Source organism: Arachis hypogaea, chromosome 6 (assembly GCF_003086295.3).
Source record: "Arachis hypogaea cultivar Tifrunner chromosome 6, arahy.Tifrunner.gnm2.J5K5, whole genome shotgun sequence".
Taxonomy (NCBI): domain Eukaryota; kingdom Viridiplantae; phylum Streptophyta; class Magnoliopsida; order Fabales; family Fabaceae; genus Arachis; species Arachis hypogaea.
Genome location: NC_092041.1, coordinates 74,743,465 through 74,806,700, shown reverse-complemented (window position 1 = coordinate 74,806,700; position 63,236 = coordinate 74,743,465). Strand labels below are relative to the sequence as shown.

General features: G+C 39.6%; 2 non-coding genes across 2 annotated transcripts; one reads left to right on the top strand and one right to left on the bottom strand.

Moving 5' to 3' along the window:
• The first annotated feature begins 17,872 nt into the window (after positions 1–17,872).
• LOC112700536 (small nucleolar RNA R71) lies at positions 17,873–17,980 on the top strand. Its single transcript, XR_003153443.1, has one exon. It is a non-coding gene; the product is annotated as a small nucleolar RNA R71 (small nucleolar RNA).
• Positions 17,981–24,357: 6,377 nt separating this feature from the next.
• Positions 24,358–24,465, bottom strand: LOC112700532 (small nucleolar RNA R71). The gene has a single exon (XR_003153439.1). It is a non-coding gene; the product is annotated as a small nucleolar RNA R71 (small nucleolar RNA).
• Positions 24,466–63,236: the final 38,771 nt, after the last annotated feature.

Here is a 63,236-nt window from a genome sequence, read left to right as displayed (position 1 = left end):
CAAGATGAAAATACAATAGTAAATGGTCCTATTTATAGAAAACTAGTAGCCTAGGGTTTACAGAGATGAGTAAATGACATAAAAATCCACTTCCAGGCCCACTTGGTGTGTGCTTGGGCTGAGCATTGAAGCATTTTCGTGTAGAGACTCTTCTTGGAGTTAAACGCCAGCTTTGGTGCCAGTTTGGGCGTTTAACTCCATCCTTGTGCCAGTTCCGGCGTTTAACGCTGAAATCCTGAGGGTGACTTTGAACGCCGGTTTGGGCCATCAAATCTTGGGCAACGTATGGACTATCATATATTGCTGGAAATCCAGGATGTCTACTTTCCAACGCCGTTGAGAGCGCGCCAATTGGGCTTCTGTAGCTCCAGAAAATCCACTTCGAGGCAGGGAGGTCAGAATCCAACAGCATCTGCAGTCCTTTTTAGTCTCTGAATCAGGTTTTTGCTCAGGTCCCTCAATTTCAGCCAGAAAATACCTGAAATCACAGAAAAAACACAAACTCATAGTAAAGTCCAGAAAAGTGAATTTTAACTAAAAACTAATAAAAATATACTAAAAACTAACTAGATCATACTAAAAACATACTAAAAACAATGCCAAAAAGCGTACAAATTATCCGCTCATCACAACACCAAACTTAAATTGTTGCCTGTCCTCAAGCAACTGAAAATCAAATAAGATAAAAAGAAGAGAATATACTATAGACTCCAAATTATCAATGAAACTTAGCTCCAATTAGATGAGCGGACTAGTAGCTTTTTGCCTCTGAACAGTTTTGGCATCTCACTTTATCCTTTGAAATTCAGAATGATTGGCTTCTTTAGGAACTCAGAATCCAGATAGTGTATTGATTCTCCTAGTTAAGTATGATGATTCTTGAACACAGCTACTTCATGAGTCTTGGCCGTGGCCCAAAGCACTCTGTCTTCCAGTATTACCACCGGATACATACATGCCACAGACACATAATTGGGTGAACCTTTTCAGATTGTGACTCAGCTTTGCTAGAGTCCCCAATTAGAGGTGTCCAGGGTTCTTAAGCACACTCTTTTTGCCTTGGATCACAACTTTATTTTTTTTTCCTCTTTTTTTCTTTTCTTTCTTTCTCTTTCTCTCTCTCTTTTTTTTCGATTTTTTTTGTATTCACTGCTTTTTCTTGCTTCAAGAATCATTTTTATGATTTTTCAGGTCCTCAGTAACATGTCTCCTTTTTCATCATTCTTTCAAGAGCCAACAGTTAAATCATGAACAACAAATTCAAAAGACATATGCACTGTTCAAGCATACATTCAGAAAACAAAAAGTATTGTCACCACATCAAAATAATTAAGCTAGTTTTAAAGATGAATTCGAAATCCTGTACTTCTTGTTCTTTTGTAATAAAAACATTTTCATTTAAGAAAGGTGATGGATTCATAGGACATTCAGAACTTTAAGGCATAGACACTAAGACACTAATGATCACAAGACACAAACATAGATAAACATAAGCACTAAAATTCGAAAAACAGGAAAATAAAGAACAAGGAAATTAAAGAACGGGTCCACCTTAGTGATGGCGGCTTGTTCTTCCTCTTGAAGATCCTATGGAGTGCTTGAGCTCCTCAATGTCTCTTCCTTGTCTTAGTTGCTCCTCTCTCATGGTTCTTTGATCTTCTCTAATTTCATGGAGGAGAATGGAATGTTCTTGGTGCTCCACCCTTAGTTGTCCCATGTTGGAACTCAATTCTCCTAGGGAGGTGTTTAGTTGCTCCCAATAGTCTTGTGGAGGAAAGTGCATCCCTTGAGGAATCTCAGGGATCTCATGATGAGTGGGATCTCTTGTTTGCTCCATCCTTTCTTAGTGATGGGCTTGTCCTCATCAATGGGGATGTCTCCCTCTATGTCAACTCCAACTGAATAACAGAGGTGGCAAATGAGATGAGGGAAGGCTAACCTTGCCAAGGTAGAGGACTTGTCCGCCACCTTATAAAGTTCTTGGGCTATAACCTCATGAACTTCTATTTCTTCTCCAATCATGATGCTATGAATCATGATAGCCCGGTCTATAGTAACTTCGGACCGGTTGCTAGTGGGAATGATTGAGCGTTGGATAAACTCCAACCATCCCTTAGCCACGGGTTGAGGTCATGCCTTCTCAATTGAACCGGCTTTCCTCTTGAATCTCTCTTCCATTGGGCGCCCTCTTCACAAATGACTGTGAGGACTTGGTCCAACCTTTGATCAAAGTTGACCCTTCTAGTGTAAGGGTGTTCATCTCGTTGCATCATAGGCAAGTTGAATGCCAACCTTACATTTTCCGGACTAAAATCCAAGTATTTCCCCCGAACCATAGTAAGCCAATTCTTTGGGTCCGGGTTCACACTTTGATCATGGTTCTTGGTGATCCATGCATTGGCATAGAACTCTTGAACCATTAAGATTCCGACTTGTTGAATGGGGTTGGTAAGAACTTCCCAACCTCTCCTTCGGATCTCATGTCGGATCTCCGGATATTCACTATTTTTGAGTTTAAAAGGGACCTCGGGGATCACCTTCTTCAAGGCCACAACTTCATAGAAGTGGTCTTGATGCACCCTTGAGATGAATCTCTCCATCTCCCATGACTCGGAGGTGGAAGCTTTTGCCTTCCCTTTCTTCTTTCTAGAGGTTTCTTCGGCCTTGGATGCCATAAATGGTTATGGAAAAACAAAAAGCAATGCTTTTACCACACCAAACTTAAAAGGTTTACTCGTCCTCGAGCAAAAGAAGAAAGAAGAGAGTAGAAGTAGAAGAAATGAAGGAGATGGGGGAGGCTTTGTGGTTCGGCCAAAGGAGGAGAAGAGTGTTTATGTTGTGTGAAAATGAAGGAGTGAAGATGGGTTTATATAGGAGTGGGGGAGGGTGATGGTTCGGTCATGTATGGGAGGGTTTGGGTGTGAAAGTGGTTTGAATTTGAAGGGTGAAGTAGATGGGGTTTTATGAAGGATAGATGTGAGTGGTGAAGAGAAAGATGGGATTTGATAGGTGAAGGGTTTTTGGGGAAGAGGTGTTGAGGTGATTGGTGAATGGGTGAAGAAGAGAGAGAGTGGCAGGGTAGGTGGGGATCCTGTGGGGTCCACAGATCCTGAGGTGTCAAGGAAAAGTCATCCCTGCACCAAATGGCATGCAAAAATGCGTTTCTGGTGAATTCTGGCGTTAAACGCCGGGCTAGTGCCCATTTCTGGTGTTTAACGCCAAGTGCTTGCCCTTTTCTGGCGTTTAACGCCAGTCTGGTGCCCCTTTCTGGCGTTAAACGCCCAGAATGGTGCCAGACTGGGAGTTAAATGTCCAACTGCTAGCCTTACTGGCGTTTAAACGCCAGTAGGTTCTTCCTCCAGGGTGTGCTATTTTTCTTCCTGTTTTTCTTTCTGTTTTTGCTTTTTCAATTGATTTTGTGACTTCTCATGATCATCAACCTACAGAAAACATAAAATAACAAAAGAGAATAGATAAAATATAACATTGGGTTGCCTCCCAACAAGCGCTTCTTTAATGTCATTAGCTTGACAGTGGGCTCTCATGGAGCCTCACAGATACTCAGAGCAATGTTGGAACCTCCCAACACCAAACTTAGAGTTTGAATGTGGGGGTTCAACACCAAACTTAGAAGTTGGTTGTGGCCTCCCAACACCAAACTTAGAGTTTGACTGTGGGGGCTCTGTTTGGCTCTGTTTTGAGAGAAGCTCTTCATGCTTCCTCTCCATGGTGACAGAGGGGTATCCTTGAGCCTTAAACACCAAGGATTCTTCATTCACTTGAATGATCAATTCTCCTCTATCAACATCAATCACAACCTTTGCTGTGACTAGGAAGGGTCTGCCAAGGATGATGGATTCATCCATGCACTTCCCAATCTCTAGGACTATGAAATCAGCAGGGATGTAATGGTCTTCAACCTTTACCAGAACATCCTCCACAAGTCCATAAGCTTGTTTTCTTGAGTTGTCTGCCATCTCTAGTGAGATTTTTGCAGCTTGCACCTCAAAGATCCCTAGCTTCTCCATTACAGAGAGAGGCATGAGGTTTACACTTGACCCTAAGTCACACAAGGCCTTCTTGAAGGTCATGGTGCCTATGGTACAAGGTATTGAGAACTTCCCAGGATCCTGTCTCTTTTGAGGTAATTTCTGCCTAGACAAGTCATCCAGTTCTTTGGTGGGCAAAGGGGGTTCATCTTCCCAAGTCTCATTCCCAAATAATTTGTCATTTAGCTTCATGATTGCTCCAAGGTATTTAGCAACTTGCTCTTCAGTGACATACTCATCCTCTTCAGAGGAAGAATACTCATCAGAGCTCATGAATGGCAGAAGTAAGTCCAATGGAACCTCTATGGTCTCATTTTGAGCCTCAGATTCCCATAGTTCCTTATTGGGGAACTCATTGGAGGCCAGTGGACGTCCATTGAGGTCTTCCTCAATGGCGTTCACTGCCTCTTCCTCCTCTCCAAATTCGGCCATGTTGATGGCTTTGCACTCTCCTTTTGGATTTTCTTCTGTATTGCTTGGAAGAGTACTAGGAGGGAGTTCAGTAATTTTCTTGCTCAGCTGACCCACTTGTCCCTCCAAGTTTCTAATGGAGGACCTTGTTTCAGTCATGAAACTTTGAGTGGTTTTGATTAGATCAGAGACCATGGTTGCTAAGTCAGAGTGGTTCTGCTTAGAATTCTCTGTCTGTTGCTGAGAAGATGATGGAAAAGGCTTGCTATTGCGAAACCTGTTTCTTCCACCATTATTGTTGAAACCTTGTTGAGGTCTCTGTTGATCCTTCCATGAGAGATTTGGATGATTTCTCCATGAAGGATTATAGGTGTTTCCATAGGGTTCTCCCATGTAATTCACCTCTTCCATTGAAGGGTTCTCAGGATCATAAGCTTCTTCTTCAGATGAAGCTTCCTTAGTACTGCTTGGTGCATTTTGCATTCCAGACAGACTTTGAGAAATCATATTGACCTGTTGAGTCAATATTTTGTTCTGAGCCAATATGGCATTCAGAGTGTCAATCTCAAGAACTCCTTTCTTCTGACTAGTCCCATTGTTCACAGGATTCCTTTCAGAAGTGTACATGAATTGGTTATTTGCAACCATTTCAATCAACTCTTGAGCTTCTGTAGGCGTCTTCTTCAGATAAAGAGATCCTCCAGCAGAGCTATCTAAAGACATCTTGGACAGTTCAGACAGACCATCATAGAAAATACCTATGATGCTCCATTCAGAAAGTATGTCAGAGGGACACTTTCTGATTAATTGTTTGTATCTTTCCCAAGCTTCATAGAGGGATTCTCCTTCCTTCTGTCTGAAGGTTTGGACTTCCACTCTAAGCTTACTCAATTTTTGAGGTGGAAAGAACTTTGCCAAGAAGGCATTGACTAGCTTTTCCCAAGAGTTCAGGCTTTCTTTAGGTTGTGAGTCCAACCATGTCCTAGCTCTGTCTCTTACAGCAAAAGGGAATAGCATAAGTCTGTAGACCTCAGGGTCAACCCCATTAGTCTTGACAGTGTCACAGATTTGCAAGAATTCAGCTAAAAACTGATGAGGATCTTCCAATGGAAGTCCATGGAACTTGCAATTCTGTTGCATTAGAGAAACTAATTGAGGCTTAAGCTCAAAGTTGTTTGCTCCAATGGCAGGGATAGAGATGCTTCTCCCATAGAAATCGGGAGTAGGTGCAGTAAAGTCACCCAGCACCTTCCTTACATTGTTGGCATTGTTGTTGTTTTCGACTGCCATGTGTTCTTCTTCTTTGAAGATTTCTGTTAGGTCCTCTACAGAGAATTGTGCCTTAGCTTCTCTTAGCTTTCGCTTCAAGGTCCTTTCAGGTTCAGGATCAGCCTCAACAAGAATGCTTTTGTCCTTGCTCCTGCTCATAAGAAAGAGAAGAGAACAAGAAAATATGGAATCCTCTATGTCACAGTATAGAGATTCCTTGAGGTGTCAGAGGAAAAGAAAAATAGAAGGCAGAAGTAGAAAATTCGAACTTATCAAAGAAGATGGAGTTCGAATTGTTCATTAAGGAATAGTGTTAGTCCATAAATAGAAGGATGTGAGAAGAGGGGAAGAAATTTTCGAAAATTAAGTAAAATATTTTAAAAACATTTTGAAAAACACTAATTGATTTTCGAAAACCATGATTGAGAAAGAAGTAAAGTGATTTTTTGAAAAAGATTTTGAAATTAGAAATCAAAAAAAGATTTGATTGAAAACTATTTTGAAAAAGATGTGGTTAAGAGGATATGATTGATTTAAAAAAGATGTGATTGAGAAGATATGATTTGAAAAACATTTTAAAAAAAGATTTGATTTACAAATTAATGACTTGGCTATCAAGAAAAGATATGATTCAAACATTAAACCTTTCTCAACAGAAAATGCAACATACTTGAAATGTTGAATCAAATCATTAATTGATAGCAAGTATCTTTGAAAATAGAAAGAAATTGATTTTGAAAAAGATTTGATTGAAAAAATTTGATTTGAAAAAGATTTGATTTTGAAAAACTTTGAAAACTTGGAAAAAAAATTGATTTGAAAACAAAATCTTCCCTCTTGTGCCATCCTGGCGTTAAACGCCCAGAATGGTATCCATTCTGGCGTTTAACGCCCAAAATGCTACCCTTTTGGGCGTTAAACGCCCAGCCAGGCACCCTGGCTGGCGTTTAAACGCCAGTCTGTCCTTCTTCACTGGGCGTTTTGAACGCCCAGCTTTTTCTGTGTAATTCCTTTGCTGCATGTTCTAAATCTTCAGTTCCCTGTACTATTGACTTGAAAATAGAACCAAGATCAAATAAACAATGCATGCAAGACACCAAACTTAAAATAAGACACTAGACTCAAACAAGAAACATAAAATATTTTTGGTTTTTTTTTCTTTTTTTTTGATTTTGTAAATTTTTTTGTGTTTTTCGAAAATTAAGTGGAAAAGAAAATAAAGGTATCAAAATTCTTAATGAGAATCCCAGGAATCATGCAATGTTAGTCTAAAGCTTCAGTCTAAAGGAATTAGACATGGCTAGCCAAGCTTCAGCAGAACATTGCATTCAAGAGCTAAATTGATGAAGATCAATCAGCTTTGGTGATGATAAGAACATCACCTTGAAACACTAGAATTCATTCTTAAGAACTCTGAAGAAAAAAAATACCTAATCTAAGCAACAAGATGAACTGTCAGTTGTCCATACTCGAACAATCCCCGGCAACGGCGCCAAAAACTTGGTGGACGAAATTGTGATCACTACAACTTCGCACAACTAACCAGCAAGTGTACTGGGTCGTCCAAGTAATAAACCTTACGCGAGTAAGGGTCGATCCCACAGAGATTGTTGGTATGAAGCAAGCTATGGTCACCTTGTAAATCTTAGTCAGGCAAACTCAAATGGTTATGAATGATGAATAAAACATAAAGATAAAGATAGAGATACTTATGTAATTCATTGGTGGGAATTTCAGATAAGCATATGAAGATGCTTGTCCCTTCCGTCTCTCTGTTTTCCTACTGTCTTCATCCAATCCTTCTTGCACCTTTCCATGGCAAGCTTATGCAAGGGTTTCACCGTTGTCAGTGGCTACCTCCCATCCTCTCAGTGGAAATGTTCAACGCACCCTGTCACGGCACGGCTATCCATCTGTCGGTTCTCAATCAGGCCGGAATAGAATCCAGTGATTCTTTTGCGTCTGTCACTAACGCCCCGCCCTCAGGAGTTTGAAGCTCGTCACAGTCATTCAATCATTGAATCCTGCTCAGAATACCACAGGCAAGGTTAGACCTTCCAGATTCTCTTGAATGCCACCATCAGTTCTAGCCTATACCACGAAGACTCTGATCTCACGGAATGGCTGGCTCGGTTGTCAGGCGATCAACCATGCATCGTGTATCAGGAATCCAAGAGATATCCACCCAATCTAAGGTAGAACGGAGGTGGTTGCCAGGCACACGTTCATAGGTGAGAATGATGATGAGTGTCACGGATCATCACATTCATCAAGTTGAAGAACAAGTGATATCTTAGAACAAGAACAAGCGGAATTGAATAGAAGAACAATAGTAATTGCATTAATACTCGAGGTACAGCAGAGCTCCACACCTTAATCTATGGTGCGTAGAAACTCCACCGTTGAAAATACATAAGTGATATTGTGATCATTGGTTTCGGCCCCAGAGAGGGAACCAGAAGAACCACGATGAAAATACAATAGTAAATGGTCCTACTTATAGAGAATTAGTAGCCTAGGGTTTACAGAGATGAGTAAATGACATAAAAATCCACTTCCGGGCCCACTTGGTGTGTGCTTGGGCTGAGCATTGAAGCATTTTCGTGTAGAGACTCTTCTTGGAGTTAAACGCCAGCTTTTGTGCCAGTTTGGGCGTTTAACTCCCATCCTTGTGCCAGTTCCGGCGTTTAACGCTGGGAATTCTGAGGGTGACTTTGAACGCCGGTTTGGGCCATCAAATCTTGGGAAAAGTATAGACTATCATATATTGCTGGAAATCCCAGGATGTCTACTTTCCAACGCTGTTAAGAGCGCGCCAATTGGGCTTCTATAGCTCCAGAAAATCCACTTCGAGTGCAGGGAGGTCAGAATCCAATAGCATCTGCAGTCCTTTTTAGTCTCTGAATCAGATTTTTGCTCAGGTCCCTCAATTTCAGCCAGAAAATACCTGAAATCACAGAAAAACACACAAACTCATAGTAAAGTCCAGAAAAGTGAATTTTAACTAAAAACTAATAAAAATATACTAAAAACTAACTAGATCATACTAAAAACAATGCCAAAAAGCATACAAATTATCCGCTAATCAGATACTAATAGGGTTCTTTAGCTTCAATTGTAAAAAGTGAAAGGGCATAAAATAAGTAATTGTTACTCAATAATGGAGAATATGTTGGAGTTTTGGAGATGCTTTGTCTTCTGAATCCCTGCAACATAATATTTTCTTACTTTCAAACATGCAAGGCTCCTTCCATGGCAAGCTGTATGTAGGGCGTCACCGTTGTCAATGGCTACTTCCCATCCTCTCAGTGAAAATGGTCCAAATGCTCTGTCACAGCACGGCTAATCATCTGTCGGTTCTCGATCATGTCGAAATAGGATCCATTGATCCTTTTGCGTCTGTCACTACACCCAACACTCGCGAGTTTGAAGCTCTTCACATTCATCCAATCCCTGAATCCTACTCGAAATACTACAAACAAGGTTTAAACTTTCCAGATTCTCAAGGATGCTGCCAATGGATTCTAGCTTATACCACGAAGACTCTGATTAAAGAATCCAAGAGATATTCATTCAATCGAAGGTAGAACGGAGGTGGTTGTCAGGCACGCGTTCATAGGTTGAAAATGGTGATGAGTGTCATGGATCATCACCTTCTTCATATTGAAGTGCGAATGAACATCTTAGATCAGAACAGCGTGTTTGAATAGAAAATAGAAATAATTGCATTAATTCATCGAGACGCTGCATAGCTTCTCACCCCCAACAATGGAGTTTAGAGACTCATGCCATCAAAGAGTACAAAGTTTAGATATAAAAATGTCATGAGGTACAAAATAAGTCTCTAAAAGTTGTTTAAATACTAAACTAGTAACCTAGGTTTATAGAAAATGAGTAAACTAAGATAGATAGTGTAGAAATCTACTTCTGGGGCCCACTTGGTGTGTGTTGGGGCTGAGATTTGAGCTTCTCACATGCCTGGGTTGTTTCTGGAGTTAAACGTCAGGTTGTAACCTATTTCTGGCGTTTAGCTCCAACTTGCAACCTGTTTCTGGCATTCAACGCCAGAATGCAACATGGAATTGGCGTTAAACGCCAGTTTACGTCGTTTATCTTCGAGAAAAGTATGGACTATTATATATTTCTGGAAAGTCCTGGATGTCTACTTTCCAACCAAATTAAGAGTACGCCAATTGGACTCATGTAGCTCCAAAAAATCCATTCCGAGTGCAGGGAGGTCAAAATCCAATAGCATCAGCAGTCCTTTTTCAGCCAGAATCAGATTTTTGCTCAGCTCTCTCAATTTCAACCAGAAAATACCTGAAATCACAAAAAAACACACAAACTCATAGTAAAGTCCAAAAATATGAATTTTGCCTAAAACTAATAAAAATAAACTAAAAAGTAGCTAGAACCTACTAAAAACTACCTAAAAACAATGCCAAAAGCGTATAAATTATCCGCTCATCACTATACAAAAAAAAAAAAGAATCCCTAGTGCTGTGAAGGCTGAGTTGTCTACCTTGAGGACTTAAGTTGAGACCTCTAGAAGGAGAAGAATCAACTTAAGGCAAAAAAAATGCTCTCAAGACAGACAATGCTATGCTGAGGGGAATGGTGAAGCAGGCAGACACTGATTGTGAGCAAGTATTGACCGCTAAAAAGAAGGCTAAGGTGAGTCACGTCTGAATTTTTAGCGAAAAACTCAAATTGGAAAAGGAGCTCGAGAAGATGAAACAGAATTACGAAGACTTGGAATATGCATTTGTGAAGGCCTGGATGATATTGTGGATAAGTTAAAGACCCCAATTTCAAATCTTGGCTTCTGAGGACGATATCTTGATCATGGATCCTGACAAGGTCGTGGCCGTGGTCGATGGTTAGATCATCCTTATCCTTGAGGAGTCCAAGTTGGACAATCCTAAAACTTTTTCTTCTACCCCTGCTCCAATTAGCGAGACCTCTTATCCTAATGAAGCTGCTCCTGCCTCTTTTTGATTTTTTATTTTACATTGTTTATATTTGACACCCCGGATTGTGCACTTTTTTTAAGACTTTATTTGTTATAGTTTAAGTATATTTTTTGCTCTCCTTTTAAGAAATTTTGTTTAAATGCATGTTTTTTTACTATTACTTTGTTGTTCTAAATCATCTTTGTTTACTTGAGTTATTTTCGCAATTTTGATTATAATTTGTATTGCATTTACAACTCGTACATCCCGACTCAGTCCTCGTTGCTTTGTTGTGCCAACCCCATCAAGTCAGTCACAATTTTTGCATTTTTTTTAGCTTGAGTGGGTGTGATTTGAAAATGGAGAGAAGATAGTTGAATGAATTTTTTTTTATTAGTGAAGTAATTTTTACAAGATTTGTGCTAGTTGTTACTAACAACTTTATAGGTTTTCACTTTTAGCTTTTGCTTTGATTCCTCATTAAATCCCCTTCAGTAAAACCCAATAGAAAAAAACTATGAAGTTAGAAAAAAGAGTATATTAGAGAACAAAGTTTTCTATCTAGCTATAATATCTTCTAAGATTGAGAGCATGCCATGATCTTGGAAGTTCGTTGTCTTATAGGTCAGCAATTTTGTAATATCCTTTTTCCAAAACTTGTACAACCTTGTAGGGTCCTTTCCAATTTGCTTCGAGCTTCCCTTATCTAGGATTTGAGGCTCCGATGTCATTTTGGATTAAGATGAGGTCTTTCTCGTTAAAACTTCTTTTGATGATTTTTCTATTGTATATGATTGCCATTCTTTGCTTCATGGCTTTCTCTTTAATCCTGGCTTCCTCTCAAATCTTGAGTAACAACTCGATCTCTTCTTTGTAGTCTTTAATGTTGTCGACTTCATAAAAAAACAGTCGTGTGGGCTTTCTTCGTTGACCTCTACTGGGATCATGACTCTATTTTGTAGGTGGTGCACGAAATTGTGATCATCAATGGCGCCATCAACATGGTACGCTCAATTGCAATCTCAACTATTTATCACAACTTCGCACAACTAACCAGCAAGTGTACTGGGTCGTCCAAGTAATAAACCTTACGCGAGTAAGGGTCGATCCCACGGAGATTGTTGGTATGAAGCAAGCTATGGTCAACTTGTAAATCTCAGTCAGGCAGACTCAAATGGTTATGGATGATTTATGAATAAAACATAAAGATAAAGATAGAGATACTTATGTAATTCATTGGTAAGAATTTCAGACAAGCGTATGGAGATGCTTTGTCCCTTCCGTCTCTCTGCTTTCTTACTGTCTTCATCCAATCCTTCTTACTCCTTTCCATGGCAAGCTGTATGTAGGGTTTCACCGTTGTCAGTGGCTACCTCCCATCCTCTCAGTGAAAATGTTCAACGCACCCTATCACGGCACGGCTAATCATCTGTCGGTTCTCAATCAGGTTGGAATAGAATCCAATGATTCTTTTGCGTCTGTCACTAACGCCCAGCCTTCAGGAGTTTGAAGCTCGTCACAGTCATTCAATCATTGAATCCTACTCAGAATACCACAGACAAGGTTTAGACCTTCCGGATTCTCTTGAATGCCGCCATCAATTCTAGCTTATACCACGAAGATTCCGATTAAGGGATCCAAGAGATAAACATTCAAGCCTTGTTTGCTTGTACAACAGAAGTGGTTGTCAAGCACTCGTTCATAAGTGAGAATGATGATGAGTGTCACATAATCATCACATTCATCATGTTCTTGGGTGCAAATGAATATCTTAGAACAAGAATAAGCTGAATTGAATAGAAGGACAATAGTAATTGCATTAATACTCGAGGCACAGCAGAGCTCCACACCTTAATCTATGGTGTGTAGAAACTCCACCGTTGAAAATACATAAGAACAAGGTCTAGGCATGGCCGAATGGCCAGCCTCTCATGATCTAAGAACTAGACGTCCAAAGATGATCAAAAGATCTAAAATGATCCAAAGATGAAAATACAATAGCAAAAGGTTCTATTTGTAGAGAACTAGTAGCCTAGGGTTTACAGAGATGAGTAAATGACATAAAAATCCACTTCCGGGCCCACTTGGTGTGTTCTTGGACTGAGCATTGAAGCATTTTCGTGTAGAGACTTCTCTTGGAGTTAAACGCCAGCTTTTGTGCCAGTTTGGGCGTTTAACTCCCATTCTTGTGCCAGTTCCGGCGTTTAACGCCGGGCAGTTTTGAGCTGATTTGGGACGCCGGTTTGGGCCATCAAATCTCGGGCAAAGTATGGACTATTATACATTGCTGGAAATCCCAGGATGTCTACTTTCCAACGCCAATTGGGCTTCTGTAGCTCCAGAAAATCCACTTCGAGTGCAGGGAGGTCAGAATCCAACAGCATCTGCAGTCCTTTTCAGCCTCTAAATCAGATTTTTGCTCAAGTCCCTCAATTTCAGCCAGAAAATACCTGAAATCACAAAAAAATACACAAACTCATAGTAAAGTCCAGAAAAGTGAATTTTAACTAAAAACTAATAGAAATATACTAAAAACTAACTAAAACATACTAAAAACATACTAAAAACAATGCAAAAAAGCGTACAAATTATCCGCTCATCACAACACCAAACTTAAATTGTTGCTTGTCCCCAAGCAACTGGAAATCAAATAAGATAAAGAGAAGAGAATATGCAATGAATTCCAAAAACATCTATGAAGATCAGTATTAATAAGATGAGCGGGGCTTTTAGCTTTTTGCCTCTGAATAGTTTTGGCATCTTACTCTATCCTTTGAAATTCAGCATGATTGGCTTCTATAGGAACTCAGAATCCAGATAGTTTTATTGATTCTCCTAGTTAAGTATAATGATTCTTGAACACAGCTACTTTATGAGTCCTGGCCGTGGCCCAAAGCACTTTGTCTTCCAATATTACCACCGGATACATACATGCCACAGACACATAATTGGGTGAACCTTTTCAGATTGTGACTCAGCTTTGCTAGAGTCCCTAATTAGAGGTGTTCAGGGTTCTTAAGCACACTCTTTTTTCCTTGGATCACACTTTTATTTCTTTCTTTTTCTTTCTTTTTCTCTTTCTCCTTTTTTTTGCTTCTTTTTTTTGTATTCACTGCTTTTTCTTGCTTCAAGAATCATTTTTATGATTTTTCAGATCCTCAGTAACATGTCTCCTTTTTCATCATTCTTTCAAGAGCCAACCATTCATGAACAACAAATTCAAAAGACATATGCACTGTTTAATCATACATTCAGAAAACAAAAGTATTGCCACCACATCAAAATAATTAATCTGTTATAAAATTTAAAATTCATGCAATTCTTCTCTTTTTCAATTAAGAACATTTTTCATTCAAGAAAGGTGATGGATTCATAGGACATTCATAACTTTAAGGCATAGACACTAAGACACTAATGATCATGAGACACAAACATAGATAAACATAAGCATGAAAATTCGAAAAACAAGAAAATAGAGAACAAGGAAATTAAAGAACGGGTCCACCTTAGTGATGGTGGCTTGTTCTTCCTCTTGAAGATCTTATGGAGTGCTTGAGCTCCTCAATGTCTCTTCCTTGTCTTTGTTGCTCCTCTCTCATGATTCGTTGATCTTCTCTAATTTCATGGAGGAGGATGGAATGTTCTTGGTGCTCCACCCTTAGTTATCCCATGTTGGAACTTAATTCTCCTAGGGAGGTGTTGATTTGCTCCCAATAGTTTTGTGGAGGAAGGTGCATCCCTTGAGGCATCTCAGGGATTTCATGATGAGTGGGATCTCTTGTTTGCTCCATCCTTTTCTTAGTGATGGGCTTGTCCTCATCAATGGGGATGTCTCCTTCTATGTCAATTCCAACTGAATAACAGAGGTGACAAATGAGATGAGGAAAGGCTAACCTTGCCAAGGTAGAGGACTTGTCCGCCACCTTATAAAGTTCTTGAGCTATAACCTCATGAACTTCTACTTCCTCTCCAATCATGATGCTATGAATCATGATGGCCTGGTCTAGAGTAACATCAGACCGGTTGCTAGTGGGAATGATTGAGCGTTGGATAAACTCCAACCATCCCCTAACTACGGGCTTGAGGTCATGCCTTCTCAATTGAACCAGCTTTCCTCTTGAATCTCTCTTCCATTGGGCGCCCTCTTCACAAATGACTGTGAGGACTTGGTCCAACCTTTGATCAAAGTTGACCCTTCTAGTGTAAGGGTGTTCATCTCCTTGCATCATGGGCAAGTTGAATGCCAACCTTACATTTTCCGGACTAAAATCTAAGTATTTCCCCCGAACCATTGTAAGCCAATTCTTTGGGTCCGGGTTCACACTTTGATCATGGTTCTTGGTGATCCATGCATTGGCATAGAACTCTTGAACCATTAAGATTCCGACTTGTTGAATGGGGTTGGTAAGAACATCCCAACCTCTTCTTCGGATCTCATGTCGGATCTCCAGGTATTCACTCTTTTTGAGTTTGAAAGGGACCTCGGGGATCACTTTCTTCAAGGCCACAACTTCATAGAAGTGGTTTTGATGCACTCTTGCGATGAATCTCTCCATCTCCCATGACTCGGAGGTGGAAGCTTTTGCTTTCCCTTTCCTCTTTCTAGAGGTTTCACCGGCCTTAGATGCCATAAATGGTTATGAAAAAACAAAAAGCAATGCTTTTACCACACCAAACTTAGCAGGTTTGCTCGTCCTCGAGCAAAAGAAGAAAGAAGAGAGTAGAAGAAGAAGAAATAGAGGAGATGGTAATGGCTTTGTGGTTCGGCCAAAGGGGGAGAAGTAGTGTTTAGGTTGTGTGAAAATGAAGGAGTGAAGATGGGTTTATATAGGGGTGGAGAGAGGGGTAGGGTTCGGTTATGGGAGGCTGGGTTTGGGAGGGAAAGTGGTTTGAATTTGAATGGTGAGGTAGGTGAGGTTTTATGAAGGATAGATGTGAGTGGTGAAGAGAAAGATGGGATTTGATAGGTGCGGGGTTTTTGGGGAAGAGGTGTTGAGGTGATTGGTGATTGGGTGAAGAAGAAGAGAGAGGGTGGTGGGGTAGGTGGGGATCCTATGGGGTCCAAAGATCTTGAGGTGTCAAGGAAAAGTCATCCCTGCACCAAGTGGCGAGCAAAAATGCTCTCTGTGCCAATTCTGGCATTAAACGCCGGGCTGGTGCCCATTTCTGGCGTTTAACGCCAACTTCTTGCCCTTTCCTGGCATTTAACGCCAGTCTGGTGCTCCTTTCTGGCGTTAAACGCCCAGAATGGTGCCAGACTGGGCGTTAAACGCCCATTTGCTACCCTTACTGGCCAGCAAGGTCTTCCTCCAGGGTGTGCTGTTTTTCTTTCTATTTTTCATTCTGTTTTTGCTTTTTCAACTGATTTTGTGACTTCTCATGATCACCAACCTACAGAAAACATAAAATAACAAAGGAAAATAGATAAAATATAACATTGGGTTGCCTCCCAACAAGCGCTTCTTTAATGTCAGTAGCTTTATAGTGGGCTCTCATGGAGCCTCAAAGATACTCAGAGCAATGTTGGAACCTCCCAACACCAAACTTAGAGTTTGAATGTGGGGGTTCAACACCAAACTTAGAATTTGGTTGTGGCCTCCCAACACCAAACTTAGAGTTTGACTGTGGGGACTCTGTTTGACTCTGTTTTGAGAGAAGCTCTTCATGCTTCCTCTCCATGGTGACAGAGGGATATCCTTGAGCCTTAAACACAAAGGATTCTTCATTTACTTGAATGATCAATTCTCCTTTGTCCACATCAATCACAGCCTTTGTTGTGGCTAGGAAGGGTCTGCCAAGGATGATGGATTCATCCATGCACTTCCCAGTCTCTAGGACTATGAAATCAGTAGGGATGTAATGGTCTTCAATCTTTACCAGAACACCCTCTACAAGCCCATAAGCTTGTTTTCTTGAATTGTCTGCCATCTCTAGTGAGATTCTTGCAGCTTGTACCTCAAAGATCCCTAGCTTCTCCATTACAGAGAGAGGCATGAGGTTTATGCTTGACCCTAGGTCACACAAGGCCTTCTTAAAGGTCATGGTGCCTATGGTACAAGGTATTGAGAACTTCCCAGGGTCCTGTCTCTTTTGAGGTAGTTTCTGCCTAGACAAGTCATCCAATTCTTTGGTGAGCAAAGGGGGTTCATCCTCCCAAGTCTCATTACCAAATAACTTGTCATTTAGCTTCATGATTGCTCCAAGGTATTTAGCAACTTGCTCTTCAGTGACATACTCATCCTCTTCAGAGGAAGACTACTCATCAGAGCTCATGAATGGCAGTTGTAAATCCAATGGAATCTCTATGGTCTCTGTGTGAGTCTCAAATTCCCATTGTTCCTCATAAGGGTACTCATTGGAGGCCAGTGGACGTCCATTGAGGTCTTCCTCAGTGGCGCTCACTGCCTCTTCATCCTCTCCAAGTTCGGCTATGTTGATGGCCTTACATTCTCCTTTTGGATTCTCTTCTGTATTGCTTGGAAGAGTACTAGGAGGGAGTTCAGTAATTTTCTTGCTCAGCTGCCCCACTTGTGCCTCCAAGTTTCTGATGGAGGACCTTGTTTCAGTAATGAAACTTTGAGTGGTTTTGATTAGATCAGAGACCATGATTTCTAAGTCAGAGTGGCTCTGCTTAGAATTCTCTGTCTGTTGCTGAGAAGATGATGGAAAAGGCTTTCCATTGCAAAACCTATTTCTTCCACCATTATTGTTGTTGAAACCTTGATGAGGTCTCTGTTGATCCTTCCATGAGAGATTTGGATGATTTCTACATGAAGGATTATAGGTGTTTCCATAGGGTTCTCCCATGTAGTTCACCTCTTCCATTGAAGGGTTCACAGGATCATAAGCTTCTTCTTCAGATGAAGCGTCCTTAGTACTGTCTGGTGCAGCTTGCATTCCAGACAGACTTTGAGAAATGATATTGACTTCCTGAGTCAATATTTTGTTCTTAGCCAATATGGCATTCAGAGTATCAATCTCAAGAACTCATTTCTTCTGATTCGTCCCATTGTTCACAGGATTTCTTTCAGAAGTGTACATGAATTGGTTATTTCCAACCATTTCAATGAGTTCTTGAGCTTCTGCAAGTGTCTTCTTCAGATGAAGAGATCCTCCAGCAGAGATATCCAATGACATCTTGGACAGTTTAGACAGACCATCATAGAAGATACCTATGATGCACCACTCAGAAAGCATGAGAGAAGGACACTTTCTGATCAATTGTTTGTATCTTTCCCAAGCTTTATAGAGGGATTCACCTTCCTTCTGTCTGAAGGTTTGGACTTCCACTCTAAGCTTACTCAATTTTTGAGGTGGAAAGAACTTTGCTAAGAAGGCATTGACTAGCTTTTCCCAAGAGTTCAGGCTTTCTTTAGGTTGTGAGTCCAACCATATCCTAGCTCTGTCTCTTACAGCAAAAGGGAATAGCATAAGTCTGTAGACCTCAGGGTCAACCCCATTAGTCTTGACAGTGTCACAGATTTGCAAGAACTCAGCTAAAAACTAATGAGGATCTTCCAATGGAAGTCCATGAAACTTGCAATTCTGTTGCATTAGAGAAACTAATTGAGGCTTAAGCTCAAAGTTGTTTGCTCCAATGGCAGGGATAGAGATGCTTCTCCCATAGAAGTCGGGAGTAGTGCAGTAAAGTCACCCAGCACCTTCCTTACATTGTTGGCATTGTTGTTGTTTTCGGCTGCCATGTCTTCTTCTTTGAAGATTTCTGTTAGGTCCTCTACAGAGAATTGTGCTTTAGCTTCTCTTAGCTTTCGCTTCAAGGTCCTTTCAGGTTCAGGGTCAGCCTCAACAATAATGCTTTTGTCTTTGCTCCTGCTCATATGAAAGAGAAGAGAACAAGAAAATTTGGAATCCTCTATGTCATAGTATAGAGATTCCTTGAGGTGTCAGAGGAAAATAAAAATAGAAGGAAGAGGTAGAAAATTTGAACCTATCAAGGAAAGATGGAGTTCGAATTGTGCATTAAGGAGGAGTGTTAGTCCATAAATAGAAAGATATGAGAAGAGGGGAAGAGATTTTTGAAAATTAAGTAAAAGATTTTTAAAAACATTTTGAAAAACACTAATTGATTTTCGAAAACCAATAGTGGAAAAGAAATCAAGTGATTTTTTTTTTTAAAAAGATTTTGAAATAAGAAATTTAAAAGATATGATTGAAAACTATTTTGAAAAAGATGTGATTTAAGAAGATATGATTGAAAAAGATATAGTTTTAAAAAGACATGATTGAGAAGATATGATTTGAAAAAAATTTTAAAAAAGATTTGATTTTGAAAATTAATGACTTGGCTAACAAGAAAAGATATGATTCAAACATTAAACCTTTCTCAACATAAAAGGCAATATACTTGAAATGTTGAATCAAATCATTAATTGATAGCAAGTATTTTTGAAAATAGAAAGAAATTGATTTTGAAAACATGTGATTGAAAAGATATGATTTGAAAAAGATTTGATTTTGAAAAATTTTGAAAACTTGAAAAAAATTTGCATTAAAAACAAAATCTTCCCTCTTGTGCCATCCTGGCGTTAAACGCCCAGAATGGTGCACATTCTGGCGTTTAACGCCCAAAACTCACCCCTTTTGGGCGTTAAACGCCCAGCCAGGCACCCTGGCTGGCGTTTAAACGCCAGTTTTCCTTCTTCACTGGGCGTTTTTAACGCCCAGCTTTTTCTGTGTAATTCCTCTGCAGTATGTTCTGAATCTTCAATTCTCTGTATTATTGACTTGAAAAGACACAAATTAAAAATTTTTTGGATTTTTAATGATGAGGAAAAATCAAAATGCAACTAAAATCAAATAAACAATGCATGCAAGACACCAAACTTAGAAGTTTGTATACTACTGACACTAACAAGTTGAGAATGCATATGAGAAACAACAAAACACACAAAACAAGAGAATTTAAAGATCAGAGCAAGTAAATCATCAAGAACAACTTGAAGATCACTGAAGACACATGAAAAATGCAAGAAGAACAGAAACATGCAATTGACACCAAACTTAAAATGAGACACTAGATTCAAACAAGAAATCTTTTTGGTTTTTATGATTTTGTAATTTTTTTGGTTTTTTTCGAAAATTAAGTGGAAAAGAAAATAAAGATATCAAAATTCTTAATGAGAATTCCAGTAATCATGCAATGTTAGTCTAAAGGAATTAGACATGGCTAGCCAAGCTTCAGTAGGACATTGCATTCAAGAGCTAAATTGATGAAAATCAATCAACTTTGGTGATGATAAGAACATCAGTAGGCAAGTTGAAAAGAAAACACTCTAGTAGTTGATTGAGGTGTTGTATGATATACCCATATAACATGGGGTAATTACTCAGCCCACACTTCTTTTTCTATATCTAACCTTCTTTTTAATCCTACAAGTATAACTTTGTTTGCTGCTTTAGCTTGCCCGTTGACTTGAGGATGTTTGACGTGAGTGAATTGATACTTGATCTTGAGATCAGACACTAGCTTTCCGAAGGTTGTATCTATGAATTGCGTTCCATTGTCCGTGGTGATGGAGTTTGGAACACCAATCGGGTGATGACATTTCTAAGCAAGAACTGTTTACTCTGTCGAGCATGATGGAAGCTAAAGGCTTTGCCTCTATCCATTTTGTGAGATAATTCACAACCAAAATCAAATATTTCACTTGCCTAGGGGCTTGTGGCCGGGAAGGGTCAGTATATTCATTCCCTATTTTGCTAAGGACCAAGTTAAGGTGAGGTGACGTTGATGAGTGATGAGCGGATAATTTGTACGCTTTTTGGCATTGTTTTTAGTATGTTTTTGGTATGATCTAGTTAGTTTTTAGTAGATTTTTATTAGTTTTTAGTTAAAATTCAATTTTCTGGACTTTACTATGAGTTTGTGTGTTTTTCTGTGATTTCAGGTATTTTCTGGCTGAAATTGAGGGACCTGAGCAAAAATCTGATTCAGAGACTAAAAAGGACTGCAGATGCTGTTGGATTCTGACCTCCCTGCACTCGAAGTGGATTTTCTAGAGCTACAGAAGCCCAATTGGCGTGCTCTCAACGGCGTTGGAAAGTAGACATCCTGGGATTTCCAGCAATATATGATAGTCCATACTTTTCCCAAGATTTGATGGCCCAAACCGGCGCCCAAAGTCACCCTCAGAAATCCCAGCGTTAAACGCCGGAACTGGCACCCAAATGGGAGTTAAACGCCCAAACTGGCACTAAAGCTGGCGTTTAACTCCAAGAAGAGTATCTACACGAAAATGCTTCATTGCTCAGCCCAAGCACACACCAAGTGGGCCCAGAAGTGGATTTTTATGTCATTTACTCATTTCTGTAAACCTTAGGCTGCTAGTTCTCTATAAGTAGGACCTTTTACTATTGTATTTTCATCTTTGGACATCTAGTTCTTAGATCATGATAGAGACTTTGGTAGCTATCTTCATTTTTATGCTATCTTAGATCATTGGGAGGCTGGCCATTCGGCCATGCCTAGACCTTGTTCTTATGTATTTTCAACGGTGGAGTTTCTACACACCATAGATTAAGGTGTGGAGCTCTGCTGTACCTCGAGTATTAATGCAATTACTATTGTTCTTCCATTCAATTCCGCTTGTTCTTGTTCTAAGATATCACTTGTTCTTCAACTTGATGAATGTGATGATCCGTGACACTCATCATCATTCTCACCTATGAACGTGTGACTGACAACCACCTCCGTTCTACCTTCGATTGGGTGAATATCTCTTGGATTCCTGATTGCACGATGCATGGTTGATCGCCTGACAACCGAGTGCTCACCTGACAACCGAGCCAACCATTCCGTGAGATCAGAGTCTTCGTGGTATAGGCTAGAACTGATGGCGGCATTCAAGAGAATCCGGAAGGTCTAACCTTGTCTGTGGTATTCTGAGTAGGATTCAATGATTGAATGACTGTGACGTGCTTCAAAATCCTAGCAGGCGGGGCGTTAGTGACAGACGCAAAAGAATCGCTGGATTCTATTCCGGCCTGACCGAGAACCGACAGATGATTAGCCATGCTGTGACAGAGCATAGGAATGTTTTCACTGAGAGGATGGGAGGTAGCCACTGACAACGGTGAAACCCTACATAAGCTTGCCATGGAAAGGAGTAAGAAGGATTGGATGAAGGCAGTAGGAAAGCAGAGAGACGGAAGGGAAGGCATCTTCATGCGCTTATCTGAAGTTCCTACCATTGAATTACATAAGTACCTCTATCTTTATCTTTATGTTTATTTCGTTCATCACCATATCCATTTGAGTTTGCCTGACTAAGATTTACAAGATGACCATAGCTTGCTTCATACTAACAATCTCCGTGGGATCGACCCTTACTCGCGTAAGGTTTATTACTTGGACGACCCAGTGCACTTGCTGGTTAGTTGTGCGAAGTTGTGTAATGCCATGGTATTGAACACCAAGTTTTTGGGGTTCATGACCGGGGATTATGAGAGTTGTGAAAAGTATTGTTCACAATTTCGCGCTACCAAGTTTTTGGCGCCGTTGCCGGGGATTGTTCAGTTTGGACAACTGACGGTTCATCTTGTTGCTTAGATTAGGTATTTATTTTTTTCGAAATTCTTGAAGATGAATTCTAGAGTTTCATGATGATTTGTTGAAGTCTGGCTGGCTGAGAAGCCATGTCTAATCTCATTGGACCGAGGTTTCAACTTATCATCACAAGAGCTTGTTGATCTTTATCAATCTTGCTTTTGGAGCAGTGATCTGCTAAGGCTTGGCTGGCCATTGGCCGTGTCTAGTGTTTTGGACCGAAGCTTTCTTTGAAAGCTTGGCTGGCTGTGAAGCCATGTCTAATTCCTGGACCGGAGTCTTAGACTAGCATTGCACTGATTCCTGGAATTCTCATTAAGAATTTTGATATCTTTTTCCTTTTAATTTTTGAAAAACACAAAAAAAATTCAAAAAAAAAATCATAAAATCAAAAAAAATTCTTGTTTGAGTCTAGTGTCTCATCTTAAGTTTGGTGTCAATTGCATGCTTTCATTCATGTGTATTAAGGATTCTCAAGTAATTCTTAATAATTTTCGTGCTCTGATCTTTGAATTCAATTGACTTGAGTGTTTTGTGTGTCTCATATGCATTTTCATTCTGTTAGTGTCAGTAGTATACAAACTGCTAAGTTTGGTGTCTTGCATGCATTGTTATTTGATTCTTGTTGCATTTTTTCTTATTATTAAAAATCCAAAAATATTTTTAATTTGTGTCTTCTCAAGTCAATGATACAGAGAATTAAAGATTCAGAACATACAGCAGAGGAATTATACAGAAAAAGCTGGGCGTTCAAAACGCCCAGTGAAGAAGGACAGACTGGCGTTTAAACGCCAGCCAGGGTACCTGGTTGGGCGTTTAACGCCCAAAAAGGTATAGTTTTGGGCGTTAAACGCCAGAATGTGCACCATTCTGGGCGTTTAACGCAGGATGGCACAAGGGGGAAGATTCTGTTTTTCAATGCAATTTTTTTCAGGTTTTCAAAGTTTTTCAAATTCAAATCTTTTTCAAATCATATCTTTTCAATCAAATATTTTTCAAAACCAATTTCTTTCTATTTTCAAAGATACTTACTATCAATTAATGATTTGATTCAACATTTCAAGTATGTTGCCTTTTCTGTTGAGAAAGGTTTAATGTTTGAATCATATCTTTTCTTGTTAGTCAAGTTTTTAATTTTTCAAAATCAAATCTTTTTAAAATGTTTTTCAAATCATATCTTCTCAATCACATTTTTCTTAAAACCAATCATATTTTCTTAAACACATCTTTTTCAAAATAATTTTCAATCAAATCTCTTTGATTTCTAATTCCAAAATCTTTTTCAAAAATCACTTTGTTTCTTCCCCACTTTCATTTTCGAAAATTAAGTAATGTTTTTCAAAAATGTTTTCAAAATTTTTACTTAATTTTCGAAAATCACTTCCCTTCTTCTCATATCCTTCTATTTATGGACTAACACTATTCCTTAATGCAAAATTCGAACTCCTTCTCCTTTGATAAGTTCGAATTTTCTACTTCTGTCTTCTACTCTTCTTTTCCTCTGACACTTCAAGGAATCTCTATACTGTGACATAGAGGATTCCACATTCCTTGTTCTCTTCTCACTCATATGAGCAGGAGCAAAGACAAAGGCATTCTTGTTGAGGCTGATCCTGAACCTGAAAGGACCTTGAAGAGAAAGCTAAGAGAAGCCAAAGCACAACTCTCTTTAGAGAACCTGACCGAATTCTTCAAAGGAGAAGAACACATGGCAGCTGAAAACAACAATGCCAACAATGCAAGGAAGGTGCTGGGTGACGTTACTGCACCTACTCCCGATTTCTATGGGAGAAGCATCTCTATCCCTGCCATTGGAGCAAACAACTTTGAGCTTAAGCCTCAATTAGTTTCTCTAATGCAACAGAATTGCAAGTTCCATGGACTTCCACTGGAAGATCCTCATCAGTTTTTAGCTGAGTTCTTGCAAATCTGTGACACAGTCAAGACTAATGGGGTTGACCCTGAGGTCTACAGACTTATGCTATCCCCTTTTGCTGTAAGAGACAGAGCTAGGACATGGTTGGACTCTCAACCTAAAGAAAGCCTGGACTCTTGGGAAAAGCTAGTCAATGCCTTCTTGGCAAAGTTCTTTCCACCTCAAAAATTGAGTAAGCTTAGAGTGGAAGTCCAAACCTTCAGACAGAAGGAAGGAGAATCCCTCTATGAAGCTTGGGAAAGATACAAACAATTAATCAGAAAATGTCCCTCTGACATGCTTTCTGAATGGAGCATCATAGGAATTTTCTATGATGGTCTCTCTGAACTGTCCAAGATGTCCTTGGATAGCTCTGCTGGAGGCTCTCTTCATCTGAAGAAGACGCCTACAGAAGCTCAAGAGCTAATTGAAATGGTTGCAAATAACCAATTCATGTACACTTCTGAAAGAAATCCTGTGAACAATGGGACTAGTCAGAAGAAAGGAGTTCTTGAGATTGACACTCTGAATGCCATATTGGCTCAGAATAAAATATTGACTCAACAAGTCAATATGATTTCTCAAAGTCTGTCTGGAATGCAAAATGCACCAAGCAGTACTAAGGAAGCTTCATCTGAGGAAGAAGCTTATGATCCTGAGAACCCTTCAATGGAAGAGGTGAATTACATGGGAGAACCCTATGGAAACACCTATAATCCTTCATGGAAAAATCATCCAAATCTCTCATGGAAGGATCAACAGAGACCTCAACAAGGTTTCAATAACAATAATGGTGGAAGAAACAGGTTTAGCAATAGCAAGCCTTTTCCATCATCTTCTCAGCAACAGACAGAGAGTTCTAAGCAGAATACCTCTGACTTAGCAACCATGGTCTCTGATCTAATCAAAACCACACAAAGTTTCATGACTGAAACAAGGTCCTCCATCAGAAACTTGGAAGGACAAGTGGGTCAGCTGAGCAAGAAGATTACTGAACTCCCTCCTAGTACTCTCCCAAGCAATACAGAAGAAAATCCAAAGGGAGAGTGCAAGGCCATCAACATGGCCGAATTTTGGGAAGGAGAAGAGGCAGTGAACGCCACTGAGGAAGGCCTCACTGGACGTCCACTGACCTCCAATGCGTTCCCCAATGAAGAACCATGGGAATCTGAGGCTCAAAATGAGACCATAGAGATTCCATTGGACTTACTTCTGCCATTCATGAGCTCTGATGAGTATTCTTCCTCTGAAGAGGATGAGTATGTCACTGAAGAGCAAGTTGCTAAATATCTTGGAGCTATCATGAAGCTGAATGACAAGTTATTTGGAAATGAGACTTGGGAGGATGAACCCCCTTTGCTCACTAAAGAACTGGATGACTTGTCTAGGCAAAAACTGCCTCAAAAGAGACAGGATCCTGGGAAGTTTTCAATACCTTGTACCATAGGCACCATGACCTTCAAGAAGGCCTTGTGTGACTTAGGGTCAAGTGTAAACCCCATGCCTCTCTCTGTAATGGAGAAGTTAGGGATCTCTGAGGTGCAAGCTGCAAAAATCTCACTAGAGATGGCAGACAACTCAAGAAAACAAGCCCATGGACTTGTAGAGGATGTTCTGGTTAAAGTTGAAGATCATTACATCCCTACTGATTTCATAGTCCTAGAGACTGGGAAGTGCATGGATGAATCCATCATCCTTGGCAGACCCTTCCTAGCCACAGCAAAGGCTGTGATTGATATTGATAGAGGAGAGTTGATCATTCAAGTGAATGAAGAATCCTTGGTGTTTAAGGCCCAAGGATACCCCTCTGTCATCATGGAGAGGAAGCATGAAGAGCTCCTCTCAAAGCAGAGCCAAACAGAGCCCCCACAGTCAAACTCTAAGTTTGGTGTTGGGAGGCCACAACCAAACTCTAAGTTTGGTGTTGAACCCCCACATTCAAATTCTAAGTTTGGTGTTGGGAGGTTCCAACATAGTTCTGAGCATTTCTGAGGCTCCATGAGAGCCCTCTGTCAAGCTACTAACATTAAAGAAGCGCTTGTTGGGAGGCAACCCAATGTTATATTTTACATATTTTTCTTTTGTTATTTTATCTTTTTTTGTAGGTTGATGATCATGAGAAGTCACAAAATTAATGAAAAAAGCAAAAACAGAATGAAAAACAGGAAGAAAAACAGCACACCCTGGAGGACGCACCCACTGGCGTTTAAACGCCAGTGAGGTTAGCTGTTGGGCGTTTAACGCCCAGTCTGGCACCATTCTGGGCGTTTAACGCCAGAAAGGGGCACCAGACTGGCGTTAAACGCCAGAAAGGGGCAAGAAGCTGGCGTTAAACGCCAGAAATGGGCACCAGCCCGGCGTTTAACGCCAGAAATGGCTAAAAACGTGATTTTGTTTGCCATTTGGTGCAGGGATGACTTTTCTTTGACACCTCAGGATCTGTGGACCCCACAGGATCCCCACCTACCCTTCCACTCTCTCTCTCTCTTCTTCACCCATTCACCAATCATCTCAACACCTCTTCTCCAAAAACCCTTCACCTATCAAATCCCATCTTTCTCTTCACCACTCACATCCATCCTTCATAAAACCCCACCTACCTCACCATTCAAATTCAAACCACCTTTCCACCCAAACCCACCCTCAAATGGCCGAACCCTCCCCTCCCCCTCTCCTATATAAAGCCTCCTTCACTCCTTCATTTTCACACATCCTAAACACCATTTCTCTCCCCTTTGGCCGAACACAAAGTCATTCCCTTCTTCCTCATTTCTTCTTCTTCTACTCTCTTCTTTCTTCTTTTGCTCGAGGACGAGCAAACATTTTAAGTTTGGTGTGGTAAAAAGCATTGCTTTTTGTTTTTCCATAACCATTTATGGCATCCAAGGCCGGAGAAACCTCTAGAAAGAGGAAAGGGAAGGCAAAAGCTTTCACCTCCGAGTCATGGGAGATGGAGAGATTCATCTCAAGGGTGCATCAAGACGACTTCTATGAAGTTGTGGCCTTGAAAAAGGTGATCCCCGAGGTCCCTTTTTCACTCAAAAAGGGTGAATATCCGGAGATCCAACATGAGATCCGAAGAAGAGGTTGGGAAGTTCTTACCAACCCCATTCAACAAGTCGGAATCTTGATGGTTCAAGAGTTCTATGCCAATGCATGGATCACCAAGAACCATGATCAAAGTGTGAACCCGAATCCAAAGAATTATCTTACTATGGTTCGGGGGAAATACTTGGATTTTAGTCCGGAAAGTGTGAGGTTGGCGTTCAACTTGCCCATGATGCAAGGAGATGAACATCCTTACACTAGAAGGGTCAACTTTGATCAAAGGTTGGACCAAGTCCTCACAGTCATATGTGAAGAGGGCGCCCAATGGAAGAGAGATTCAAGAGGGAAGCCGGTTCAATTAAGAAGGCATGACCTCAAGCCCATGGCTAGAGGATGGTTGGAGTTCATCCAACGCTCAATCATTCCCACTAGCAACCGGTCCGAAGTTACCATAGACTGGGCTATCATGATTCATAGCATCATGATTGGAGAAGAAATAGAAGTTCATGAGGTTATAGCTCAAGAACTTTATAAGGTGGCGGACAAGTCCTCTACCTTGGCAAGGTTAGCCTTTCCTCATCTCATTTGTCACCTCTGTTATTCAGTGGGAGTTGACATAGAGGGAGACACCCCCATTGATGAGGACAAGCCCATCACTAAGAAAAGGATGGAGCACACAAGAGACCTCACTCATCATGAGATCCCTGAGATTCCTCAAGGGATGCACTTTCCTCCACAAAACTATTGGGAGCAACTGAACACCTCCCTAGGAGAATTGAGTTCCAATATGGGACAACTAAGGGTGGAGCACCAAGAACACTCCATCATCCTCCATGAAATTAGAGAAGATCAAAGAATCATGAGGGAGGAGCAACAAAGACAAGGAAGAGATATTGAGGAGCTCAAGCACTCCATAGGATCTTCAAGAGGAAGAAAGAGCCGCCATCACTAAGGTGGACCCGTTCCTTGATTTCCTTGTTCTTTATTCTTCTTTTTTTTTCGAATTTTAAGTGCTTATGTTTATCTATGTTTGTGTCTTGTGATCATTAGTGTCTTAGTGTCTATGCCTTAAAGTTATGAATGTCCTATGAATCCATCACCTTTCTTAAATAAAAACTTGCTTAAATTGAAAAGGAAAGAATTGCATGAATTTTGAATTTTATAACAGTTTAATTATTTTGATGTGGTGGCAATATTTTTGTTTTCTGAATGTATGCTTAAACAGTGTATATGTATCTTGAATTTGTGGTTCATGAATGTTGGCTCTTGAAAGAATGATGAAAAAGGAGACATGTTACTGAGGATCTGAAAAATCATTAAAATGATTCTTGAAGCAAGAAAAAGCAATGAAAAAAAAAAGAGAAAATTTCGAAAAAAAGAGAGAAGGAAAAAGAAAACAAAAAAAAGAAGAAAGAAAAAAAATAATAAAGTTGTGATCCAAGGCAAAAAGAGTGTGCTTAAGAACCCTAGACACCTCTAATTGGGGACTCTAGCAAAGCTGAGTCACAATCTGAAAAGGTTCACCCAATTATGTGTCTGTGGCATGTATGTATCCGGTGGTAATCCTGGAAGACAGAGTGCTTTGGGCCACGGCCAAGACTCAATAAAGTAGCTATGTTCAAGAATCATCATACTCTACTAGGAGAATCAATAACACTATCTGGATTCTAAGTTCCTAAAGAAGCCAACCATTCTGAATTTCAAAGGATAGAGTGAGATGCCAAAACTGTTCAGAGGCAAAAAGCTAAAAGCCCCGCTCATCTAATTAATACTGATCTTCATAGATGTTTTTGGAATTCATTGCATATTCTATTCTTTTTATCTTATTTTATTTTCAGTTGCTTGAGGACAAGCAACAATTTAAGTTTGGTGTTGTGATGAGCGGATGATTTGTCCGCTTTTTGGCATTGTTTTTAGTATGTTTTTGGTATGATCTAGTTAGTTTTTAGTAGATTTTTATTAGTTTTTAGTTAAAATTCACTTTTCTGGACTTTACTATGAGTTTGTGTGTTTTTCTGTGATTTCAGGTATTTTCTGGCTGAAATTGAGGGACCTGAGCAAAAATCTGATTCAGATACTAAAAAGGACTGCAGATGTTGTTGGATTCTGACCTCCCTGCACTCGAAGTGGATTTTCTGGAGCTACAGAAACCCAATTGGCGCGCTCTTAACGGCGTTGTAAAGTAGACATCCTGGGCTTTCCAGCAATATATGATAATCCATATTTTGCTCAAGATTTGATGGCCCAAACCGGCGTCCAAAGTCACCCTCAGAAATCCCAGCGTTAAACGCCAGAACTGGCACCCAAATGGGAGTTAAACGCCCAAACTGGCACTAAAGCTGGCGTTTAACTCCAAGAAGAGTCTCTACACGAAAATGCTTCATTGCTCAGCCCAAGCACACACCAAGTGGGCCCGGAAGTGGATTTTTATGTCATTACTCATTTCTGTAAACCTTAGGCTGCTAGTTCTCTATAAGTAGGACCTTTTACTATTGTATTTTCATCTTTGGACATCTAGTTCTTAGATCATGATAGAGACTTTGGTAGCTATCTTCATTTTTATGCTATCTTAGATCATTGGGAGGCTGGCCATTCGGCCATGCCTAGACCTTGTTCTTATGTATTTTCAACGGTGGAGTTTCTACACACCATAGATTAAGGTGTGGAGCTCTGCTGTACCTCGAGTATTAATGCAATTACTATTGTTCGTCCATTCAATTCCGCTTGTTCTTGTTCTAAGATATCACTTGTTCTTCAACTTGATGAATGTGATGATCCGTGACACTCATCATCATTCTCACCTATGAACGTGTGACTGACAACCACCTCCGTTCTACCTTCGATTGGGTGAATATCTCTTGGATTCCTAATTGCACGATGCATGGTTGATCGCCTGACAACCGAGTGCTCGCCTGACAACCGAGCCAACCATTTCGTGAGATCAGAGTCTTCGTGGTATAGGCTAGAACTGATGGCGGCATTCAAGAGAATCCGGAAGGTCTAACCTTGTCTGTGGTATTCTGAGTAGGATTCAATGATTGAATGGCTGTGACGTGCTTTAAACTCCTAGCAGGTGGGGCGTTAGTGACAGACGCAAAAGAATCGCTGGATTCTATTCCGGCCTGACCGAGAACCGACAGATGATTAGCCATGCTGTGACAGAGCATAGGAACGTTTTCACTGAGAGGATGGGAGGTAGCCACTGACAACGGTGAAACCCTACATAAGCTTGCCATGGAAAGGAGTAAGAAGGATTGGATGAAGGCAGTAGGAAAGCAGAGAGACGGAAGGGAAGGCATCTTCATGCGCTTATCTGAAGTTCCTACCATTGAATTACATAAGTACCTCTATCTTTATCTTTATGTTTATTTCGTTCATCACCATATCCATTTGAGTTTGCCTGACTAAGATTTACAAGATGACCATAGCTTGCTTCATACTAACAATCTCCGTGGGATCGACCCTTACTCGCGTAAGGTTTATTACTTGGACGACCCAGTGCACTTGCTGGTTAGTTGTGCGAAGTTGTGTAATGCCATGGTATTGAACACCAAGTTTTTGGGGTTCATGACCGGGGATTATGAGAGTTGTGAAAAGTATTGTTCACAATTTCGCGCTACCAATGAGCTCTTTGGGTGGTGCTACATGAAAGTTAGTGTGGAGTTGATAAGTCAGGCATTTCTGCACATATGCAGTGCCATCTTTCTACAAAGTAGGTCAATAAAACCCTGCTCGGAGTATTTTTTTTTTTAGTTAATGACCGTGCTCTGAGATGGTTTCCATAGGTACCTACATGGACTTCTTCTAGCACTTTCTCAATTTTAGATGTAGGGATACACTTGAGCAATGGTGTAATAATTTCCCTTTTGTAGAGGGTCCCTCATACTAAGGTGAAGTATTGGGCATTACAGACGAGCTTTTTAGCTTTCTGTTGGTCAGTAGGGAGGATGTCAAACTTAAGGTGCTCTAAAATAGGGTTCATCCATCCTATTGCTTGTCACTGTTAACACTGGTAGGTCCGAGTTATTGGCACTAGAAGGAACTTGAAGATTTTCTTATATTAGGCTTTTTTTATTTCTTCATGGCTTAGTACTTGCAAGTTTTGCTAAGGCACCAGCTCAGTTATTTTACTCTCTTGCTATGTTACTTCGACCTCATAGAAATCAGCAAACAAGCTCAAGACCTTCTGTAGATATTGCTTTAGGTTGAGGTCTTTCTTTTTGTAACCTCTATTTATTTGTGATGTGAGGACTTGTGAATCACTGATGACAAGCACTTTAGTCGCTCCTACTTTTTTACCAAGTCATAATCCTGCTAGCATCGCCTCCTATTCTGCTTAATAATAGGATGCCAGGAAATTGAATTTTAAAGAGAGTTATATTGTGGTGCTTTCTTCATTCTCTAGGATTACTCCGGCCTCGCTGTCGACTTTGTTGGAGGATCTATTAATGTAGATCTTCCAAGTTATTGGTGTTTCTCCAAGCTCTAGACTAGATGGTGCACGAAATTGTGATAATCAACAATGGTGCCAAAAACTTGGTAGCGCTCTCAACGTGAATCACACTTAGTCACAACTCCGCACAACTAACCAGCAAGTGTACTGGGTCGTCCAAGTAATACCTTACGTGAGTAAGGGTCGATCCCACGGAGATTGTTGGTAGGAAGCAAGCTATGGTCATCTTGTAAATCTCAGTTAGGCGGATAATAAATCTTATGGAGTTTTCTAATAGTAAATAAAGCAGAAAATAAAGATAGCGTTACTCATGTAATTCAATGGTGGGAATTTCAGATAAGTGTATGGAGATGCTTGTCCCTGTTGAATCTCTGCTTTCCTACTGCCTTCCTTCAATCCTTCTTATTCCTTTCCATGGCAAGCTGTATGTAAGGCAACACTGTTGTCAATGGCTATGATGAGCGGATAATTTATACGCTTTTTGGCATTGTTTTTAGTATATTTTTAGTATGTTTTAGTTAGTTTTTATTATATTTTTATTAGTTTTTATTTAAAATTCACTTTTCTAGACTTTACTATGAGTTTGTGTGTTTTTCTATGATTTCAGGTATTTTCTGGCTGAAATTGAGGGACCTGAGCAAAAATCTGATTCAGAGGCTGAAAAGGACTGCAGGCTGTTGGATTCTGACCTCCCTGCACTCGAAGTGGTTTTCTGGAGCTACAGAAGCCCAATTGGCGCGCTCTCAATTGCGTTGGAAAGTAGACATCCTGGGCTTTCCAACAATGTTTAATAGTTCATACTTTGCCCGAGATTTAATGGCCAAACCGACGTTCCAAATCAGCTCAAGAATTTTGGCGTTTAACGCCGGAACTGGCACAAGAATGGGAGTTAAACGCCCAAATTGTCACAAAAGCTGGCGTTTAACTCCAAGAAAAGTCTCTACACATGAAAGCTTCAATTCTCAGCCCAAGCACACATCAAGTGGGCCCGGAAGTGGATTTTTATGTCATTTACTCATCTTTGTAAACCCTAAGCTACTAGTTCTCTACAAATAGGACCTTTTGCTATTATATTAGACATCTTGGTTCTTCTGGTTCCCTCTCTGGGGTCGAAGCCAATGATCACCATTATCACTTATGTATTTTCAACGGTGGAGTTTCTACACACCATATATTAAGGAGTGGAGCTCTGATGTACCTCGAGTATTAATGCAATTACAATTGTTCTTCTATTCAATTCGGCTTATTCTTGTTCTAAGATATCACTTGTTCCTCAACTTGATGAATGTGATGATCTGTGACACTCATCATCATTCTCACCTATGAACGTGTGCCTTACAACCACCTCCTTTCTACCTTAGATTGAGTGGATATCTCTTGGATCCCTTAATCGGAATCTTCGTGGTATAAGCTAGAATTGATGGCGGCATTCAGGAGAATCCGGAAGGTCTAAACCTTGTCTGTGGTATTCTGAGTAGGATTTGAGGATTGAATGACTGTGACGAGCTTCAAACTCCTGAAGGCTGGGCGTTAGTGACAGGCGCAAAAGAATCACTTGATTCTATTCCAACCTGATTGAGAACCGACAGATGATTAGCCGTGCTGTGACAGAGCGCGTTAAACATTTTCACTGAGAGGACGGGATTGTAGCCATTGACAACGGTGATTCCCAACATACAGCTTGCCATGGAAAGGAGTAAGAAGGATTGGATGAAGATAGTAGGAAAGCAGAGAGACGGAAGGGACAGAGCATCTCCATACGCTTATCTGAAATTCTCACCAATGAATTACATAAGTATCTCTATCTTTATTTTATGCTTTATTCATAAATCATCTATAACCATTTGATTCTGCCTGACTGAGATTTACAAGATGACCATAGCTTGCTTCATACCAACAATCTCCGTGGGATCGACCTTTACTCGCGTAAGGTTTATTACTTAGACGACCCAGTGCACTTGCTGGTTAGTTGTGCGAAGTTGTGATAAAGAGTTGAGATTGCAATTGAGCGTACCATGTTGATGGCACCATTGATGATCACAATTTTGTGCACCAAGTTTTTGGCGCCGTTGCCGGGGATTGTTTGAGTTTGGACAACTGACGGTTCATCTTGTTGCTTAGATTAGGTATTTTTCTTCGGAATTTTTAAGAATGAATTCTAGAGTTTCAAGGTGATGTTCTTATCATCACCAAAGCTGATTGATTTTCATCAATTTAGCTCTTGAATGTAATGTCCTGCTGAAGCTTGGCAAGCCATGTTTAATCTTTTTAGACTAAAGCTTTAGACTAACATTGCATGATTCCTGGAATTCTTATTAAAATTTTTGAATCTCTTTATTTTCTTTTCCATATAATTTTCAAAAAATCCAAAAAAAATTACAAAATCATAAAAACCAAAAACATTTCTTGTTAGAGTTTAGTGTCTCATTTTAAGTTTGGTGTCAATTGTATGTTTCTGTTCTTCTTGCATTTTTCGAATTCATTCATGTGTCTTCATTGATCTTCAAGTTGTTCTTGATGATTTCCTTGCTCTGATCTTTAAATTCTCTTGCCTTGGTGTTTTGTTGTTTCTCATATGCATTCTCAATTTGTTAATGTCAGTAGTATACAAACTTCTAAGTTTGGTGTCTTGCATGCATTGTTTATTTGATCTTAGTTTCATTTTGATTATTCCTCATTATTAAAAATCCAAAAAATTTTTAATTTGTGTCTTTTCAAGTCAATAATACAGAGAATTGAAGATTCAGAACATACAGCAGAGGAATTACACAGAAAAAGCTGGGCGTTCAAAACGCCCGGTAAGGAAGGAAAACTGGCGTTTAACGCCCAAAAGGGTAGCATTTTGGGCGTTAAACGCCAGAATGGATGCCATTCTGGGCGTTTAACGCCAGGATGGCACAAGCGGGAAGATTTTGTTTTTAATGCAAATTTTTTTCAAGTTTTCAAAATTTTTCAAAATCAAATCTTTTTCAAATCATATCTTTTCAAAATTAATTTCTCTTCATTTTCAAAAATAATTGCTAACAATTAATGATTTGATTCAACATTTCAAGTATGTTGCCTTATCTGTTGAGAAAGGTTTAATATTTGAATCATATCTTTTCTTGTTAGTCAATTCATTAATTTAAAAAAAAATCAAATCTTTTTAAATTATTTTTCAATCATATCTTTTCAATCATATCTTTTTAAAACCATAACTTTTCAATCATATCTTCTTAATCACATCTTTTTCAAAATAGTTTTCAATATATCTTTTTGATTTCTAAGTTCAAAATCTATTTCAAAAATCACTTTATTTCTTTCTCAATCTTAGTTTTCGAAAATCATCAATCAAATTTTCAAAATTTCTTTTAATTATTTTAAAATCTTTTACTTTAATTCTTCCCCTCTTTTCACATCCTTCTATTTATGGACTAACACTCCTCCTCAATGCACAATTCGAACTCTATCTTTCTAAGTTCAAATTCTTCTACCTCTTCCTTCTATTTTTCTTTTCCTCTGACACCTCAAGGAATCTCTATACTGTGACATAGAGGACTCCATATTTTCTTGTTCTCTTCTCTTTCATATGAGCAGGAGCAAAGACAAAAGCATTCTTGTTGAAGCTGACCCTGAACCTGAAAGGACCTTGAAGCGAAAGCTAAGAGAAGCTAAAGCACAACTCTCTGTAGAGGACCTAACAGAATTCTTCAAAGAAGAAGACATGGCAGCCAAAAACAACAACAATGACAACAATGCAAGGAAGGTGCTGGGTGACTTTACTGCACCTACTCCCGACTTCTATGGGAGAAGCATCTCCATCCCTGCCATTGGAGCAAACAACTTTGAGCTTAAGCCTCAATTAGTTTCTCTAATGCAACATAATTGCAAGTTGCATGGACTTCCATTGGAAGATCCTCATTAGTTTTTAGCTGAATTCTTGCAAATCTGTGACACTATCAAGACCAATGGGGTTGACACTGAGGTCTACGGACTTATGCTATTCCCTTTTGCTGTAAGAGACAGAGCTAGGATATGGTTGGACTCACAACCTAAAGAAAGCCTGAACTCTTGGGAAAAGCTAGTCAATGCCTTCTTAGCAAAGTTCTTTCCACCTCAAAAATTAAGTAAGCTTATAGTGGAAGTCCAAACCTTCAGACAGAAGGAAGGTGAATCCCTCTATAAAGCTTGGGAAAGATACAAACAATTGATCAGAAAGTGTCCTTCTGACATGCTTTCTGAATGGAGCATCATAGGTATCTTCTATGATGGTCTATCTGAACTGTCCAAGATGTCATCGGTTAGCTCTGCTGGAGGATCTCTTCATCTGAAGAAGTGATGAGCGGATAATTTATACGCTTTTTGGCATTGATTTTAGGTAGTTTTTAGTAAGTTCAAGCTACTTTTAGGGATGTTCTCATTAGTTTTTATGTTAAATTCACATTTCTGGACTTTACTATGAGTTTGTATGTTTTTCTATGATTTCAGGTAATTTCTGGCTGAAATTGAGGGACTTGAGCAAAACTCTGATAGGAGGCTGACAAAGGACTGCTGATGCTGTTGGAATCTGACCTCCCTGCACTCGAAAAAGATTTTCTGGAGCTACAAAACTCCAAATGGCACGCTCTCAACTGCGTTGGAAAGTAGATATCCAGAGCTTTCCAGCAATATATAATAGTCCATACTTTATTCGGGAATTGACGACGTCAACTGGCGCTCAACGCCAGTTTCATGTTGCTGTCTGGAGTAAAACGCCAGAAACACGTCACGACCCGGAGTTGAATGCCCAAAACACGTTACAACTTGGCGTTTGGTGCACAAAATTGCAATCACACTTTTTGCAATCCGCACAACTAACCAGCAAGTGCACTGGGTCGTCCAAGTAATACCTTACGTGAGTAAGGGTCGAATCCCACGGAGATTGTTGGATTGAAGCAAGCTATGTTTATTTTATTAATCTTAGTCAGGATACCAATAGGGTTCTTTAGCCTCGTATATAGTAAAAAGGGCATAAAATAAATAGTTGTTACTTTAATAATGGAGAATATGTTGGAGTTTTGGAGATGCTTTGTCCTCTGAATTTCAACTTTTCCTTGAAATCCTTTTCCCACACGCAAGGTTCCTTCCATGGCAAGCTCTATGTAGGGTGTCACCGTTGTCAATGGCTACTTCCCATCCTCTCAATGAAAATGGTCCAAATGCTCTGTCACAGCACGGCTAATCATCTGTCGGTTCTCAATCAGGTTGGAATAGAATCCATTGATTCTTTTGCATCTGTCACTAACGCCCAGCCTTCAGGAGTTTGAAGCTCGTCACAGTCATTCAATCCCAGAATCCTACTCGGAATACCACAGACAAGGTTTAGACTTTCCGGATTCTCATGAATGCCGCCATCAATCCGGCTTATACCACGATGATTCTGATTAAGGAATCTAAGAGATACTCATTCAATCTGATGTAGAACGGAGGTGGTTGTCAGGCACACGTTCATGGATTGAGGAAGGTGATGAGTGTCACGGATCATCACCTTCTCCATAATTAAGCGCGAATGAACATCTTAGATAAGAACAAGCGTGTTTGAATGGAAAACAAAAGTAATTGCATTAATTCATCGAGACGCTGCAGAGCTCCTCACCCCCAACAATGGAGTTTAGAGACTCATGCCGTCAAAAAGTATATAATTCAGATCTGAAAATGTCATGAGGTACAAGATAAGTCTCTAAAAGTTGTTTAAATAGTAAACTAGTAACCTAGGTTTACAGAATATGAGTAAACTAAGATAATTGGTGCAGAAATCCACTTCTGGGGCCCACGTGGTGTGTGTTGGGGCTGAGACTAAAGCTATCCACGAGCTGAGGCTTTACTTGGAGTTGAACTCCAAGTTATAACATGTTTTGGGCATTCAACTCCGGATCATGACGTGTTTCTGGCGTTTAACTCCAGACAGCAGCATGTACTTGGCGTTCAATGCCAAGTTACGTCGTCTATCTTCGCGCAAAGTATGAACTATTATATATTTCTGGAAAGCCCTGGATGTCTACTTTCCAACGCCGTTGAGAGCGCGCCAATTGGATCCCTGTAGCTCTAAAAAATCTATTCCGAGTGCAGGGAGGTCAGGATCCAACAGCATCAGCAGTCCTTTTTCAGCCTAACTCAGATTTTTGCTCAACTCCCTCAATTTCAGCCAGAAAATACCTGAAATCACAGAAAAACACACAAACTCATAGTAAAGTCCAGAAATATAATTTTTGCCTAAAAACTAATAATATTCTACTAAAAACTAATTAAAACATACTAAAATCTACATGAAATTACCCCCAAAAAGCGTATAAAATATCCGCTCATCACAACACCAAACTTAAACTGTTGCTTGTCCCCAAGAAACTAGATGAATAAAATAGGATAAAAAGAATTTAAGGATTAATAAAATCTCCGAGTTTTAAGTGAAGCTCAGATTCTAATTTAGATGAGCGGGGCTAGTAGCTTTTTGTTTCTGAACAGTTTTGGCATCTCCCTTTATCCTTTGAAATTCAGAATGATTGGCATCCATAAGAACTCAGAATTCAGATAATATTATTGATTCTCCTAGTGTAGTATGTTGATTCTTGAACACAGTTACTTTATGAGTCTTGGCCGTGGCCCTAAGCACTTTGTTTTCCAGTATTACCACCGAATACATAAATGCCACAGACACATGACTGGGTGAACCTTTTCAGATTGTGACTCAGCTTTGCTAAAGTCCCCAGTTAGAGGTGTCTAGAGCTCTTAAGCACACTCTTTTTGCTTTAGATCATGACTTTAACCACTCAGTCTCAAGTTTTTCACTTGGACCTGCATGCCACAAGCACATGGTTAGGGACAGCTTGATTTAGCCGCTTAGGCCTGGAACTATTTCCTTGGGCCCTCCTATCCACTGATGCTCAAAGCCTTGGATCCTTTTCACCCTTGCCTTAAGGGCTATTGGCTTTTATTCCCTTTCTTGATCCAATGATTCCTTGTAAATTTTTTTTTCGCAAGCTTGTTTTTCACTGCTTTTGCTTGCTTCAAGAATCAATTTCATGATTTTTCAGATCATCAATAACATTTCTCTTGTTCATCATTCTTTCAGGAGCCAACAATTTTAACATTCATAAAATTCAATATCAAAAATATGCACTGTTCAGGCATTCATTCAGAAGACAAAAAGTATTGCCACCACATATAAATAATTAGAATTTTCTTTATTAAGAACTCGAAAAAATATTGCCTCTTTATTCTAAGAATCTACTAATTTATTCATGTTTGATAATGATGAGAAAAATAAATTATAGCTTAATTGGAGATAAAATCAAAATAGAGATACTAATTACTACTACTCCTATATAACTTCTAAGGTAAATTTCTATAAAAATACTATCACAGAGTTAAAACTTAAAATTAGAACTTAACAACCTGTATTTGGGAAGTGGATGTTCCTCTAGTCTGTGGGGTGCTTGGTCCTTGAAGGAATATCTTCTAACGCTTTAGTTCCTTCAGTTCACATCCTTGCTCTTCCTGTTCCCTTAGGTGCCATGATCTTGATGAGTTTTAGCTCAGTGATCATGGCAACTCACACCAAACTTAGAGGTTTGCTTGTCCTCAAGCAAAAGAAAGAAAAGGAGAGGAATAGAGGGAGAGGCAATTTCGAAATCCAAAAGATATGATGAGTTGAAAAAGATTTGAAAAAGATTTGGATTGGAAAAAGATCTGTGCTTATGAATTAAGATACATTTGACATTTTTGAAAAAGGGATTTTAGAAATTAGTGTTTTGATTAAAAATTTTGGAATTGAAGGATGATATTTTAAAACATGTTTATGCAAGAAATTATGAATTGAAACATAAAAATCAGAAAATTTGTGAAGAAAAACGAATTTTACCTCCTCCCCACCATTCTGGCGTTAAACGCCCAAATGCTGCTTGTTTTGGGCGTTTAACGCCCAATTGCTGCTTCTCCTGGGCGTTCAACGCCCAACTGTTGCTTCTTTCTGGCGTTGAACGCCAGGAATTCCTTTGTCACTGGGTGTTTTTCTGAACGCCCAGAAGGTGCTTCTTTCTGGCGTTCAACGCCCAGAAGATGCTCCTTTCTGGCGTTTAACGCCCAGATGGCTACCCTTACTGGCGTTGAACGCCCAGTGGGTGCTTCTTTTGGGCGTTCAACACCCAAAATGTTTCTTACTGGCTCTTTCACGCCAGTGAGCTTCCAAATTCCCTTGTAACTCTGTGAATCCAATCAATTGCTATTTTACCTTTTGAAGATACTTTGACATATACTTGTAAAAATTAATTAGCAAAAACAAATAAAATTAAATTTTGTGAATGGCTGGGTTGCCTCCCAGCAAGCGCTTCTTTATTGTCCTTAGCTGGACAGTGAGCTCTCATGGAGTCTCACAGATAATCAGAGCAAGGTTGGGACCTCCCAACATCAAACTTAGAGTTTGAATGTGGGGGTTCAACACCAAACTTAGAGTTTGGTTGTGGCCTCCCAACACCAAACTTAGAGTTGGACTGTGGGGGCTTTGGTTGACTCTGCAGTGAGAGAAGCTTTTCATGCTTCCTCTCCATGGTTACAAAAGGAGAACCTTGTGTCTTATAGTTTGCAATGTCTGCAAACCACAGTGCTTCCTGAACAGCAAACAATTGCTCATCCGGAAAGGTTTCAGAGATCTCAGTAGGAAGGAGGGATGCTCCTGCTACTGGTTCTATCCGGGACAGGTGATCAGCTACTTGATTCTCTGTTCCTTTTATGTCTCTTATTTCTATATCAAACTCTTGCAGAAGCAACACCCATCTTATGAGCCTGGGCTTTGAATCCTGCTTTGTGAGTAGATATTTAAGAGCAGCATGGTCAGTGTACACAATCACTTTTGATCCTACTAAGTAGGATCTAAACTTGTCAATAGCATAAACCACTGCAAGTAATTCTTTTTCTGTGATTGTGTAATTTTTCTGGGCATCATTTAAAACACTGCTAGCATAATAAATGACATGCAGAAGCTTGTTATGCCTCTGTCCCAATACTGCACCGATGGTGTGGTCACTGGCATCACACATTAGTTCAAAGGGTAATGTCCAGTCTGGTGCAGAAATAACTGGTGCTGTGACTAGCTTAGCTTTTAGGGTCTCAAACGCCTGCAAACACTTTGTGTCAAACACAAATGGCGTGTCAGCAGCTAGCAGATTGCTCAGAGGTTTGGCGATTTTTGAAAAATCCTTTATAAACCTCCTATAGAATCCTGCATGCCCCAGAAAGCTTCTGATTGCCTTAACATTGGCAGGTGGTGGTAATTTTTCAATTACCTCTACCTTAGCTTGATCCACCTCTATTCCCTTGTTTGAAATTTTGTGCCCAAGGACTATCCCTTCAGTCACCATAAAGTGACATTTTTCCCAGTTTAAAACTAGGTTGGTCTCTTGGCATCTTTTTAGAACAAGTGCTAAATGGTTAAGGCAGGAGCTGAATGAGTCTCCAAATACTGAAAAGTCATCCATGAAGACTTCCAGAAACTTCTCCACCATATCAGAGAAGATAGAGAGCATGCACCTTTGAAAGGTTGCAGGTGCATTGCACAAGCCAAATGGCATCCTTCTGTATGCAAATACTCTAGATGGACATGTGAATGCCATTTTCTCTTGATCCTGGGGATCTACTGCAATTTGATTATAACCTGAATATCCATCCAGGAAGCAGTAGTATTCATGACCTGCTAGTCTTTCTAGCATCTGGTCTATGAATGGTAAAGGAAAATGATCCTTTCGGGTGGCTGTATTGAGCCTTCTATAATCAATACACATACGCGACCCTGTAACTGTTGTTGTAGGAACAAGTTCATTTTTTTCATTATGAACCACTATCATGCCATCTTTCTTAGGGACGACTTGGACAGGGCTTACCCAGGGGCTATCAAAAATAGGATATATAATCCCAGCCTCTAGTAGCTTAGTGACCTCTTTCTGCACAACTTCCTTCATGGCTGGATTCAGCCGCCTTTGTGGTTGAACCACTGGCTTGGCGTCACCCTCCAGTAAGATCTTGTGCATGCATCTGGCTGGGCTAATGCCCTTGAGATCACTGATGGACCACCCAAGAGCTGTCTTGTGTGTCCTTAGCACTTGAATTAGTGCTTCCTCTTCCTGTGGCTCTAGGGTAGAGCTTATGATTACAGGAAAGGTATCACCTTCTCCCAAGAATGCATATTTTAGGGATGGTGGTAATGGTTTGAGCTCGGGTTTAGGAGGTGTCTCCTCTTCCTGAGGGATTTTCAGAGGTTCTACTATTCCCTCTGATTCCTCCAGATCAGGCTGAACATCTTTAAAGATGTCCTCTAGATCTAATTCGAGACTCTCAGCCATATTGACCTCTCTTACCAGAGAGTCAATAATATCAACATTCATGCAGTCATTTGGGGTGTCTGGATGTTGCATGGCTTTGACAACATTCAACTTGAACTCCTCCTCATTGACTCTCAAGGTTACTTCCCCTTTTTGGACGTCAATGAGGGTTCGGCCAGTTGCTAGGAAAGGTCTTCCTAGAATGAGAGTTGCACTCTTGTGCTCCTCCATTTCCAGCACCACAAAGTCAGTAGGAAAGGCAAATGGCCCTACCTTGACAATCATGTCTTCAATCACACCTGATGGGTATTTAATGGAGCCATCAGCGAGTTGAAGACATATCCTGGTTGGTTTGATTTCTTCAGTCAAACCAAGCTTTCTGATAGTAGATGTAGGTATTAGGTTGATACTTGCCCCAAGATCACATAGAGCTGTCTTGGTGCAGTTACCCTCTAATGTGCATGGTATCATGAAGCTCCCAGGATCTTTAAGCTTCTCAGGTAAGCTTTTCAGAATGACTGCACTACATTCTTCAATGAGGTAAACTTTTTCAGTCTCCCTCCAATCCTTCTTAAGACTTAAGATCTCTTTCATGAACTTAGCATAAGAGGGTATTTGCTCAAGTGCTTCTGCAAACGGAATCTTTATTTCAAGAGTCCTGAGATAGTCTGCAAAGTGAGCAAATTGCTTATCCTATTCCGCTTGGCGGAGTTTTTGAGGATAAGGCATTTTGGCTTTATATTCCTCAACCTTAGTTGCTGCAGGTTTATTACCTACAGAAGTGGGTTGGGAAGCCTTTTTAGGAAGGTTGTTATCAGCACTTGTATGTGACTGATCCCCCATTAGCGTTTGAATGCCAGGGGTGGAAGTTGGAGTGGCATTAGACGCCAACTCCTTATTTGTTACTGGCGTCTGAACGCCAGAACTGTGCTCCCTTTGGGCGTTCAACACCGGATTCATGCTTGTTTCTGGCGTTGAACGCCAGGAATGAGCATGGTCTGGGCGTTCAGCGCCAGCATTATTCCTCTCTGGGCTCTGATTGTCCTCAGAGGCATTTTGAGTAGCCATTTGTTCATTTCTTGGCTTCCTGCTGCTTTGAAGTGAGGTATTTAATGTTTTCCCACTTCTTAATTGAACTACTTGGCATTCTTCTACTATTTGTTTGGACAGTTGCTTTTCTGTTTGCCTTAACTGTACTTCCATGTTCCTGTTAGCATTCTTGTTTCCTGTAGTATTTCCTTGAATTCGGCTAGCTGCTGAGTTAGAAAGTCTAATTGCTGATTGAATTCATTAGCCTGATCTACAAGACTGAGTTCAGCAGTTACTGTTTTAGCTTCTTCTTTCATGGAAGGTTCACTGCTGAGGTACAGATGCTGATTTCTGGCAACTGTATCAATAAGCTCTTGAGCTTCTTCAATTGTTTTTCTCATATGTATAGATCCACCAGCTAAGTGATCTAGAGAAATCTGAGCTTTTTCTGTAAGCCCATAGTAGAAGATGTCTAATTGCACCCATTCTGAAAACATTTCAGAGGGGCATTTTCTTAGCATCTCTCTGTATCTCTCCCAGGCATCATAAAGGGATTCATTATCTCCTTGTTTGAAGCCTTGGATGCTTAGCCTTAGCTGTGTCATCCGTTTTGGAAGGAAATAGTGATTCAGGAATTTTTCTAACAGCTGTTTCCATGTTTTTATGCTGTTCTTAGGCTGGTTATTTAACCACCTCTTAGCTTGATCTTTTACAGCAAATGGAAACAGTAATAATCTGTAGACATCCTGATCTATTTCCTTATCATGTACTGTGTCAGCAATTTGCAAAAATTGTGCCAGAAACTCTGTAGGTTCTTCTTGTGAAAGACCAGAATACTGGCAGCTTTGCTGCACCATGATAATGAGCTGAGGATTCAACTCAAAGCTACTAACTCCAATGGAGGGTATACAGATACTACTCCCATATGAAGCAGTAGTGGGGTTAGCATATGACCCCAGAGTCCTCCTAGGCTGTTCACATCCACTTAGTTCCATGATGGAATAAAGGAGATGATATGTATGTTGATATTATTTATTTTATAAAAATTTATTTTATAAAATAAAATAAAAATGAAATAAATAAAAGAAATTGAAAATATTTTGAAACTGAAATCTGAATTTTTTTTTTATAAAATTTTCGAAAATGTAGTTTAAAATTAGTTAGGAAAGATATTTTTTGAATTTTGAATTTTTTTTTTGATGAAAGAGAAAAACACACAAAAGACACAAGACTTAAAATTTTAGATCCAATGCTCCTTATTTTCGAAAATTTTGGAGGGAAGATACCAAGGAACACCAAACTTAAAAATTTTAAGATCAAAACACAAGAAAGACTCAAGAACACCTTGAAGATTCACAAGAACACCAAGAACAAAAGAAAGAACACCAAACTTAAAATTTTTAGAAAACCAAGACAAATTTTTGAAAATTAAAGAAAAATTAACAAGGAAACACCAAACTTAGAGTTTGGCACAAGATTCAATCAAAGAAAAATATAAAATATGCAATTAACACCAAACTTAGAACAAGACACTAAACTCACGAAAAATTAACAACTAATTAAGAAAAATAATATTTTTGAAAAGAAATTTTTGAAAAGAAACTATCCTATCAGGATTTAATGACTCTATAACAATAAAAATAAATTGTTCCTAATCTAAGAAATAAAATAAACCTTTAGTTATTCAAACTCGAACAATCCCCGGCAACGGCGCCAAAAACTTGGTGCACGAAATTGCAATCACACTTTTTGCAATCCGCACAACTAACCAGCAAGTGCACTGGGTCGTCCAAGTAATACCTTACGTGAGTAAGGGTCGAATCCCACGGAGATTGTTGGATTGAAGCAAGCTATGTTTATTTTATTAATCTTAGTCAGGATACCAATAGGGTTCTTTAGCCTCGTATAAAGTAAAAAGAGCATAAAATAAATAGTTGTTACTTTAATAATGGAGAATATGTTGGAGTTTTGGAGATGCTTTGTCCTCTGAATTTCAACTTTTCCTTGAAATCCTTTTCCCACATGCAAGGTTCCTTCCATGGCAAGCTCTATGTAGGGTGTCACAGTTGTTAATGGCTACTTCCCATCCTCTCAGTGAAAATGGTCCAAATGCTTTGTCACAGCACGGCTAATCATCTGTCGGTTCTCAATCAGGTTGGAATAGAATCCATTGATTCTTTTGCGTCTGTCACTAAAGCCCAGCCTTCAGGAGTTTGAAGCTCGTCACAGTCATTCAATCCCAGAATCCTACTCGGAATACCACAGACAAGGTTTAGACTTTCCGGATTCTCATGAATGCCGCCATCAATCCGGCTTATACCACGAAGATTCTGATTAAGGAATCTAAGAGATACTCATTCAATCTGATGTAGAATGGAGGTGGTTGTCAGGCACACGTTCATGGATTGAGGAAGGTGATGAGTGTCACGGATCATCACCTTCTCCATAATTAAGCGCGAATGAACATCTTAGATAAGAACAAGCGTGTTTGAATGGAAAACAAAAGTAATTGCATTAATTCATCGAGACGCTGCAGAGCTCCTCACCCCCAACAATGGAGTTTAGAGACTCATGCCGTCAAAAATTATATAATTCAGATCTGAAAATGTCATGAGGTACAAGATAAGTCTCTAAAAGTTGTTTAAATAGTAAACTAGTAACCTAGGTTTACAGAATATGAGTAAACTAAGATAATTGGTGCAGAAATCCACTTCTGGGGCCCACGTGGTGTGTGCTGGGGCTGAGACTAAAGCTATCCACGAGCTGAGGCTTTACTTGGAGTTGAACTCCAAGTTATAACGTGTTTTGGGCGTTCAACTCCGGATCATGACGTGTTTCTGGCGTTTAACTCCAGACAGCAGCATGTACTTGGCGTTCAACGCCAAGTTACGTCGTCTATCTTCGTGCAAAGTATAAACTATTATATATTGCTAGAAAGCCCTGGATGTCTACTTTCCAACGCCATTAAGTGCGCGCCAATTGGACTCCTGTAGCTTTAAAAAATCCATTCCGAGTGCAGGGAGGTCAGGATCCAACAGCATCAGCAGTCCTTTTTCAGCCTAACTCAGATTTTTGCTCAACTCCCTCAATTTCAGCCATAAAATACCTGAAATCACAGAAAAACACACAAACTCATAGTAAAGTCTAGAAATATGATTTTTGCCTAAAAACTAATAATATTCTACTAAAATCTAATTAAAACATACTAAAATCTACATGAAATTACCCCCAAAAAGCGTATAAAATATCCGCTCATCAGTGTTCAACTCCAAAAGAAGCCTCAGCTCGTGGATAGATCAAGCTCAGCCCAAACACACACCAAGTGGGCCCCGGAAGTGGATTTATGCACCAATTACTTACTCATATAAACCCTAGTAGCTAGTCTAGTATAAATAGGATAATTTACTATTGTATTAGACATCTTTGGTCTCAGTTTTATTTTATTCTTCATCTAAGGAGACTATTGATCACGTTTTGGGGGGCTGGCCATTCGGCCATGCCTGAACCTTTCACTTATGTATTTTCAACGGTGGAGTTTCTACACACCATAGATTAAGGGTGTGGAGCTCTGCTGTACCTCAAGTTTCAATGCAATTACTATTATTTTCTATCCAATTCGAATTATTCCTATTCTAAGATATTCGTTGCACTTCAACTTGATGAATGTGATGATCCATGACACTCATCATCATTCTCACCTATGAACACGCGTGATTGACAACCACTTCCGTTCTACCCTAGACCGGGCGCATATCTCTTGGATTCCTTAATTAGAATCTTCGTGGTATAAGCTAGAATTGATGGCGGCATTCATGGGAATCCGGAAGGTCTAACCTTGTCTGTGGTATTCCGAGTAGGATTCCGGAATCAAATGACTATGACGAGCTTCAAACTCCTGAAGGCTGGGCGTTAGTGACAGACGCAAAAGAATCAAGGGATTCTACTCCAACCTGATTGAGAACCGACAGATGATTAGCCGTGCTGTGACAGAGCATTTGGACCTTTTTCACTGAGAGGATGGGATGTAGCCATTGACAACAGTGATGCCCTACATACAGCTTGCCATAGAAGGGAGTGATAAAATTGGATAAAAGCAGTAGGAAAGCAGAGATTCAGGAGGAGCACAGCATCTCCATATGCCTATCTGAAATCCCCATCATTGGATTACATGAGTAACTTTATCTTTATTTTATGTTTATTATTTATTAATTTTTGAAAATCCATAATCAATTACTATCCGCCTGACTGAGATTTACAAGATGACCATAGCTTGATTCATACCAACAATCTCTGTGGGATCGACCCTTACTCACGTAAGGTTTATTACTTGGACGACCCAGTATACTTGCTGGTTAGTTGAACGGAGTTGTGTTCACACATAGCAAAGAGCCATTATAATTATTCCATACAACAACAAAGAGTACAACATTGATGATCACAATTTCGTCCACCAAGTTTTTGGCGCCGTTGCCGGGGATTGTTCGAGTACGGACAACTGAAGGTTCATCTTGTTGCTCAGATTAGGTAATTTTCCTTTTAAAAAAAAAGTTTTCAAAATATCTTTCAAAAATTTTTCTTTATTTTCCTTTTTCTAAAGAACATTTTTGAAAAAAATAAAAGAAAATACAAAAAAATCAGAAAATCATAAAAATAAAAAATATTTTGTGTTTCTTGTTTGAGTCTTGAGTCAATTTTTAATTTTGGTGTCAATTGCATGCTTTAAAAAAATTTTCTTGCATTTTTCGAAAATTCATGCATTCATGGTGTTCTTCATGATCTTCAAGTTGTTCTTGACAAGTCTTTTTGTTTGATCTTGATGTTTTCTTGTTTTGTGTTGTTTGTTGTTTTTCATATGCATTTTTTGTTTGTTAGAATTCATGCATTAAAGATTTCTAAGTTTGGTGTCTTGCATATTTTCTTTGCATCAAAAATCTTTCAAAATTATGTTCTTGATATTCATCATGATCTTCATAGTGTTCTTGGTGTTCATCTTGACATTCATAGTGTTCTTGCATGCATTCTTTGTTTTGATCCATAAAGAAAAGAGAAAAACACAAACATGACGTTTTTAATTTTTCTCTCTCATCATTAAAAATTCAAAAAAAATATCTTTTCCTTTTTTCTCTCAAAATTCAAAAATTAGTTGTTTCTTACAAGTCAAGTCAAATTTTCAAATTTTAAAAATCTTATCTTTTCAAAAAATTTTTTTTTCAAAAATCATATCTTTTTTATTTTTTTCTTTTTTCAAAAATTTTAAAAATCTTTTTCAAAATATTTTCAAAATCTCTTCCTTATCTTTATTTCAAAAATTTCGAAATTACACTAACAATTAATGTGATTGATTCAAAAATTTGAAGTTTATTACTTTCTTGTTAAGAAAGGTTTAATCTTTAAATTCTAGAATCTTATCTTGTAGTTTCTTGTTAGTAAAGTAATTAATTTTAATTTTAAAAATTAAATCTTTTTCAAACATATCTTATCATATCTTTTATATCTTATCTTTTTCAAAATTTTATCTTTTTCAAAAATTTGATTTTAAAATATCTTATCTAACTTCTTATATTCTTATCTTTTCAAATTTGATTTTAATATCTTTTTCAACTAACTATTTGACTTTTTATTTGTTTCTTATCTTTTTCAAAACCACCTAATACTTTTTCCCCTCTAATTTTTGAAAATACCTCCCTCTTTTTCAAAAAAATTCTTTTTAATTGTTTAAATTTTAATTTTAATCATATCTTATCTTTAATTTTCGAAAATCACTAACCACTTTTTCAAAATTATTTTTGAAATTCTCTATCTCTCCTTCTATCTATTTATTTATTTTTTCACTAACACTTCTCTTCATCTCTCTTCATCTCAGATCACCACCTCTATCCTTACCCATTCTTCTTCACCACTCTGCCCTTTTTTTTTCTTCTACTAAGATAAAGGAATCTCCATACTTTGACATAGAGGATTTCTCTTTCTTTTCTTGTTCTCCTCTTCCCTATATGAGCAGGAACAAGGAAAAAGACACTCTTGTTGAAGTAGAGGATTTCTCTTTCTTTTCTTGTTCTCTTCTTCCCTATATGAGCAGGAACAAGGAAAAAGACACTCTTGTTGAAGCTGATCCAGAACCTAAAAGGACTCTGAAGAGGAAACTAAGAGAAGCTAAACTACAACAATCCAGAGGCAACCTTTCTGAAATTTTCGAACAAGAGAAGGAGATGGCAGCCGAACCCAACAACAATAATGCAAGGAGAATGCTTGGTGACTGATGAGCGGATATTTTATACGCTTTTTGGGGGTAATTTCATGTAGATTTTAGCATGTTTCAGTTAGTTTTTAGTAAAATAATATTAGTTTTTAGGCAAAAATCATATTTCTGGACTTTACTATGAGTTTGTGTGTTTTTCTGTGATTTCAAGTATTTTCTGGCTGAAATTGAGGGAGCTGAGCAAAAATCTGACTTAGGCTGAAAAAGGACTGCTGATGCTGTTGGATCCTGACCTCCCTGCACTCGAAATGGATTTTCTGGAGCTACAGGAGTCCAATTGGCGCGCTCTTAACGGCGTTGGAAAGTAGACATCCAGGGCTTTCCAGCAATATATAATAGTCCATACTTTGCGCGAGGATAGACGACGTAACTTGGCGTCAAACGCCAAGTTCATGCTGCTGTCTGGAGTTAAACGCCAGAAAAACGTCATTATCCGGAGTTGAACGCCCAAAACACGTCATAACCTGAAGTTTGACGCCAAGAAAGGCCTCTACACGTGGAAAGCTTTAGTCTCAGCCCCAGCACACACCAAGTGGGCCCCAGGAGTGGATTTCTGCACCAATTATCTTAGTTTATTCATTTTCTGTAAACCTAGGTTACTAGTTTACTATTTAAACAACTTTTACAGACATATCTTGTACCTCATGACATTTTCAGATCTGAATTACATACTTTGTGACGGCATGAGTCTCTAAACTCCATTGTTGGGGGTGAGGAGCTCTGCAGCGTCTCGATGGTTTAATACAATTCCTTTGTTTTCCATTCAAACACGCTTGTTCTTATCTAAGATGTTTATTCGCGCTTAACTGTGGAGAAGGTGATGATCCGTGACACTCATCACCTTCCTCAACCCATGAACGTGTGCCTGACAACCACCTCCGTTCTACATCAGATTGAATGAATATCTCTTAAATTCCCCAACAGAATCTTCGTGGTATAAGCCGGATTGATGGCGGCATTCATGAGAATCCGGAAAGTCTAAACCTTGTCTGTGGTATTCTGAGTAGGATTCTGGGATTGAATGACTGTGACGTGCTTCAAACTTTAACCTGCTGGGCGTTAGTGACAGACGCAAAAGAGTGATTCTATTCCAGTAGGAGCGGGAACCAACCGGTGATTAGCCGTACTGTGACAGAGTGCGTGAGCATAGTTTTCACTGCGAGGATGGGAAGTAGCCACTGACAACGGTGACACCCTACATAGAGCTTGCCATGGAAGGAACCTGCGTGTGAGAAGAGGATTTCAAGGAAGAGTTGAAGTCAGAGGACAAAGCATCTCCAAAACTCCAACATATTCCCCAATACTGCAAATCAAAGTAATATTGTTCCCTCTTTTATCAAATCCAGTAATTTCACTTTTAATCCAAATAACCGTGTTGACATCCTAACTAAGACTAATAAAATAAATATTGATTGCTTCAAACCAATAATCTCTGTGGATTCGACCCTTACTCACGTAAGGTATTACTTGGACGACCCAGTACACTTGCTGGTTAGTTGAACGGAGTTGTGTTCACTAGTGCCAATTTCTAAAATCCAATTACAAGGAAAAAGGAACACAATTTCGTCCACCAAGTTTTTGGCGCCGTTGCCGGGGATTATTGAGTTTGGACAATTGAAGGCTTATTTTATTTCTTAGATTAGGAATAATTTATTTTTGTTTTTATTTTTATTTTTTATTGTTATAAAGTCATTAAATTTTGATAGGATAGTTTCTTTTCAAGAACATCTGCATCAAGTGTCATATTTATTCCCAATTGGCTAAAGCATTGGCTTATATTCTTGATAAGGGAGCACCAGTACTTTTGAAAATCTTTTTCAAAAATAATTTTTCTTGATTTAATCTTGTGCCAAACTCCAAGTTTGGTGTTTTATTGTTAATTTTTATAATTTTCGAAAATTTTATTAAAGTTTTCTAAAAATTTTAAGTTTGGTGTTCTTCCTTGTGTTCTTGGTGTTCTTGTGAATCTTCAAGGTGTTCTTGAGTTTTTCTTGTGTCTTGATCTTAAAATTTTTAAGTTTGGTGTTCCTTGGTGTTTTCCCTCCAAAAATTTTCGAAAATAAGGAGCATTAGATCTAAAAATTTTAAGTCTTGTGTCTTTTGTGTGTTTTTCTCTTTCATCATAAAATTCAAAATTCAAAAATTTTTATTTTTCTAACTAATTTTGAACAATTTTTTTTCGAAAATCTTTTATAAAAATTCAATTTTCAATTTCAAAATATTTCCACTTTCTTTTATTTATTCCATTTTTATTTATTTCATTGCTACATTCCAAACTATAAATTCTCAACTTGTATTCCATTATGGAAGTAAGTATGAGTGAACAGTCCAAGAGGACTCTGGGGTCATATGCAAACCCCACTACTGCTTCATATGGGAGTAGTATCTGTATACCCTCCATTGGAGTGAGTAGCTTTGAGCTGAATCCTCAGCTCATTATCATGGTGCAGCAAAACTGCCAGTATTCTGGTCTTCCACATGAAGAACCTACAGAATTTCTAGCACAATTTCTGCAAATTGCTGATACAGTACATGATAAAGAAGTGGATCAGGATGTCTACAGATTACTACTGTTTCCATTTGCTGTAAAAGATCAAGCTAAGAGGTGGTTAAATAACCAGCCTAAGAACAGCATAAAAACATGGAAACAGCTGTCAGAAAAATTCCTGAATCACTATTTCCCTCCCAAACGGATGACACAGCTAAGGCTAAGCATCCAAGGCTTCAAACAAGGAGATAATGAATCCCTTTATGATGTATGGGAGAGATACAGAGAGATGCTAAGAAAATGCCCCTCTGAAATGTTTTCAGAATGGGTGCAATTAGACATCTTTTACTATGGGCTTACAGAAAAAGCTCAGATTTCTCTAGACCACTCAGCTGGTGGATCTATACACATGAGAAAAACAATTGAAGAAGCTCAAGAGCTTATTGATACAGTTGCCAGAAATCAGCATCTGTATCTAAACAGTGAATCTTCCATGAAAGAAGAAGCTAAAACAGTAACTGCAGAACTCAATCCGATGGATCAGGCTAATGAATTCAATCAGCAATTAGATTTTCTAACTCAGCAGCTAGCCGAATTCAAGGAAATATTACAGGAAACAAGAATGGCTAACAGGAACATGGAAGTACAATTAAAGCAGACAGAAAAGCAACTGTCAAAGCAAATAACAGAAGAATGCCAAGCAGTTCAATTAAGAAGTGGGAAAACATTAAATACCTCACTTCAAAGTAGCAAGAAGACAGGAAATGAACAAATGGCTACTAAAAATCCCTCTGAGGACAAGCAGAGCCCAGAAAGGGATAAAGCTGGCGCTGAACGCCCAAACCATGCTTATTCCTGGCGTTCAACGCCAGAAACAAGCATGGATCTGGCGTTGAACGCCCAAAAGGAGCATGGTTCTGGCGTTCAAACGCCAGTAACAAACAAGGAAGTGGCGTTTGACGCCACTCCAGCTCTCACCACTAGCATTCAAATGCCAGTGGGGAATCAGTCACATACAAGTGCTGACCTTTCTAAAAAGGCTTCCCAACCCACTTCTGTAGGTAATAAAACTGCAGCAACTAAGGTTGAGGAATACAAAACCAAAATGCCTTATCCTCAAAAACTCCGCCAAGCGGAACAGGATAAGCAATTTGCCCGCTTTGCAGACTATCTCAGGACTCTTGAAATAAAGATCCCGTTTGCAGAAGCACTTGAGCAAATACCCTCTTATGCTAAGTTCATGAAAGAGATCTTAAGTCATAAGAAGGATTGGAGGGAAACTGAAAACGTTTACCTCACTGAAGAATGCAGTGCAGACATTCTGAAAAGCTTACCTGAGAAGCTTAAAGACCCTGGGAGCTTTATGATACCATGCACATTAGAAGGTGTTTGTACCAAGCAAGCTTTATGTGATCTTGGGGCAAGTATCAACCTAATACCTGCATCTACTATCAGGAAGCTTGGTTTAGCTGAAGAAATTAAACCAACCAGGATATGTCTTCAACTTGCTGATGGCTCCATTAAATACCCATCAGGCGTGATTGAAGACATGATTGTCAAGGTTGGGCCATTTGCCTTTCCTACTGACTTTGTGGTGCTGGAAATGGAGGAGCACAAGAGTGCAACTCTCATTCTAGGAAGACCTTTCCTAGCAACTGGCCGAACCCTCATTGATGTCCAAAAAGGGGAAGTAACCTTGAGAGTCAATGAGGAGGAGTTCAAGTTGAATGTTGTTAAAGCCATGCAACATCCAGACACCCCAAATGACTGCATGAGTGTTGATCTTATTGATTCTCTGGTAAGAGAGGTCAATATGGCTGAGAGTCTCGAATCAGAGCTAGAGGACATCTTTAAAGATGTTCAGCCTGATTTGGAGGAATCAGAGAAGATAATAGAACCTCTGAAAATCCCTCAAGAAGAGGAGAAACCTCCAAAACCCGAGCTCAAACCATTGCCACCATCCCTGAAATATGCATTTCTGGGAGAAGGTGAAACCTTTCCTGTAATTATAAGCTCTACCTTAGAGCCACAGGAAGAAGAAGCACTAATTCAAGTGCTAAGGACGCACAAGACAGCTCTTGGGTGGTCCATTAGTGATCTTAAGGGCATTAGCCCAGCCAGATGCATGCACAAAATCTTATTGGAGGATGACGCCAAGCCAGTGGTTCAACCACAAAGGCGGCTGAACCCAGCTATGAAAGAAGTGGTGCAAAAAGAGGTCACTAAATTACTAGAGGCTGGGATTATTTATCCTATTTCTGACAGCCCCTGGGTGAGCCCTGTTCAAGTTGTCCCTAAGAAGGGTGGCATGACAGTGGTTCATAATGAAAAAAATGAACTGGTTCCTACAAGGACAGTTACAGGGTGGCGTATGTGCATTGATTACAGAAGACTCAATACAGCCACCAGAAAGGATCATTTTCCTTTACCATTCATAGACCAGATGCTAGAAAGACTAGCAGGTCATGAATACTACTGCTTCCTGGATGGATATTCAGGTTATAATCAAATTGCAGTAGATCCCCAGGATCAGGAGAAAACGGCATTCACATGCCCATCTGGAGTATTTGCATACAGAAGGATGCCATTTGGCCTGTGCAATGCACCTGCAACCTTTCAAAGATGCATGCTCTCTATTTTCTCTGATATGGTGGAAAAATTTATGGAAGTCTTCATGGATGACTTTCAGTATTTGGAGACTCATTCAGCTCCTGCCTTAACCATTTAGCACTTGTTCTGAAAAGATGCCAAGAGACTAACCTGGTTTTAAACTGGGAAAAATGTCACTTTATGGTGACTGAAGGAATTGTCCTTGGGCACAAAATTTCGAACAAGGGGATAGAGGTGGACCAAGCTAAGGTAGAAGTAATTGAAAAATTACCACCACTTGCTAATGTTAAGGCAATCAGAAGCTTTCTGGGACATGCAGGGTTCTATAGGAGGTTTATAAAGGATTTTTCAAAAATCGCCAAACCTCTGAGCAACCTGCTAGCTGCAGACACGCCATTCATCTTTAATGAAGAGTGTCTGCAGGCATTTGAAACTCTGAAAGCTAAATTGGTTACAGCACCAATCATCTCTGCACCAGACTGGACATTACCATTTGAACTAATGTGTGATGCCAGTGACCATGCCATTGGTGCAGTGTTGGGACAAAGGCATGACAAGCTTCTGCATGTCATTTACTATGCCAGCCGTGTGCTAAATGATGCACAGAAGAATTACACAACCACAGAAAAAGAGCTACTTGCAGTGGTTTACGCCATTGACAAATTCAGATCCTACTTAGTAGGATCAAAAGTGATTGTGTACACTGATCATGCTGCTCTTAAATATCTACTCACAAAGCAAGATTCAAAACCCAGACTCATCAGATGGGTGCTGCTTCTGCAAGAGTTTGATATAGAAATAAGAGACAGAAAAGGGACAGAAAATCAAGTAGCAGATCACCTGTCCCGAATAGAACCAGTGGAGGGGGCGTCCCTCCCTCTCACTGAAATTTCTGAAACCTTTCCGGATGAGCAATTACTAGCCGTCCAGGAAGTGCCATGGTTTGCAGACATTGCAAACTACAAGGCAGTGAGATTCATACCCAAAGAGTACAGTAAGGTGCAATCAAAGAAATTAATCACAGATGCAAAATACTATCTTTGGGATGAACCATATCTCTTTAAGAGATGTGCAGACGGAGTAATCCGTAGATGTGTGCCTAAAGAAGAAGCACAGAGGATCCTTTGGCATTGCCATGGATCACAGTATGGAGGACATTTTGGAAGTGAACGAACAGCCACAAGAGTCCTCCAAAGTGGCTTCTACTGGCCTACTCTCTATAAAGATTCCCGAGCATTTGTGCTTAACTGTGATAGTTGCCAAAGATCAGGCAACCTGCCTCACAGTTATGCCATGCCTCAACAAGGAATCTTGGAGATTGAGTTGTTTGATGTATGGGGCATTGACTTCATGGGACCTTTCCCACCATCATACTCAAACACCTATATTCTGGTGGCAGTGGATTATGTATCCAAATGGGTGGAGGCTATTGCAACACCCACTAATGACACTAAAACAGTGTTAAAGTTCCTCCAGAAACATATCTTCAGCAGATTTGGTGTCCCTAGAGTGTTAATCAGTGATGGGGGCACTCATTTCTGTAATAAACAGCTTTATTCTGCTCTGGTACGTTATGGAGTCAACCACAGGGTGGCTACTCCATATCACCCACAAACTAATGGGCAAGCTGAAGTCTCAAATAGAGAACTTAAAAGAATCCTGGAACGGACTGTAATTAACCGTAGAAAGGATTGGGCAAGAAGCTTGGATGATGCTCTGTGGGCATACAGAACAGCATTCAAGACCCCCATAGGGACCTCTCCATACCAGCTTGTGTATGGAAAGGCATGTCACTTGCCAGTGGAACTGGAACACAAGGCCTACTGGGCAACCAGATTCCTAAACCTTGATGCCAAGTTAGCTGGAGAAAAACGATTGCTCCAACTAAATGAGCTAGAGGAATTTAGACTCAATGCTTTCGAGAATGCAAAAATTTACAAAGAGAAAGCAAAAAGATGGCATGATAAGAAATTGTCATCCAGAGTCTTTGAGCCAGGGCAGAAAGTTCTGTTATTCAATTCTAGGCTCAAATTATTCCCTGGGAAATTAAAATCCCGGTGGAGAGGTCCATATGTAATTACAAGTGTATCACCATATGGATACGTAGAGCTTCAGGATAATGAATCTAACAAAAGGTTCATTGTTAATGGACAGAGAGTTAAACATTATCTTGAAGGCAATTTTGAGCAAGAATGCTCAAAACTGAGACTTGATTAAAAGCTCAGTAATAGTCCAGCTAATGACATTAAAGAAGCGCTTGCTGGGAGGCAACCCAGCCAATCACAAAATTTAATTTTATTCGTTTTACAGGTAGATGCTACAGTATCTTCAAAAGGTGAAATAGCAATTGGTTGAAGTCACAGAGTTACAGGGAAATTTGGAAGCTCACTGGCGTGAAAAAGCCAGTGAGAAACATTTTGGGCGTTGAACGCCCAAAAGAAGCACCCACTGGGCGTTTAACGCCAGTAAGGGTAGCCTTCTGGGCGTTAAACGCCAGAAAGGAGCATCTTCTGGGCGTTAAACGCCAGAAAGATGCACCTTCTGGGCGTTTAACGCCAATCTGCTAGCATTCTGGGCGTTTAGAAAAACGCCCAATAAAGAAGGACTTCCTGGCGTTCAACGCCAGAAAGAAGCATCAGCTGGGCGTTGAACGCCCAGGAGTAGCAGCATTTGGGCGTTAAACGCCCAAAACATGCATCGTTTGGGCGTTTAACGCCAGGATGGTGGGGAGGAGGTAAAATTCGTCTCTCTTTACAAATTTTCTAATTTTTTATGTTTCAATTCATGTTTTCTTGCATAAACATGTTTCAAATTATTATCCCTCAAATCAAATTAGTGTTCTAAAAATCCTAATTTCTAAAATCCCTTTTTCAAAAATTATCACATGTATCTTAATCCATAAAAACAAATTAATTTTCAATCCAATCAAACTCTTTTAAGTTTGTTTTAAAAACTCAATTATCTTTTTAAAATCTTTTTCAAATCTTTTTCAACTCATCTTATCTTTATTTGACAATGCCTTTCCTTCTACTTCTCTCCTTTCCTTTCTTTTGCTTGAGGACAAGCAAACCTCTAAGTTTGGTGTGATTTGCCATGATCACTGAGCTAAAACTCATTAAGACCATGGCACCTAAGAGAACAGGAAGAGCAAGGATGTGAACTTAAGGGAGCTGAAGCGTCAGAAATTAATTCTTGAAGGCACCCCACAGACTAGAGGAACATCCACTTCCCAAAATACAGGTTGTTAAGTTCTAATTCCAGCTTTAACTCTGTGATAGTATTATTTTAGAAATTGACCTTAGAAGATATTTAGTAGTAATTAGGATGTCTATTTTGATTTTATTTCCAATTAAGCTATAATTTATTTTTCTCATCATCATTAGGCATGAATAAAGTAGTAGATTTTCTTTTAGAATAAAGAAGTAATTTATATTTTTCGAGTTCTTAATAATAAAATTTATAATTAATTATATGTGGTGGCAATACTTTTTGTTCTCTGAATGAATGCTTGAACAGTGCATAATATGTACTTTGAATTTGATGAATATTGGCTCCTGAAAGAATGAGGAACACGAAAAATATTGTTGATGATCTGAAAAATCATGAAATTGATTCTTGAAGCAAGAAAAAGCAGTTCAAAAAAATACAAAAAAATGAGAAAAAAAAAACACAATATTCACAAGCCATGGGCACTAGCCAAGAATAAAAAGGATCCAAGGCTTTGAGCATCAATGGATAGGAGGGCCCAAGGAAATAAAATCCAGGCCTAAGCGGCTAAACCAAGCTGTCCCTAACCATGTGCTTGTGTCATGAAGGTCCAAGTGAGAAGCTTGAGACTGAGTGGTTAAAGTCGTGATCCAAAGCAAAAGAGTGTGCTTAAGAGCTCTGGACACCACTGACTGGGGACTCTAGCAAAGCTGAGTCATAATCTGAAAAGGTTCACCCAGTTATGTGTCTGTGGCATTTATGTATCTGGTGGTAATACTGGAAGACAAAGTGCTTAGGGCCACAGCCAAGACTCATAAAATAACTGTGTTCAAGAATCAACATACTACACTAGGAGAGTCAACAATACTATCTAAATTCTGAGTTCCTAAGGATGCCAATCATTCTGAAAATTTAAAGATACAGGGAGATGCCAAAACTATTCAGAGACAAAAAGCTACAAGCCCCGCTCATCTAATAAGAATCTGAGCCTCATTTAAAACTCGAGAATATTATTATTTCTTTATTTCTGTTAGAACCTATTTTATTCATCTAGTTGCTTGAGGACAAGCAACAGTTTAAGTTTGGTGTTGTGATGAGCGGATATTTTATACGCTTTTTGGGGGTAATTTCATGTAGATTTTAGCATGTTTCAGTTAGTTTTTAGTAAAATAATATTAGTTTTTAGGCAAAAATCATATTTCTGGACTTTACTATGAGTTTGTGTGTTTTTCTGTGATTTCAGGTATTTTCTGGCTGAAATTGAGGGAGCTGAGCAAAAATCTGACTTAGGCTGAAAAAGGACTGCTGATGCTGTTGGATCCTGACCTCCCTGCACTCGAAATGGATTTTCTGGAGCTACAGGAGTCCAATTGGCGCGCTCTCAACGGCGTTGGAAAGTAGACATCCAGGGCTTTCCAGCAATATATAATAGTCCATACTTTGCGCGAGGATAGACGACGTAACTTGGCGTTAAACGCCAAGTTCATGCTGCTGTCTGGAGTTAAACGCCAGAAAAACGTCATTATCCGGAGTTGAACGCCCAAAACACGTCATAACCTGAAGTTTGACGCCAAGAAAGGCCTCTACACGTGGAAAGCTTTAGTCTCAGCCCCAGCACACACCAAGTGGGCCCCAGGAGTGGATTTCTGCACCAATTATCTTAGTTTATTCATTTTCTGTAAACCTAGGTTACTAGTTTACTATTTAAACAACTTTTACAGACATATCTTGTACCTCATGACATTTTCAGATCTGAATTACATACTTTGTGACGGCATGAGTCTCTAAACTCCATTGTTGGGGGTGAGGAGCTCTGCAGCGTCTCGATGGTTTAATACAATTCCTTTGTTTTCCATTCAAACACGCTTGTTCTTATCTAAGATGTTTATTCGCGCTTAACTGTGGAGAAGGTGATGATCCGTGACACTCATCACCTTCCTCAACCCATGAACGTGTGCCTGACAACCACCTCCGTTCTACATCAGATTGAATGAATATCTCTTAGATTCTCCAACAGAATCTTCGTGGTATAAGCCGGATTGATGGCGGCATTCATGAGAATCCGGAAAGTCTAAACCTTGTCTGTGGTATTCTGAGTAGGATTCTGGGATTGAATGACTGTGACGTGCTTCAAACTTTAACCTGCTGGGCGTTAGTGACAGACGCAAAAGAGTGATTCTATTCCAGTAGGAGCGGGAACCAACCGGTGATTAGCCGTACTGTGACAGAGTGCGTGAGCATAGTTTTCACTGCGAGGATGGGAAGTAGCCACTGACAACGGTGACACCCTACATAGAGCTTGCCATGGAAGGAACCTGCGTGTGAGAAGAGGATTTCAAGGAAGAGTTGAAGTCAGAGGACAAAGCATCTCCAAAACTCCAACATATTCCCCAATACTGCAAATCAAAGTAATATTGTTCCCTCTTTTATCAAATCCAGTAATTTCACTTTTAATCCAAATAACCGTGTTGACATCCTAACTAAGACTAATAAAATAAATATTGATTGCTTCAAACCAATAATCTCTGTGGATTCAACCCTTACTCACGTAAGGTATTACTTGGACGACCCAGTACACTTGCTGGTTAGTTGAACGGAGTTGTGTTCACTAGTGCCAATTTCTAAAATCCAATTACAAGGAAAAAGGAACACAATTTCGTCCACCAGTGACTTCACAAAACCAACGTCCAAATTTGATGGAAGAAGCATCTCCATTCCTGCCATTGGAGCCAACAATTTTGAGCTTAAGCCTCAACTAATTGCTTTAATGCAACAAAACTGCAAGTTTTATGGACTTCCATCTGAAGATCCTTACCAGTTTTTAACTGAGTTCTTGCAGATTTGTGAGACTGTTAAGACAAATAGAGTAGATCCTGAAGTCTATAGGCTCATGCTTTTCCCTTTTGCTGTAAGAGACAGAGCTAGAACATGGTTGGACTCACAACCTAAAGATAGCCTGGACTCCTGGGATAAGCTGGTCACGGCCTTTTGGATAAATTCTTTCCTCCTCAAAAGTTGAGCAAGCTTAGAGTGGATGTTCAGACCTTCAAGCAAAAAGATGGTGAATCCCTCTATGAAGCTTGGGAAAGATACAAGCAGATGACCAAAAGGTGTCCTTCTGACATGTTTTAAGAATGGACCATATTAGATATATTCTATTATGGTCTATCTGAATTTTCCAAGATGTCATTGGACCATTCTGCAGGTGGATCTATTCACCTAAAGAAAATGCCTGAAGAGGCTCAAGAACTTATTGACATGGTTGCAAATAACCAATTCATGTACACTTTTGAGGGGAATTTCGTGAATAGTGGGATGCCTCAGAGGAAGGGAGTTCTTGAAATTGATGCTCTGAATGCCATATTAACTCAGAACAAAGTGTTGACTCAGCAAGTCAACATGATCTCTCAAAGTCTGAATAGATGGCAAAATGCATCCAATAGTACTAAAGAGGCAGCTTCTGAAGAAGCTTATGATCCTGAGAACCCTGCAATGGCAGAGGTTAATTACATGGGTGAATCTTATGGAAACACCTATAACTCGACATGGAGAAATCATCCAAATTTCTCATGAAAGAATCAACAAAAGCCTCAACAAGCTTTAATAATGGTGGAAGAAATAGGCTCAGTAATAACAAGCCTTTTCCATCATCTTCTCAGCAACAGACAGAGAATTCTGAGTAGAGCCCTTCTAATTTAGCAAATTTAGTCTCTGATTTGTCAAAGGCCACCCTAAGTTTCATGAGTGAAACAAGGTCCTCCATTAGAAATTTGGAGGCACAAGTAGGCTAGCTGAGTAAGAAAGTCATTGAAACTCCTCCCAGTATTCTCCCAAGCAATACAGAAGAGAATCCAAAAGGAGAGTGCAAGGCCATTGATGTGATCAAAATGGCCGAATGCACAAGGGAGGAGGAGGACAAAAATCCTAGTGAGGAAGACCTCTTGGGACGTCTCTCAAACAAGAAGGAGTTCCCCATTGAGGATCTAAAGGAATCTGAGGCTCATATAGAGACCATAGAGATTCCACTAAATCTCCTTCTGCCATTCATGAGCTCTGAAAACTATTCCTCCTCAGAAGGGGATGAAGATGTTACTGGAGAGCAAGTTGCTCAATATCTAGGAGCTATCATGAAGCTAAATGCTAAGTTGTTTGGTAATGAAACTTGGAAAGGTGAATCCCCCTTGCTCATTAGTGAACTAGATACATGGATTCAGAAAACTCTACCTCAAAAGAGACAAGATCCTGGTAAATTTTTAATACCCTGTACCATAGGCACCATGACCTTTAACAAGGCTCTGTGTTACCTGGGGTCAGGCATAAACCTTATGCCACTCTCTGTAATGGAGAAATTGGGGATCATTGAGGTACAACCTGCCTTATTCTCACTGCAATTGGTAGACAAGTCAGTAAGACAAGCTTATGGATTAGTAGAGGACATGTTAGTAAAGGTTGAAGGCCTTTACATCCCTGCTGATTTCATAATCTTAGACACTAGGAAGGAAGAAGATGAATGCATCATCCTTGGAAGACCCTTCCTAGCCACAGCAGAAGCTGTGATTGATGTTAGCAGAGGAGAATCAGTCCTTCAATTGAATAGGGACTACCTTGTGTTTAAAGCTCAAGGACCTTCCTCTGCAACCAAGGAGAGGAAGCATGAAAAGCTTCTCTCAGTACAGAGTCAAAAAGAGCCCCCACAGTCAAACTCTAAGTTTGGTGTTGGGAGGCCACAACCAAACTCTAAGTCTGGTGTTGAGAAGCCCCCTCATTCAAACTCTAAGTTTGGTGTTGGGAGGCCCTCATCATGCTCTGAATATCTGTGAGGCTCCATGAGAGCCCACTGTCATGCTAATGACATTAAAGAAGTGCTTGTTGGGAGGCAACCCAATTTTTATATATCTAATTTTAATTTTATTTTATTGTTATTTTGTGTTTTATTAGGTTCATGATTATGTGGAGTCACGAAAAAATATACTAAAATTAAAAATAGAATCAAAAATAGCAGAAGAAAAATCACACCCTGGAGGAAGGACTTACTGGCGTTTAAACGTCAGTAAGGTGCATCTGGCTGGCGTTCAACGCCAGAACAGAGCATGTTTCTGGTGCTGAACGCCAGAAACAAGCAACATCCTGGCGTTTGAACGCCAGGAATATGCCTTGAGGAAAGCTGGCGCTGAACGCCAGTAACAAGCATGGAACTGGCGTTCAACGCCAGAAACATGCTACACATGGGTGTTAAACGCCCAGAGTGTGCATCACTTCAGCGTTTAAATGCCAGAATGGTGTGCAAAGGCATTTTACATGCCTAATTGGTGCAGGGATGTAAATCCTTGACACCTCAGGATCTGTGGACCCCACAGGATCATCTCAGGATCTGTGGACCCCACAAGATCCCCACCTAACATATTATCCCCTCTTCTCAACATTCATTCTCTCTTTCCAATAAACACACTTCCCAACAACTTCAATCTCTCTTCCCAATTACCCCCTTCACCACTCACATCCATCCACTCTTCCCCATAAACCCCACCCACCTTCAAAATTCAAAAATCTTTTCCCACCCAAACCCACCCTAAATGACCGAAACTATACCCACTCTCCTCCATATTTTCTTCTTCTTCTTCTTCTCTTCTTTCTTCTCTTGCTCGAGGGCGA